Source organism: Suncus etruscus, chromosome 11, assembly GCF_024139225.1.
Source record: "Suncus etruscus isolate mSunEtr1 chromosome 11, mSunEtr1.pri.cur, whole genome shotgun sequence".
Classification (NCBI taxonomy): Eukaryota; Metazoa; Chordata; class Mammalia; order Eulipotyphla; family Soricidae; genus Suncus; species Suncus etruscus.
The window spans coordinates 18,781,672-18,853,760 of NC_064858.1; the positions used below are offsets into that span (position 1 = coordinate 18,781,672).

General features: G+C 44.3%; 1 non-coding gene across 1 annotated transcript; it reads left to right on the forward strand.

Moving 5' to 3' along the window:
• Window positions 1–35,712: 35,712 nt before the first annotated feature.
• On the forward strand, window positions 35,713–35,819 carry LOC126023438 (U6 spliceosomal RNA). The gene has a single exon (XR_007500561.1). It is a non-coding gene; the product is annotated as a U6 spliceosomal RNA (small nuclear RNA).
• Window positions 35,820–72,089: the final 36,270 nt, after the last annotated feature.

The following is a 72,089-nucleotide window of genomic DNA, read 5'->3' on the forward strand; positions in this document are numbered from 1 at the left end:
GAAATAACGTATGGCAAATAACATGACATCAAATCCTGTACAATTCAATCTTTCAGGAATCCTTACCCCACATAAAGAAGAATGTGCAGTACTTTTTTATTGTGTTTGGTAAAAGTACCCAGGAAGTAAAAAAATAAAAAATAAAAAGTAAAACCTGCAAAAGGAGCACAACTTAGCTACTAGAGAAGAAGGGACAGGAAGTTTGCTGAGATGTGGATAGAAATGGTGACAGCTACCTGAGTGAAGTGAGTCACAGGGAAAAAGAAATGCCAGGATCTGTGAAACAATAGAAAGCCTTACCCCAGCTCCCTGCCTAAAAGACCTTGTTAGGATCTGGTATCTGAAAGACCACACAAAGTGATGAACTCTGCAGTAAAGATTTTTATTAGGCACAGGTCAAGCAAGCATTGAGTCTCAAAGCTGGCCCATCAGGGCCATTCACTATGGGAGGTGAATAACCATGAACTGTGTAAGGGAGTTTCTTTTATATCCTAAAACAGTAACCCACAATTTCCTTATGCACTTTGTAATGATTGACTAGATCCACCAGGAGGGTATATTTTTCAGATATTTTTTGAGAACTGACAGACCTACAGTTTCCTCCTTTTCCTTGGTTGGTTGGCACTTCGCCTGTTTGTACAATGCCTCATTCTGGAGAGGGAGGGTTTCAGGTCATGGTTGGGAGGTAGCTTAAGAAGTTAGTCAGGGGCCCGGAGAGATAGCGGCGTTTGCCTTGCAAGCAGCCGATCCAGGACCAAAGGTGGTTGTTCGAATCCCGGTGTCCCATATGGTCCCCCGTGCCTGCCAGGAGCTATTTCTGAGCAGACAGCCAGGAGTAACCCCTGAGCATCGCCGGGTGTGGCCCAAAAACCAAAAAAATAAAAAAATAAAAAAATAAAAAAATTTGAGCATTAGAAAGTTTCCTTTAGATTTTATGTGGTTTCTAAAATGGAGGATTAGGTGAAAACTGACTTAAATAGAATCTAATCTAAGGAAATTGAATCTAAGTAGTTTTTTATTATATTGTTAATTATTTTATATATAAAATAACTCAAATGTGTAGTTTAAATGTTTTATATTAATGTGTTTGAAAATTTTGTGAAAACTTGTAAGGTTTATGAAAAATGAGGGTACCAGAGCAATAGCTCAGTGGTAAGGCATTTGCCTTGTATGCAGCCAACCCAGGATGGACCTGGGTTCAATTCCTGGCATCCCATATGGTCCCCCTGAGCCTGCTAGGAGCAATTTCTGAGTGAAGAGCTAGCAGTAACCCCTGAGCACAGCCAGGTGTGGCTTTCTCATAAACAAACAAAAAGGTTTCTGTAAAATTGGACTTTTAAAAATTATTGATAAAGTGTAGGGAGGACAATTTGGTGATGGGAATTCCCCCTGATTTTATGTAAATATGTACCTAAAATATCATTGTCAACAATATGTAAGCCACTATGATCAAAAATAAATAAAGAAAAAAAAAGAAAAAAAAATTATTGATAAATACTTAGAATTTTTTAATTGGTAATGAATAAACTACTGGAGCCAAGCATAATTTAAACAACTTGGTTTAAGGCCATACCACATAGTAAAGATGTTTTTTGTTTTATTTAGGAGATACAGCTAGAAATGCTCAGGGATTATTCCTGGTGTTTGGAGGACCATTTGGAATGCAAGCAAAAAACCCGGATCAACTGAGTGCAAGGCAAAAGCCCTACTCACTGTCCTAATTGCTCTGGTCCTAAGAGACTTTCTGTGTTTAAGTTAATTCATTGAATTAATGTGGAAGACTGTGTTACAATATAAGGTTTCTCCTTTACAATGTCTTTTGTATAAAAGTAGATTTCAGACAGTCTCATTTTTTTGCAGAGATGCTATAACATGGGAGCTAGTCCATCTCCAAGCACTAATATACAATTAGATCCTGGTAAAATCTTGAATTCATCAGATTAACTTGACTTAAACTTCAGTTGCCCAGTGATTAGACTTAGTAATACCCCAGAATATGAATCCCCATGGAGAGTGTAGACAGGAGCTGTTGCCACCGTGACTTTGACAAGGTAGGACCTAAGATCTCATAACAATAGTTATAATTAATCAAGAGCTCTATCATGGGATGGTTCTGACCCAGAGGAAGAATGAAACAATTAATAGGCCCTATGGGGCTGGGAAAGGGTGAAACAAACTCAACTGAGGCCTGTAGTTTGGGAAATATGGCAACGCCTTCAGGAAAAGTCATCCTGCTCTGACCTTTTACCAGAACCAAGAGAGGCCATTTAAGTTCATTCTAAATGTCATAGATTAAAAATGAATCATATATTTCTCCCAGCATTTATGCAAAGTGACTGACAATAATTTACAGAAGTAAACTTCCCCCATGCTGTGATTTTCAGGGGACATCTAGTAGAAAGGTGTAAGGTTGAAAAATCCGGACGACCCGACCCCCCAGTTGCCCAGCACAGAATAGTGAAAAAGGCACGTGCTCAGCAAATTGCAGGCAAGTTCCAAGTTTAATCTGATCGATCAGAGGTTCGAAACATGCTCAGAGCAGAGCAGAGGTTGCGAACCCCAAGGTCTGAAATCAAGGGGTTTTTATACAGTTTTCAGGTGGGCTGTGTTATTTTTACAGAGGAAACAGGAATGGGCTTTGATATGGGGGAATCCGGAGGTTTTGGGGGTAGGTGTGAGTAGGGTCCAGACTTCAAGTCTCCAAGTGAGCGGGATCCAGACATTAAGTCTCCAAGATGTCTTCAGGATAATTAATGCAAGGTCTGTAAAACCATGGGGAGCCAGCAAATGGATCAGCACCTGTAACTCAGTAGATAAAAGACAAGCAGGTAGTTAACACAGAGGGGAGGGTGAGGGGGGAACATTGCATTGCATGAGAAAGAGACAGACAACTCCCATCAGGAATGTGTAGGGGAAAATATGTTTTTCACTTCTTTCATTTGGTTCGAATCCCGGTGTCCCATATGGTCCCCCGTGCCTGCCAGGAGCTATTCCTGAGCAGACAGCCAGGAGTAACCCCTGAGCACCGCCGGGTGTGACCCAAAAAAAAAAAAAAAAAACCCAAAAAAAAATAAAGTAATTCTCTTGGAAAGGAATCAAATAAAACAAAAAATTATTTTATAATTAGTTTATTATGAAATAATAAATTATTTTATAATTGTTCATATTTCTGTTACTTACTCAGTGCAAAACTGCATGTTATAAATGAAATTGGAATTTTTCCCATTGCACATACACACTAGTGTGCCGCAGCATAGTGGTTGAAAAATGCTGATTTAGTGGATTGATTTCACTACTCCAGAATTGAGAATTGCTTGGGTCTGGAGTCAAAGGATGAGATCACATAACTGGAATAAAGTTTAATACTTCAATCCTTCTGCCAAAAAGACCCCCACACTGGCCAGCCAGGGCCATCTTCTGAGGGAGGTGAACCTCATCCAAGGTCATGAGTAAGATTATATAGGGAAAGGATATAGGGAGATTCCAGCTTTCTGATGATCTTTAAAATGATTGGCTATTGTCTAGGGGTGCCTTCCTACTGCTCCCTTGTACTTCCCTAATAGGCAACCTGGTATAGCCAGGTGGCTTGGGGCCATGTCAGTGAAAATAGACTTGTGAAGACCTGCATCATATGGTTCTTACAAAATTGCATCTCTCCCTGTTCAGAACCTAAAGAAGAAGCCTGCCATGTGGCCTTTACAAAATGGCATCCCTCCTTGTTCAGAACCCAGATCGCAACAAGAATGTTTCTTCTAAGGATGAAAAGACTGAATCCATGGTGTCCATTCTGCTTGAGGATTCCCACATGCCTGAAAGTGCCCAGAGTAATGCAGTGTGGACAATGAATTGCACTGCAGTATCTCTCGCAGTGTACTGAAACTGACTTTTAACCTTTTGCGTGCACACAGCATTGATGGCGGCTGTCCCTGAGAGTTGGGACTTTATTAGAGACCTCATTTCTTCAGTACCCCACTTTCAGTACAGAATAAACTAGCTGGACCCTTGATTCTTTTGTTGCTTGGCTTTCAAACAGACAGGTTGGGAAGGACCCCACCCCCCAAGGCAATGAATTCATGGAATGTAATAGAAGTTCTTGGGGTGCAACAAAACAAAGAGACAAGATTTGGAAAAAATTACTTTGTCATTGTTAAAAGTCTCACCTGTGCCACTGCAGGCCCAGAGAAGACTGGACCCCCTGTTGAGAGAAGCCCCAACATGAACAAAGGCCAGGAAGAAAAATCAAAGGCCATCAACTTCCTCCTGGCAACCAACCTAGCAACAACAATTCTCCTTTCTGGGTAGAAAGCCCCATGTAGGGTAGCTTGGAAAAACCCTACAAAAGTAAACTTAGAACAAAGGAGATGCATTCCTGTGCTCCTTGGGCCAATGTAGATGGTGCTCGAATGCATGTCACTTTCATCTCCCCTCTTGATGTACTTTCATGTTTTGATATTTAACTTTGGGTTGTATAACAGGGCTGTCTCCACCTTTGAAGAAGCCCTTTGCTCTCAGTTGAGCATGTTACACTCTTATCTTCTCCCCCCCTTTCTCGTACCTTCAAATAAAACCTGTTTTTACTTCACCACTCTTCTTCTGAAACTATTTTTGTTAGGGTCTGGAGCTGAAGGACAAGACCACACAGTTGGAGTAAAGCTAAACAAAACTTTAATCTGGGATCAGAGAGATGGCATGGAGGTAGAGCATTTGCCTTGCATGCAGAAGGGCAGTGGTTTGAATCCCGGCATCCCTTATGGTCCCCCCCCCAGCCTGCCAGTAGCGATTTCTGAGTGCATAGCCAGGGGTAACCCCTGAGCACTGCCAGGTGTGGCCCAAAACAACAACAACAACAACAAACAACTTTAATCTGTCTACCAACAGCTCTAAACCCTGCCCAATGTCATGAATAGGATTATATATGGAAGGGATATAGGGAGGTTCTAGATTTTATAATGATCTTTAAAATGATTGGCTGTTGTCTAGGAGTATTTTCCTACTGCTCCCTTGTATCCTTATCTGAAAGGAAGGTCTTGGGGCTGTGTTAATGATGTTAATGAAAATAGCATTGAGGGGCCCGGAGAGATAGCACAGCGGTGTTTGCCTTGCAAGCAGCCGATCCAGGACCAAAGGTGGTTGGTTCAAATCCCGGTGTCCCATATGGTCCCCCGTGCCTGCCAGGAGTTATTTCTGAGCAGACAGCCAGGAGTAACCCCTGAGCACTGCCGGGTGTGGCCCAAAAACCAAAAACCAAAAAAAAAAAAAAAAATAGCATTGAGGAAACTTAGCATGTGGTTTACATCCTGTGATCCTTACAAAACAGCGTCCCTCCTTGTTTAGAACCTAAGAGAAGCCTGACATGTTGCCTTTACAAAATGGTGTCTCTTTTTGTTCAGAACCCAGAACCCAACACTTTTCTGTGAGGGAAAGTGATGATTCTGAAGGGCCTGGGTAAGGCCTAGGACTGCCTTTCCTTTCTTGCAGAGAAAAGACCCACAGTCCTATATCTCCCCAGCTGTTCTTGGGTTGACCAGAAGTGGAGAGAAGGAAAGCAATAGATTCTTTCTCAAGGCTGCATGCAGCCTTTCTTCCTGTGTTGTGTATGTAAATATTTTAAGGGATTACTATGTTACTCACCCTAACCTGATTGGTGAATCAGGCATTCTGGCATCAGGGTGGCAGATGCGTGACTAACCACAGAGACCATTTAATGGTCAGCAGAGGAAATTTCCAATGAAGTATTTCACTTACAGTTATTGAGGGTCCAGGTTCAGCCTGTTCAGGCGTCATTATGTTGCAAATCAGTCCCTGAAGAGGTTGACTGATGGAGGGATGGAGGATGAGGCCTTTCTCTTCCAGCTCGGAGCACACATCTGCCACCCTGTCTAGCCGATGGTTCTGAGGTGAAACGGCAGGTAAACAGCTCGCAGACAGTCAGGCTTGTGGAAATATTAGCTTTATTCGGTGGACAAGACTGAAGTCCAAAGACTCAGCCTCAGTTCCAGCAAAAAAGTCTCAGCCTTCCACAGACCCTTGTTTTTATCCCCCAGAATCAGGTACCACCCAATGGTGGGATCAGATACCACCCAATGGTGGAAGCAGAATCAGGTACCACCCTAGGTTGGGGGCAGGGCACAATCACCGATCAGGACTGGGTCAGTAACATAATAATCTCCTAAAATATTTACATACACAACAGTATATTACCTTATTTCCCCGATCTATCTGCCTATAATACCTCTAGTCCAATTATGGGGAGTTATGATCCCAATACCCTTCATTTCCAATGCTAAAGGGTCTGCGTGCATGTGGACTATGTTCAAGCAGGATCAGTCATAGACAGATGGAAAGGGTAGCCAATCCCTCAAAGAGCCTTGAAGATATCAGGCTGAGACCCAGAGAGCTAATCTCAAAATTGGATTTCATAAGGAGTATATCAGTACTGAGCCTACACCCTTTCTGTGCCCTTGACCTTCCCAGTTGAACACCTTCTCTTCCTTGAATTCGACTTCCAGGAGATGAGACTGTGGATTTGGTAACTATCAAGAGGCAATGTGAGTTTGAGAAGCCCTAGACCTAGACTTGTTCCATCGCTCCCTTCCTCCCCCTTTCCCACCTTTCTTTGATGCTGAGAAAGTCTTTGGGTTGAATTTTCAGACACTCAGTGAGGGAAAACCCTCCTCCTTCCCTTACTTCACCTTGGAGATGTTAAAAGTAATTTCCACTCTTAAGGCCTGAGAAAATTCATTTAGAGTGCTCTTCCTTCCCAAAAACCTTCGGGAAGACTCAAGTTTACTACCTCCAGCCTTGCCCTTCCTCTATGCAAGTGCAGTCTGTGCCTTGGGGACTGTGTGTGTGTGTGTGTGTGTGTGTGTGTGTGTGTGTGTGTGTGTGTGTGTGTGTTGGGTGGGGGTGCTGTTCCTCTTACATCAAATTTTTTTTTTTGGTTTCCCAGTCACACCCGGTGACGCTCAGGGGTTATGCGCTCAGTAATTGCTCCAAGGGGGGAAATGATCCTCATTCCGTCCTAGGCTAGCATGCACAAGGCATATGCCTTACGGCCTGCACCATCACCTAGGCCCTCTTACATCAATTTTTCTGAACTCTTCCTTCCCTACAGGAACCCTTAGTGAGTGTACATAGACAGGGACTTAGTTCAAAAACAGAGTTTCAACTTCCAATCCAACTTTCTTACCTTTAGGAAACCTGAAATTTACCTAAACATCTAACAGTTTAATTGTAGGCTTTGGTGTCCATTTTCATCCATTATTAGGGGGGAACTTGTCTCCTTTCCAGTCCAGTAATTTTCTTGAATTATTTTATTGTTGATTTCTGTTTCCCTACCTCACAGACCCAGGCATTAGCTGCTGAATTTCTTTTTTTTTTTTTTTTCAGGCCACATCAGTTTGATGCTCAGGGGTTACTCCTGGCTAAGCGCTCAGAAATTGCCCCTGGCTTGGGGGACCATATGGGACACCGGGGGATCGAACAGCATTCCTTCCTTGGCTAGCGCTTGCAAGGCAGACACTTTACCTCTAGCTCCACCTCACCGGCCCCAGCTGCTGAATTTCTTAAACTGGCTTAACCTTCCCTCTCTCTTTTTGCAGATTTTCTGAATCACTTCTTGAAATTTTGTTTATTTTTGGGGGGTCATACCTCCCTGTGTTCAGGGTTTTAGGCCACCATGCTCAGAGATCACTCCTGGCAATAATTGAAGGACCAAATTATGCTGTATATGCGGGGGGATTAAACTCAGGTCAGCAGTATGCAAGGCACAGGTCCCACTTCCTCATTTTAATCTTTCGATTACTCACTACGATTTTCACTGCTTATCAGATTTTAGCTTCCTTGTTTACTTTGCTCTTTGGACATTCCTCTATCTAAAAGCAATGTCCTGCTCTTGTTTTAGGAATGTGTTATCTTCTCTTCGATCTTTCCAAAAAAAAAAAAAAAAACTACAAATGGAAAACCACACTTGGAAAAAGAGAAACTGCTCAAACTCACAACTTGCAAAACTGAGCAAAGTCTGAATTTAGATCCTGTACCAGGAAATAGAAACCTCAAACAGTCTCGCAAGCAACCTCTCCCGGCCAATCAGAGCATCAGAGAAACTGGCTTGTTCAGCCTGCAGGAAAGACCCTTCCTTCCTGCCCCACCACAGCCTGCCAGGCTCAGCCTTAAAACCACCTTAACTCCTCCCTGAGAAAACTCGAGCTCAGTATAAGCTACAAAATCGAGATCCTTCCCACAAAGAACACAAATCCACATTTGCAGAGTTTGCAAATGCATAAGAAATAAAGCTGATTTACCAGCATGCTAGGGTAGACCCTCATTAGGCAATGACCCCAGTAGGTCGCAAGTCATTTTTTATGGGAGTCTAGGGGAGGTTCCATATAGTCATAATTGACCTTTAAAACTATTGGTTCTTATAGTGCATTAGACAAATGTGTAGGCTAAACTAGTATATTTAGTAAAAAGAAAATTTTATCTTTACAGACCCAAGGCACAACTTTCAGTTTGTACTTCTTCTGAATCTGCTATCTATCTGAGACTGAAAGGAATGAACATGTAATGAAAATTGAAAATTTTAAAAGACATGATATGAAACAATCTTGCCTGGGTTGTTTTACTTCCGTTTCATTTTTAACTAGCCATATGTTGTTTTTCTTTAGCTGCCTGCCTACATATTTCTTATCTGCTGAGTTACAGATGCTGACTGCCTTCTCCCAGCCCCCCCCCCCCCTGTTTCCTGCATTTTACAGGCTGCTCCTGTGTGGCCCACCCACCTTAAAGTCTTGGAATTTGAAATCTTCTTATCTCCCACCCTCAGACGCAGTTCTCCCACGTCAGTGCTCATTCCTGTTTCTTTTCAAGATCGTAACGATAAGAATGCATCTGCCCGCCTAAATTCTGTATAAAAGGAGACTGGTTTAAGGTCTCGGGGTCTGCAAACCTCTACTTGGCTACGAGAGCATTTTCGGACCCTGACCGGCCAGATAATAAACGGAACTCGCTTGCATTATTGCTGGGTTTGAGTCTTTTTCATTACTTTGCGCCAGACAGCTGGAGAGCGGGTTATCCGGACCTTACAAGACCATTCTGCATTTTATGGGTGACCATCTGGACCTGGTATGTGTTTGCAAGGTCAGATTCCAGAGACTGCCATTTGTTATTTTAGCCTTGTTCCAGTTCACACACTCTGAGCTGAGTTTAACATATTAGCCTCCAGTATGGCTTTGCACTCAGGTTAAGCAAAGTTAACTTACAGAAGCTGAATTAGCAATTAATGAGTAATGAATTCTAAATCAAACTTTAGATCCAAACATCAGAAGCTGCTGAGACTGATTTCTCTTTTTTTCTTTTTTGTTTTTGAGCCACACTCAGCAGTGCTCAGGGGTTCCTCCTGGCTCTGCGCTCAGAAATCGAGCCTGACAGACTCGGGGGACCATATGGGATGCTGGGATTCGAACCACCGTCCTTCTGCATGCAAGGCAAACGCTCTACCTCCGTGCCATCTCTTTGGTCCTGTGAGCATCACATGGTATTTTGGGAGGTGTTCCCTTACAGAAGTCCCAGCTGAACAGAAATACTAGCAAGTTCTTTTGTTTGTTTGTTTTGTTTTTTTTTTTGGGCCATACCCGGTGACGATCAGGGGTTACTCCTGGCTATGCGCTCAGAAGTCGCTCCTGGCTTGGGGGACCATATGGGACTCGGGGGAATCGAATGGCGGTCAGTCCAAGGATAGCGCAGGCAAGGCAGGCACCTTACCTCTAATACCCCCTCGGCCCCACTAGCAAGTTTTTTTTATCGAAACATTATTTTCACTCTGAAGCACTTTCTTTGCTCCTTGGTCTTCATTAGATACCAGCAATTCTTTTTGGTTTTTGGGTCACACCCGGCAGCGTTCAGGGGTTACTCCTGGCTCTATCCTCAGAAATCGCTCCTGGCCGGCTCAGGGGACCATATGGGATGCTGGGATTCGAATTCCCGACCTTCTGTATGAAAGGCAAACGCCTTACCTTCCCGCTGTCTCTCCAGCCCCAGCAATTCTTTTTGTTGTTTTGTTTGGGGCTGCACCCAGCAGTACTTAGGGGCAGCTCCAGGCCGAGTGGTGCTCTGGATGGAATACCTCACACCTTTGAGGCACCCCTTCTACGTTAAAATCTCTCTATCCTCCATTGCTGGACAGATGATGTAAGTAGCTGTGTTACCCTGAGGCAATACATTGAATTACCATGATTACTGCTCTCCAGTTGCCTGGCGCAAAGTAATGAAAAAGACTCAAACCCAGCAATAATGCAAGCGAGTTCCGTTTATTATCTGGCTGGGTCAGGGGTCTGAAAATGTTCTCGTAGCCGACTAGAGGTTTGCAGACCCCGAGACCTTAAACCAGTCTCCTTTTATACAGAATTTAGGCAGATGCATTCTTTTTGTTTTGTTTTGTTTTTTGGTTTTGGTTTTGGTTTTTGGGCCACACCCAGCGGTGCTCAGGGTTACTCCTGGCTGTCTGCTCAGAAATAGCTCCTGGCAGGCACGGGGGACCCTATGGGACACCGGGATTCGAACCAACCACCTTTGGTCCTGGATCGGCTGCTTGCAAGACAAACGCCGCTGTGCTATCTCTCCAGGCCCGGCAGATGCATTCTTATCGTTAAAGCACGATCTTGAAAAGAAACAGGAATGAACACTGACGTGGGGAGGAGAAAGAACTGTATTGGTGCCATGCCAAAATGAGGGCAAACCTGTGTCCCCAAAGCAGCCAGAAGGCACTTTTAGTAAGGAAAGAACAGGGACAAAGAGTGAGCTACAGAGAAACAAGAATTCCATCCTCTATGGCTCTTGGGACACCTCTTCATCTGCAAATTAAACAAGGAAGAAGAGGAATACCCAGAGCTAATCTCTAGGCTTTGGAGATGGTGAGTATAAGACAGGGACCTTGTCTAGAACTTTGCTGTTTGTGATTTCTTTTGATGTGCTGTACCAATAGAGAACCACACACATTCAGTTCACTTTCCACAGTGCTCTGAACTAGAGCACCCCAGTAGAGCAGAAGGCGCATACCCCAAAATATTGAGAATAGGGAAAGATCTCCTTTTCTCAATTTTCAGGGGGCCCTGCTTGGGGGTAATGCATTGGAGGTAAAGCCTGGCATAGATGAAATATGCCCTGAGGAACAAGTTCATGGTGGTGCTGATAGGGCTGGAGAGAGAGAGAGAGAGAGAGAGAGAGAGAGAGAGAGAGAGAGAGAGAGAGAGAGAGAGAGAGAGAGAGAGAGAGAAATGGTGTCACAGCTTTGTGACTTTCTCCATATGAAAGTTGTTCAATACTGAGGATTTCCCTCCCTTCCTCCCACTTCCCAGATTGAGTCCAGTCTGGCTGGTGTTCCTGGTGCCAGATTCATGGCATACGTGCCCATGAGCACATGCCAGGACTCAGCTGTCTCTTGAATGGAGGTGCTTGTTTCTTCTTTGACCAAGAGCAGAAAGCTAAGGGGATGTGGGGGTGGTGGCAGGTAGGGGACAAAGCCAGAGAAATGTCACATGTCATTCCTGTATCCTGGAACTACTTCATTTCAGTGGATGTTCTTCGTATGAAAACATAGACCCATGGAAAGAGCCCACAGAAAATATATTTATCCCGAATTGCCAAGGCATGAAGTCATGTAGTAGCTTAGCCTAGAATCGTTATTACAAGAATAGTTATACTTACGATCAATGTATACTAGCCCCCCCCCCACTAAGAATGCTATTCTCTGTTCTGGCTTCCCAATGTAAGGCAAGAAATACATTCATGGGGCCGGGGAGATAGCGTGGAGGTAAGGCATTTGCCTTGCATGCTCAAACCCCTGCATCCCATATGGTTCCCTGAGCCTGCCAGGAGTAATTTCTGAGCATAGAGCCAGGAGTAACCCCTGAGCACTGCAGGGTGTGACCCCCCAAAAAAATACATTCATAGGGAGAACCATGCTCACAGTATGAGAGGCTCTTAGTCCCTGTCCCCACATGTCCAGCAGCACTCAAGGGTTACTCCTGACTCTGAACTCAGGAATCACTCTAGTGGGCTCAGAGGACTATATAAGATACCAAAGATCAAAGTCGGGTCAGCTGCATGCAAGGCAAATACCCTACCTGCTGTGCTATTGCTCTGGGCCAGTTGTTTTGTTTTTGTTTTTAAGCCACACCTGGCAGTGCTCAGGTGTTTGTCCTGGCTTTGTACGCAGGAATCACTCCTGGAAGTAGTCTGGGGAGTGATGTCAAGGATTGAACAAGCTAGGAGGAGTGCAAGGTAAACACACACCACATTGTATTGTCATTTCTGCCCTAGCCCTCACTTTATACTCTCTTTTCTGTCTTGTTTTTTACTCCTCAGTGGTGTCTCTGCTTCTAACCTATTCACTGGCAGATGCTAATAAAGAGTAAAATTACAGAGCTCCAGAAAGGCCACCTTAGACCCAAAAGCAGAAGTACCACACACACACACTCTCACTGTACCTCATGTACTTGTACCTCCTAGTCCTATGTCAGAGCCATCCCTTTACTTCCCTATGTATCACAGGCTGCCCCTCTGTGCCTCTGTGTCACAGAACATCCCACTGAATAATCAGTGGATCGGAGAATAAATCAAAAGATTCCTGCAATAAAACGAGAACGAAGACACAAATTATCAGAATTTGTGGGGCACAGCAAAGGCAGTACTAAGAGGAAATTTTATAGCTTTGCAACCTCTTATTAGGATGAAAGAAGGGGCCTACATAAATAACTTAATGGTGCAGCTTATAAAATTGGAAAATGATCAACAAAATGAACCAAAAATAGGCTAACAAAAGGGAAATAATAAAGCTTAAAGCAGAAATAAATACATTGGAAATTCAAAAAACAATCTGAAAGATCAATAGAAGCAAGAGTTGGTTCTTAGAAAAAATAAGCAAGATCAATAAACCTCTAGCAAAACTCAGGAAGAATGGGAGAGAGAGAAACTTAATAAACCAAATTAGAAATGAAAAGGGGATGATTACTACAGATACTACAGAAATTCAAAGGGTAATCAGAGACAACTTTGAGAAACTCTATGCCACAAAACAGAAAACGTAGAAGAAATTGAATAAATTCTTGGACTCTTTTAACCTCCCAAGGTTGAATTAAGATGATCTAGCATATCTAAACAGACCCATCACTATTAAGAAAACTAAAATAGTGGGGCCGGAGAGATAGCATGGAGGTAAGGCGTTTGCCTTTCATGCAGGAGGTCATCGGTTCAAATCCCGGCGTCCCATATGGTCCCCCGTGCCTGCCAGGAGCAATTTCTGAGCCTGGAGCCAGGAATAACCTCTGAGCACTGCCGGGTATGACCCAAAAACCACACACACACACACACACACACACACACACACACACACACACACACACAAAGAAGAAATAGTAATAAAAAAATCTGGGGCCGGTGAGGTGGCGCTAGAGGTAAGGTGTCTGCCTTGCAAGAGCTAGCCAAGGAAGGACCGCAGTTCAATCCCCCAGGGTCTCATATGGTCCCCCCCAAGCCAGGGGCAATTTCTGAGTGCTTAGCCAGGAGTAACCCCTGAGCATCAAATGGGTGTGACCCCCAAAAAAGAAAAGAAAACTAAAATAGTAATAAAAAATCTTCCTCAAAACAAAAGCGCAGGCCCAGATGGATTTACTAACAAATTCCTTCCAACCTTTCAAGAGTATTGAAAATCCTATTGCCAATCCTTTTCAGGCTCTTCCAGGATATTGAAGAAACAGAACACTCCCAAATAGTTTTTACAAAGCTAAATCACTCTCATACCAAAAGCAGACAGAGATGCCACAAGAAAAAAAAAAAAAAAAAAGAAAAAAGAAAGAAAAGAAAAAGAAAAAAAGAACTAGATACCAATATCCCTGTTGGACACAGATGAAAAATCCTCAACAAAATTCTAGCAGATAGAAATGAATGCCTCATCAAGAATGTTGTACACCATGACCAAATAGAATTCATTCCAGTGATGCAAGGATGGTTTGACATACATAATTAAATCAACATAATATACCATATCAACCAAAGGAAAAAAAACTATATGATCACATTAATAAATGCAGAGAAAGTAGTTGATATGGTCCAACACTCATTATAAAACTCAACAAGATGGGTGTGGAACTTCTCTCACTATAGTCAAGACCATTTATCACAAGCTCATCGCAAATATTATACTCAACGGAAGAAAACCTGTCATTGGTCTTATTTGTTTTGTTTTGTTTTGTGGTCACATCCAGCAGTACTCAGGGGTTACTCCTGGCTCTACGTTCAGAAATCGCTCCTGGAAGGCTTGGGGGACCATATGGAATGCTGGGATTCGAACCATTGTGCTTCTGCATGCAAGACAAATGCCCTACCTCCATGCTGTCTCTCTGGCCCTGTCACTGGTCTTGAGGGATTATTTTACCCAGAGGTTACCTCCCCAGGAAGTATATCCATCACTGATCACAAATATAGGACAGCTACAAAGGTTACTATAGAGCTCGTTATTAAAAACTACAAACAACAAAACAGTGATCTGATAAGTGTTAGAGTCCAGAGTTGAAGGACAATACCACACAATTGAAGTATAGCTAAACAAAACTTTATTCTGTCAGCCATAAACCCTATACAGATCTGTTATGGTGATCTCTCAGAAAATATGACCATGCCTAAGGTCACAAATTAGATTATATGGGGAGCGAATACAGGTTCTAGCTTATGATGATCTTTAAAATGATTGGCTATTGTCTAAGGTACCTTTGTACTGCTACCTGATGTTTTTTCCAGATAGACTACCTGGTATGGCCAGTAACTTGAAGTGGTGCTAATGAAAACAGGCTTGAGAAAGCCTAACATGTGGCTTATACCATGTGGTCTTTACAAATGACATCCCTCCTTGTTCAAAATCCAGGGCCCCACAATAAGGAGGCAAGCAAGCAAGCAATCATTTACAAAAGCCATATCTGTGTTGCTTTTAGCAGGCAGGATGATAATCTAAAATAAGCTGGGGCAATGGTCTTTATAAAAAAGAAAACCCTCCAAAATTCCATAACCATGAAGTTAGCAATAGCATTTTCTGGGACAAGATTTCACATTCACCACAACATGAGTATGACCCTTCCCCCAGCAGGCAAGACCATGACCTCTTCCAGCACTCTATTCTCTCTGCCTACCTCATGCCCAGGTACCCTTGAGACTTCACATGTTAACAGTCTCCTTGGCTCAGATGCTGACTGAAGAAGGTCCTTGTACCACGGTGCCATAGGGAACCTCCCAACCAGTTAGAGTGCCAACCATAGTACCTCATAGAACCAGCTAGATTGAGAACCCTGGGGCCTGAGAAGCAGAACCTTCTTCACATATGCAAAGCCCTGAGTTCCACTCCTGCATCCTCCTTTCCCCAAAGAAAAACAGTGCTCGAGATATTGGACAGCAGGTAGGGCACTTGCTTTGCCTGTGGTTGATCAGAGTTTGTATAAGGTCACAGAGACCATCAAGACTCATCCCTGATCACAGAGCCAGGAGCAGGCCTTGAGCACTGCCCAAACCCCAACAACAACAAGTTACCAAAAAGGTGGACCCTGATGACAGGGCTTGCAAGCAGCCTGGGCACAGGACCTGCAAAGCAGGCTGTGCCCCAGACCCACCTGATTCTGGATAGCCCTGAAGGAAGGTGCCAGGGCCCAGCCCTATGTCTCAGAGGTACAGAATAAATTTGGAGATTCTTGAAGGAATCAGGAAAGGGAGAATAGATTTGGGACTGGAAGAGTGCCTCATTGACCTACAGATTCCTGCAGACACCTGCAAGATGTTCATTAGGATAAATCTTGAAACGAAAAACACTCCATACCCTGAAGTTTAGAGCCTTGAAGGAAAGTCCCTTTTATGATTTTGTTTTATGTCTTTCAAGCAGAGCTAGGGATTCAAGGGCCACTCGCTATGGTCATACTTTGTCAACTGTGAATGAGGAAGCCTCAGTTTCCCCTGCCATGTGCTGGGAATGCCCCATATGAATAAAAAGTTAACAATTCTCCAAGACCACAAATTCTGCCATTTATCACAATGGCACCGTCTTCTACATAACTTTGCTTTAGGGTAAGACCTAAAGGGAGGGGTCTTTGGGAGGTATGAAGAAGATCACCTGAGGGGGAGAGAAAGGATTTGGGGGATTGATTGGAAGATGGGAAGAGATTGAGCAAGGAAGAAGCAGCAGGAGGAGAGATGGCTGAGAGGCTGGATGCAGGGCTGATGATACCCAGAGTAAAAGGTTATGAGAGAAGCCATACCTGTTGGCTAGTGCCTTGAATAAAGCTGATGTCTCCTGAAACCTGCCTGTGAGTTTTCTCCCAGCTGCTGTCCTAAATTTGCAGACCCGCCAGCTGAAGGGGGTTGCAGACAGGTGGCCTGGGCTAAAGGAGAAAGGCCCTCCCTTCATTCTATCACCATCCAACCCCATCCAGGGTTGTTATTCAACACTGCCCCAGGCCTTAAACTCATCAGGATTGAGGCAATGAATAATACCAAAGGCCAATTGGATAACAAATGGATATATGCACTTAAATTAGCCAGAGCACTCTGTGAACTGCATTCTCCATAACATTCCTGCAAACAATGACATTCTTGCAAACTAAGAACCCAATTTTTATTTAAAATCCTTGCCTTTTTTTTTTTTAATTTAGTCCTTTACTGAGTTCCTTCCCACCTGGAGTTGGGGAAGGGGGTTCTTTTCCTTTCTCTTTTACTTTTCTTTTCTTTTTCTTTTTTCTTTTTGTTTTTTTTTTTTTGTTTTTTTGTTTTTTGGGCCACACCCATTTGATGCTCAGGGGTTACTCCTGGCTAAGTGCTCAGAAATCGCCCCTGGCTTGGGGGTACCAATGGGACGCCGGGGGATCGAACAGCGGTCCTTCCTTGGCTAGCGCTTGCAAGGCAGACACCTTACCTCTAGCACCACCTTACCGGCCCCTCTCTTCTACTTTTCAATTAATTATTCCAGAGAAATATGGTAATGGGGATTAAATCTCATGCCATGCAGAACATCAGGTAGACATCAGATGTGGCTTGTAGTAGCAGGACTGATAGGACATGATGTCTATACTGCACAAGGGCTCAGTGCAGACTTTATCAGTCCTAGATTTCCCCAGTCATTCCCAGGGTGAGAGAGGTGGATAGAGAAAGCATTTGAATCCCTCCTCTACTAAATTCCAAAAGAAAATGATGACCACTGACTCTTCTTCCCAGGTAGACAGGTTTGGACTAATTCCACTGGGTCCTTCTCAGAATGGGGTTGACAGATTCCCCTTTCTGCCTGAAGGTACAGCAGCCTGAAGCCACACCCAAAGCCTTCTGTCAGAAACAGCCAGCCTCACAACTTAACCTTATTAAACTGCAGCAATGTAGAATAAAATAAAATAATAATGTAGCCCTTTGGATGGGCTTGGATGGAGGTGGATGGTGATGGAGGCCTTTCTCCTCCAGCCCAGGACCACGTGGCTCCAACTCCCTCCAGCAGGTTCAGGTAGAGGCGAGGAAATCATCCACAGACAGGTTCCAAGAAATATCAGCTTTATTTAGGCCCCGGCCAACATGTGTGGCCTACCATAACCATTTATGCTGTATTCCCATTCAGCCCTGCACTGTACCTTGTTCCTCATCCATTTCCTCCTGCTTTCTCCTCCATCATGCATCCAGGCAAATCCCCTTTTGCCCCTGAGGCCAAACCTTTTGTAACCTTCCCAAGGACCCTCCCAGAAATGGGAGGGTCTTTCTTGTAGGTAAGGTAACACTAAAAAGGGGTGTATGGTAATACCGCAATACCAAATTTATCCCAGATCTATAGACCCTTGACCACAGGCTACACCTCAAAATTTCCTAATAATGTCAGCCAAGTAGGATCACCCCCTATCTGATGGGAAAGTTACATAGAGAACAACCAAGATCAGTGAGCCTACACAGTAACAGAGAAGGCTCAACTAGCCAAAATAACAGCCCTGTAAATCCTTAGAAACTGACTTTAGTACAGTGCTTCTCAATTATTTTCTGTCATGCCCCCTAGGAAGAAGAAAACATTTTCATGCCCCCCCCACAAAACTGTAAATAGTATCTTTATTAAAAATTTTTTAACCTGCAAAACAAAAATATATAAAATAATTTATATGATTATGTGATCATGCAATGCATGTGCTATGCAATGCACAGCTTTTTGAAGCGGGGTTTGAAGCAGGACACAGCAATTCTCAGCTCCAGAGATGTGCAGAGACATAAAATGGGGCTTAGTTTGTTATGACAGTGTTTGCCGAGGTCAAATGCATCCCCCTTTACAGAACCTTGCAGGCCCCGCCTCTGGGGGTGCGCCCCACTATTTGAGAAGCACTGCTTTAGGGAACACAGCAGTAGGGCATTTCCCTTGCAGGAGGCCAACCCAGGATGAACCCAGGTTTGATCCCTGCTATCCCATATGGTCCCCTGAACCTGCCTGGAGCGATTTCTGAGTGCAGAGCCAGGAGTAACCTCTGAGTGCCACTGAGTGTTTCCCCAGAAAATAGCAACAACAACAAAAGAAGCTGACTTCAGTAACACCGCTGAGAGACATAACAAATTGATCCTTATTGATCTAAGTTTTTGATAATTCCATTGACCTTTGTGTTGCAACAAAAATCATAAAGTAGGGGCTGGAGAGATAGCATGGAGGTAAGGCATTTGCCTTGCATGCAGAAGGTTGGTGGTTCGAATCCTGGCATCTCATATGGTCCCCGGAGCCTGCCAGGAGCGATTTCTGAGCATAGAGCCTGGAGTAACCCCTGAGCACTGCCGGGTGTGACCCAAAAACCAAAAAAAAAAAAAATTATGAAGTAAATTTGTTTGTGCCTACAAGAGGGCAGGCTACGGTGGTGGTTAGGAAATCAGACACACTGGTGGAGGAAAGGCCACACTGGTAATGGAACTGGTGCTGTTGGATTGGGCTTTGGATGTGTGAATTTTGAAAAATGATTTATCAAGGCTAATGATGCTTTTGGCTTCTGTTTTTGCTTGCTTATAGAGTTTTTAGTTGACTCTTAGTTGACATAAGCTCCACCATTACAGGCCCTGACAATGAAGCAGTAAGCAACTCACTGTCCAGGATGGCCCCAGCTAGCTGGATCAGAGAAATAAGGAATGACTGCATATTTTTACACTACAGCGTAACTACTAGCTGGAAAACATGACTTAAAGTTAAGCATTGGAGAATAATAAGGGTACTGTTATAATTATTAACTTAAAACATATAGAGTGAAGCTATAAGCATAGAATAATAGAATAATAGTGAGATGGAGATTAATACTACTTCTTGCTTTTATTACTGACTTGCTATGGGCTATAGTATAAGTAGTATAAGTTTGCATAGTTTCCAGAGACCAGACTCCCCCGTCAGCCCTCATAACTTCGTTACCATAGGAACCAGGCCTCCATCCTGCTAGATCACGACCTTTTCAAGGGCCATCTGGAGGGTACAGGCCATATCTTTACAGACCATCAGGATATGGGCTACGGTGATTGACATTAAGGGGGGTTGGGAATGTTCAGGAATTGCGCCTTTTTCAGCTTAAACTATTGGTTGTTTTGAATTGTAACAATTGTGTGGATAAATGAAATATCTGAAGTTTGAAACCTTATTATATTTATTACTATAAAGGCCCTGGGTTCCACTAGCGAACCTGCTGTGTCAGGAGATGATGGAGCCCCGGAATGCTCCAAGGTAAATATATCCCATGTGATTTTACATCACTGCTTGGTTGTTTGTCTCTTCCTTGGAAATTGGGCGGTGGGCTACTCAGACCCTTTAAAAGTATGAACATTTAATTCCCGAAACAACTGTATTATAACAACTTGATAAATCAGTGTTATGAGAAAAAAAATTTCAAAAAAAAAAAGAAAAAAAAAGAAAAATGCATCAGATTACTGCCTCTCTTCCTCACTTCACACAAAACACCTGGGAAATCCCACCAGCATCCCCAAACAAAGAGATGTTCAGGGCCCGAAGCATCAGCACAGTGGTAGGGCATTTGCCTTGCATGCGGTTGCACAGTCGGATCTGGGTTCAATCTCCGGTGTCCTATATGGTCCCTCAAGCTAGGTGTGATTTCTGAGCACATAAGCTCAGTAACCCTTGAGTGCCATCAGGTGTGGCACAAAATTTAAAATAACAACAACAAAGACATGTTCAGTGTCATGCAGAATGATGGAGACATGTAGCTAGGCTTAAGAAAAGCCAGACAAGGCTACCTCCCAAGGAAAACAGCGAGGGCTCTCGTAAAGTCAACTCTCACCAGGCCCTAACATGCCACCATGTAGAAGAGGCCACTCCTGGATGGGGGAGATGGTCACTTGTGAAGATGGCACAGCTGGCCTCTCAAAAGTGGATCCCACACCCGCTTTCCCCAAAGCCACTAAACACTGCACAAATATAAACATCACTTGATGGTCTTGTGACCGGTAACAACCTTCACTTTTCTTTATTAGTTTTGTTTTTTTTATTTGGGAGGGGGCATCCTGGTGATGTTCAGGGGTTACTCCTGGCTATGTGCTCAAAAATAGCTTCTGACTTGCGGGACCATATGGGATGCCAGGGAGATAGAACCATGGTCTGCCCTAGACGTGCAAGGCAAACTTCCTACCACTTACGCCACTGCTCAGGTCCACTTTCCTTTGTTTAAACTTCCCACATGCAGGCAATCCTTTGAATCTGATTGGTTAAACACATGCATAAGTATCCTACCATCACCTACAATAAATCCTCCCTGAAGCTGCTCTGGGAGGGTTTAGTCTTGCTTTCTGGCAAATCCTCTGCTTTCTTGCTTATTCTAAGATGTTTTTCTAGGGCTTGGTGGTGAACTTGCCCAAGATCCGACATTACAGACAACATGCCAACATCACAACAGAGACACACATGGAAACAACCAGTCTTCAGCTTAGAGCCACAAGTTGCCAAATTAAAGACTAATTAAAAAACAGAATTTCTTTCTTTCCTTTTTTTTTTAAACATATCTTTATTTAAGAACCATGACTACAAACATGTTTGTACTTGGATATCAGTTATATAAATAAATAAAAAAGAACACCTCCCCCCCTTCACCAGTGCGACATTCCCACCACCAATGCCCTCCACCTCCCTCCTCCCCAATCCCTTGCCTGAATTCAAGACAGGCATTCTATTTCTCTCACTCACTACCATTTCATGGTAGTTGTCAGTGTAATCATTTCTCCAACTGAACTCACCATTCCTTTTTTTTTTTTTTTTTGGCCACATCCAGTGATGCTATCGGGGTTACTCCTGGCGATGTGCTTAGAAATCACTCCTGGCAGGCTGGAGAGATAGCATGGAGGTAAGGCGTTTGCCTTTCATACAGAAGGTCATCTGTTCGAATCCCGGCATCCCATATGGTCTCCTGAGCCTGCCAGGAGCGATTTCTGAGTGTGAAGCCCGGAGTAACCCCTGAGCACTGCCAGATATGACTCAAAAACCAAAAAAGAAAGAAAAAAGGAAGAAGGAAGGAAGGAAGGAAGGAAGGAAGGAAGGAAGGAAGGAAGGAAGGAAGGAAGGAAGGAAGGAAGGAAGGAAGAAAGGAAGGAAGAAAGGAAGAGAGAAAGAGAGAAGAAATAAGAAAGAAAGAAAGAAAGAAAGAAAGAAAGAAAGAAAGAAAGAAAGAAAGAAAGAAAGAAAGAAAGAAAGAAAGAAAGAAAGAAAGAAAGAAAGAAAGAAAGAAAGAAAGAAAGAAAGAAAGAAAGAAAAGAAAAGAAAGAAAAAGAAATCGCTCCTAGCTTGGGGGACCATATGGGATGCCGGGATTCGAACCACTGTCTGACCTAGATTGGCTGCATGCCCTACTGCTGTGCTATTGCTCTGGCCCCTGAACTCACCACTCTTTGTGGCAAGCTTCATATCGTGGGCTGGGCCTTCCAGCCTTCAACTCTATTGTCAATGTGTTACAGTAATAGTTTTTGCTTCTTTTAAAACCCATTGATAAGAGAGACTATTCTGTGTCTATCTCTTTCCTTCTGACTTATTTCACTGAGCATAATATATTCCATGTCCATCTATGTATAGGAAAAATTCATGACCTCATCTTTTCTGATGGCTGCATAGTATTCCATTGTGTATATGTATCATAGTTTCTTTTTTTGGGGGGAGGGTCACATCCAGCAGCACTCAGGAGTTACTCATGGCTCTATGCTCAGAAATCGCCACTGACAGGCTGGGAGAACCATACAGGATGCTGGAATTTGAACCACCGTCTATCAGGGGTCCTCAAACTTTTTAAACAGGGGGCCAGTTTACTGTCCCTCAGACCATTGGAGGGTCTGACTATAGTAAAAACAAAACTTATGGGGGCCGGGAAGGTGGCGCTAAAGGTAAGGTGTCTGCCTTGCAAGCGCTAGCGTAGGACGGACCGCGGTTCGATCCCCCGGTGTCCCATATGGTCCCCCCAAGCCAGGGGCGATTTCTGAGCGCATAGCCAGGAGTAATCCCTGAGCGTCAAACGGGTGTGGCCCAAAAACCAAAAAAAAAAAAAACCAAAAAACAACAACAACAACAAAACTTATGAATGAATTCTTTTTTTTTTTTTTTTTTTTGGTTTTGGGGTCACACCCTGTGACGCTCAGGGGTTACTCCTGGCTATGCGCTCAGAAGTTGCTCCTGGTTTCTTGGGGGACCATATGGGATGCCGGGGGATCGAACCACGGTCCATCCTAGGCTAGCGCAGGCAAGGCAGGCACCTTACCTCCAGCGCCACCGCCCGGCCCGAATGAATTCTTATGCACAATGCATATATATTATTTTGCAATGAAGAAACAAAACAGATACAAATACAATATGTGGCCCGCTGGCCATAGATTGAGGACTACTGGAAAGTAAACGCCCTACATCTGCTATCTCTCTGGCCCCAATATCATAGTTTCTTTTTCTTTCTTTCTTTTTTTTTTTTTTTTGGTTTTTGGGCCACACCCGGCGGCGCTCAGGGGTTACTCCTGGCTGTCTGCTCAGAAATAGCTCCTGGCAGGCATGGGGGACCATGTGGGACACTGGGATTCGAACCAACCACCTTAGGTCCTGGATCGGATGCTTGCAAGGCAAACACCGCTGTGCTACCTCTCTGGCCTTGTTCTTGTGTGTGTGTGTGTGTGTGTGTGTGTGTGTTTATTTTTTTTAATTTTTTTGCCAATCATAGTTTCTTTAGCAACTCATCTGTTGTCTGGCATCTGGGTTGTTTCCAGATTCTCGCTATTGCAAATAGTGCTGTAATGAATATAGGTGTGCAGAAGGCATTTTTGTATTGTGTTTTTATGTTTCTAGGGTATATCCCCAGGAGTGATATTGCTGAATCATATGGGAGCTCAATTTTCAGGGTTTTTTTTGGTTTTATTTTGTTTTGGTTTGGTTTTTGGGTCACACCCGGCAGCATTCAGGGGTTACTCCTGATTCTATGCTCAGAAATTGCTCCTGGCAGGCTCGGGGGACCATATGGGATGCAGATGCTGGGATTCAAACCACCATCCTTCTGCATACAAGGTAAAAACCCTAGCTCCATTCTATCTCTCCAGCCCCCAGATGTTTTTTTCTTGTTAAGTTCTAACAGTACCTTGTATATCTTAGATATTAGTCCCTTATCTGATGAGTATTGGTGGATAGTTTCTCCCATTTTGTGGGTGGCTTTTGTATCTTTGTCACTATTTCCTTTGAGGTGCAGAAGCGTCTCAGCTTAATATAGTACATTTGTTTATCTCTGCTTTCACTTGTTTGGACAGTGCTATTTCCTCCTTGAAGATGCCTTTAGTCTCAAAGTCATGGAGTGTTTTATCTATGTGTTCTTCTATACACCTTCTGGTTATGGGTCTGATATCAAGGTCTTTAATCCATTTCGATTTGACCTTTGTGCATGGTGTTAGATCAGTGGTCCTCAAACTATGGCCCGAGGGCCACATATTGTATTTGTTTCTTCATTGCAAAATAAGATATATGCAGTGTGCATAAGAATTCTTTCATAAGTTTTATTTTTACTATAGTCAGACCCTCCAATGGTCTGAGGGACAGTGAACTGGCCCCCTGTTTAAAAAGTTTGAGGACCCCTGTGTTAGATGAAGGTCAATTTTGCTTTTCTACATGTGGCTGACCAGTTGTCCCAGCACCATTTGTTAAAGAGGCTTTCCTTACTCCATTTTGCATTTCTTGCCCCTTTATCAAATATTAATTGACTGTATGTCTGGGAACATTTTCTGAATATTCAAGTTTATTCCACTGATCTGAGGGTCTGTCTTTATTCCAATACCATACTGTTTTAATGACTATTGCTTTGTAGTACAATTTAAAGTTAGGAAAAGTGATGCCTCCCAACTTTCTTCTCCTAAGGGTTTCTTTAGCTATTCATGGGTGTTTATTGTTCCAAATAAATTTCAGGAGTGTTTGATCTATTTTGAAGAATGTCGTGGGTATTCTTAGAATAATTGCATTAAATCTGTACAAAGCTTTGGGGAGTATTGCCATTTTAATCATGCTAATTCTTCCAATCCATGAACAGGGTATCTGTCTCCATTTCCTTGTGTCCTCTTTTATTTCTTTTTTTTTTTTTTTTTTTTTTGGTTTTTGGGCCACACCTGGTAACGCTCAGGGGTTACTCCTGGCTATGCGCTCAGAAGTTGCTCCTGGCTTGGGGGACCATATGGGACACCGGGGGATCGAACCGCGGTCCGTCCAAGGCTAGCGCAGGGAAGGCAGGCACCTTACCTTTAGCGCCACCGCCCGGCCCCCCTCTTTTATTTCTTGAAGCAGTGTTTTGTAGTTTTCTTTCTTTACTTTCTTCACTTCCTTAGTTACATTAACTCCAAGGTATTTGAGTTTGTGTGACACTAATGTGAATGGGATTATTTTTTTTTTTTTTTGTGGTTTTTGGGTCACACCCAGCAGTGCTCAGGGGTTACTCCTGGCTCCATGCTCAGAAATTGCTCCTGGCAGGCACAGGGGACCATATGGGACGCCGGGATTCGAACCGATGACCTTCTGCATGAAAGGCAAACACCTTACCTCCATGCTATCTCTCCGGCCCCGGGATTATTTTTTAATGTCAATTCTTTTTTGTTTTGTTTTGTTTTGTTTTGTTTTGTTTTCGGGCCATACCTGTTTGATGCTCAGGGGTTACTCCTGGGTAAGTGCTCAGAAACTGCCCTTGCTTGGGGGGGACCATATTGGACATTGGGGTATCGAACCGCAGTCCTTCCTTGGTTAGTGCTTGCAAGGCAGACATCTTACTTCTAGCGCCGCCTCACCTGCCCCTATGTCCATTTCTTCTCTATCATTATTTGTGTATAAGAAGGCCATTGATTTTTGCATGTTAATTTTGTAGCCTATCACTTTACTATATAAATTTATTGTTTCTAGAAGTTTTTTGGTAGAGTCCTTAGGGTTTTCTATACATAATATTATGTCATCTGCAAACAGTGAGAGCTTGACTTCTTCCTTTCCTAACTGGATGCCTTTGATATCTTTTTCTTGCCTAATTGCTATGGCAAGTACTTCTAGTACTATGTTGACTAGGAATGGAGAGAAGGGGCAACCTTGTCTGTACCAGATTTTAGAGGAAAGGCTATCTCTTTGGTCCCCTTCTTGCTATGTCTTCAATTTCTTTTTCTCTCTATTCTTTTCCCTATACTCTGGAGTCTGAAGTCTAGAGTTATTGAAAATGATTTCTGGGACTGAAGAGATAGCACAGTGGTAGGATGTTTGCTTTGTACACAAACTACCCAGGATAGACCCTGGTTGGATCCCCAGCATCCTATGTGGTCCCCTGAGCCTGCCAGGAGCAATTTCTGAGCATGGAGCCAGGAGTAAACCCCTGAAAGCTGCCTGCCGGGTGTGACCGGAAAAAAAAAAGGCCTTGACCACTGGCCTGGCTAGGCCTGTTATCTGGCCCAAGACCCTTAGTTCCATTTATGATCCTAAGAAAACTGCTCCCTGGGGCTAGCGAGGTGGTGCTAGAGGTAAGGTGTCTTCCTTGCAAGCACTAACCAAGAAAGGACCACGGTTCGATCCCCCCTGCCTCCCATATGGTCCCCCCAAGCCAGGGGCATTTTCTGAGCACTTAGCAGGAGTAAGCCAGGAGTAACCCCTGAGCATCAAATGGGTGTGGCTCAAAAAACCAAAAAAGAAAAAAAAAAAAAAAAAAAGAAAAGAAAACTGCTCCCTGGGAGCCTGCAGAAATATTTAGAATGCAGGATGGTGACATATAAAATGGAGCCACTCTTAGCAACTGAAGAGGGAAAATTGATATTCCTTCTGATTCATACACAATAGTGGCAGCCTGAGTCTTGGCCTGAGAAGGAACTCTCACAACTGTCTGTGTAGGAGAAGCATGTGGAGGCCTGTTTGAGCATGAGGGTGGATGTTACCAGCACGTGGTAGTTGCAGACATGATCCAGAACATTTCTTCCTGTGCCAGAAAAGACTGGGTGGAGTGCTGGCTCATCATCAAATGAAAGCATAGGCTTTTTTTTATTTTTGCAGTGCCTGATGGAGTTTGAGGAACCCTATGGGGGTATCACCATACCAGGTCTGCTGAGTACAAGGCAAGTGACTTCTTATCAAACAGGATCAGAGGATCCTGTTGGTTTGCCAGCACAACTGTATTGCTAAGATAGCATGGACTTCTTACATTCTCACTGAAGCTGCTGAAATGTGTTTCTCTCTCTCTCTCTCTCTCTCTCTCTCTCTCTCTCTCTCTCTCTCTCTCTTACTCTCTCTCTCTCTCTCTCTTACTCTCTCTCTCTCTCTCTCTGTCCGTCCTTCCTTCCTTCCTTCCTTCCTTCCTTCCTTCCTTCCTTCCTTCCTTCCTTCCTTCCTTCCTTCCTTCCTTCCTTCCTTCCTTCCTTCCTTCTTTCTTCTTTCTTTCTTTCTTTTTTTTTGGGGGGCCACACCTGGTAACACTCAGGGGTTACTCCTGGCTATGCGCTCAGAAGTTGCTCCTGGCTTGGGGGACCATATGGGACGCCGGGGGATCGAACTGTGGTCCGTCCAAGGCTAGCGCAGGCAAGGCAGGCACCTTACCTTACCTCTTGCGCCACCACCCGGCCCTCTTCTTTCTTTCTTTCTTTCTTTCTTTCTTTCTTTCTTTCTTTCTTTCTTTCTTTCTTTCTTTCTTTCTTTCTTTCTTTCTTTCTTTCTTTCTTTCTTTCTTTCTTTCTTTCTTTCTTTCTCTCTCTCTCTCTCTCTCTCTCTCTCTCTCTCTCTCTCTCTTTCTTTCTTTCTTTCTTTCTTTCTTTCTTTCTTTCTTTCTTTCTTTCTTTCTTTCTTTCTTTCTTTCTTTCTTTCTTCTTTCGTTTTTAGGCCATACCCATTTGACGCTCAGAGGTTACTCCTGGCTATGCGCTCAGAAGTCGCTCCTGGCTTGGGGGACCATATGGGATGCCAGGGGATCAAACCACGGTCCATCGTAGGCTAGCGCTGGCAAGGCAGACACCTTACCTCTAGCGCCACCACGTTGGCTCCTCTTTCTCTTTCTTTCTTTCTTTCTTTCTTTCTTTCTTTCTTTCTTTCTTTCTTTCTTTCTTTCTTTCTTTCTTTCTTTCTTCCTTCCTTCCTTCCTTCCTTCCTTCCTTCCTTCCTTCCTTCTTTCTTTCTTTCTTTCTTTCTTTCTTTCTTTCTTTCTTTCTTTCTTTCTTTCTTTCTTTCTTTCTTTCTTTCTTTCTTTCTTTCTTTCTATGTGTGTGTTGGGGCCACACCTGGAGACACTCAGGGGGTAACTCCTGGCTCTGTGCTCAGAAATTAGTCTTACAGGCACAAGGGATCATATGGGATGCTGGGATTTAAACTACCTACTGTCCTGTATCAGCTACTTGTAAGGCAAACCCCTACCACTGTGCTATTGCTCCAGCCCCTAGGATGTCTGTTTATTTAAGACACTGACTACTGGTCTAGCTAGACCTGTTATCTCTGGCCCAAGACTCTCTGTGCTATCACTGTCATCTCTAAACCCATACCTTGAAGGAGCCGAAGAAACTGGCAACTTTCGGGCTTGCAGAGGTTCTCTTGGATGCCACCATACCTGAGTCACTCACGAGGGCAGGCTCAGACACAGCACACTGGTGATCACAACGATAAGTTAGTCAGCAGTTTCTCAAAGCAGTAGAACACTGAGCCCTGACCAGAAACCGTGGCCACATGACCTGTGCTGCTACAGATCCTGAGGTCAGAAGTTACTACTTTTTGTTTTGTTTTGTTTTGTTTTGGGGCCACACCTAGCGGTGTTCACTGGTTACTCCTGGCTCTGCTCTCAGAAATCGCTCCTAGGGGCCAGGAGGTGGCGCTGAAGGTAAGGTGCCTGCCTTGCCTGCGCTAGCCTTGGACGGACCGCGGTTCGATCCCCCGGTGTCCCATATGGTCCCCCAAGCCAGGAGCAACTTCTGAGCACATAGCCAGGAGTAACCCCTGAGCGTTACCAGGTGTGGCCCAACCCCCCCCCCAAAAAAAAAAAAAAGAAATCGCTCCTGGCTAGCTCGGGGATGCCAGGGATCGAATCTGGGTCTGTCCTAGGTCGGTCTTGGGTTGGCAGCATGCAAGGCAAACACCCTATCGCTATGCTATCTCTCCAGTCCCAGAAATTACTAGTTTTGCCCCACCCAAGGAGAGCCTGGCCTTTGAACCAAGAGTCCATGTCACCCATGGAAGGTGTGACTGATGGAATGCAGGTTCTGAGTCACCCAGGGTGTGGCCAGTGGAGCAAGGGTTCCCTTTCACTCAGAGAGGGTATGGATGGTGGAACTCAGATTCTGCCTCACGCAGGTAGGTAGGGCTGCATAGACAGAGGTTCTGTGTCACCCAGATGGGAGTGTCTGCATGTCTCTGCCATGTGTCCCTGGCTACATTATCCTCACAGATGCCAGATGTCAGATTTCTGTCCTAATGCTCCCCCTGCTGTCTTGCTTCCTTCAAATGCATTTGCTGTACTCAGCATTTGGCCAAAGCGACTTTTTACCTCATATGGGATATCCTGAAGCAGTGATGAGGCTTCTCAGTTTTCTGTAGAGCTGCACAGAGAATAGCCTGCATGCTGTGCTGGGGTCAGGAAATCTCTTCTTCTCCAGTTGAGGGACAGGACCTACAAACCCAGTGACCACAATGCAACTGGGGGCTGGGGGAACACTTTCTTTTTTTGGAGAGAGCTACTGGTGCAGGTTTGAAGGAGTGTTCCCACAAAGCATTTGCTCTGGTCCTTTAAGCCATCTCTCTAACTCTAATACCAGAGGAGAGCCTGGACAGTGAGACAGTGAGAGCTACCAGTATATGAATAGGTGAAGGGCTGGCCTTGGAAGAGCCATGAAATGTGTGTGGGAAGGACCAACATTCCCACACAGGAGACTCTGCAGTCAGACTCTGAGTCAGAAAAGGCTTCTTCCCTGCACCGGTTGTCCCATTTCAGTGCAATCACCTTTATGTTCTGGTGTGCACTGTCAGGGGGCTTCAGCATTTGCTATGTCTATGCTCTATGTCTCCCATGGAGACACAGTCCAGGCCCTGGAAGACCCCCGCAGAGTGCTGTGGAGCAAGGGGGAAGGTAGAAGCAAGGGAACAGCTTTGAATCTGAGTCCCAGTGTCTACAAAGCACCACACACCCCAGGGCCAACAGGAACCAAGTCCAGCACTGATAGAAATCCTGCAGACCCCAAGAGGCAGACATCAGAAGCTAAAGCAGATGGGGGATACAAGACCAAATATTTACAGTACAGGTTAAAAAAAAACACAGGTCACACATTTTCTTGTCACTCCAGTTTTATACATGATTTATATTTTACACACTTTTTATGTCAGGATTGTTCATTCCCTTCTCTAGGTGCCAGCCTCCAGAATTAGGAAAACATATACTGACCTTCATAACATTCTGTGTTAGTCTGAATACACGAACAAAATCAAAAGCAAAATGTTCACTGAGGGGGCTGTGGCAATAGCACAGTGGGGAAGGCATTTGCCTTGCACATGGCCTGCCCAAGTTAGATTCTCAGCATCTCACGTGATCCCCTGAGCCTGCCAAGAGTAACCCTTGAGTGCAGCCAGCCAGGTATGGCCCAAAAACAAACAAAAAAATGTTCATTGATTTTATTTTATTTTTATTTATTTTTGGGGGGTCACACCTGGCAGCGCTCAGGGGTTACTCCTGGCTCTATGCTCAGAAATCGCTCCTGGCAGGCTCAGGGGACCATATGGGATGTCAGGATTCGAACCACCATCCTTCAGCATGCAAGACAAATGCCTTACCTCCATGCTATCTCTCCAGCTCCCATTGATTTTATTTCAATAGTTTCTTTTCTATTTGTTTCTTGGGGCGGAACCTGAGCTCTGCCCTCAAAAATCACTCCTGGCAGGCTCGAGGGACCACATGGAATGCCAGGCATCAAACCCTGGTTGACCACATGCAAGGCAAATACCCGCCACTCTGTGTTATTGCTCCCACTCTCAATTGTTTCTATTTTTAAAATTTTTTTTGAACTTTCCAGGCATGAATCATCATGATCCAAAAGTTGACCTTTTTAGTTTTTCATTCCCGTGTATATTTCAATTATTTTAATTTTCTAATCTCATTGAACTTATTAGAAGAGTTAAAATAATCATTAAAATTGTAGCAGTAGGGGCTGGAGAGATAGCATGGAGGTAAGGCGTTTGCCTTTCATGCAAGAGGTCATCGGTTCGAATCCCAGCGTCCCATATGGTCCCCCGTGCCTGCCAGGAGCAATTTCTGAGCATGGAGCCAGGAGTAACCCCTGAGCACTGCCGGGTGTGACCCAAAAACCACAAAAAAAAAAAAATTGTAGCAGTGGATGACATTCCTGCCTAGTTCTGAGTTTTAATATTTCATTACTTAAAACAAAAAAATGGAAATACAATGAAGGATACCCTTGAAAATTCCAATGTGTCAAAATTAAATATTCTCTTTACCACAGATAGGAGACAGAAAGCAAAATATAAGTTAGAAACTGCAAGATTGTTTGGCACCCATAGAGCTGATAAGGGATTAACATCCAGACATTACAAACTGCCTTTTATGAGGAAGCAAGATATTCATTCAATCTCATAAGAAAAGAGGAGAAAGGTAGCTAGCAGGCTTGAACTTTAAAGGTTAACACACCATGTAGGAAGACAGTGAAAATATGGGAGTGACTAATGGCATGCAAGGTCAGGGTGAAGAATTTTCCTGCATCTGTGGATTCTCAATTCCTGTCAACTCAAAATAGCCCTGATGACAAATATTAACTTTGGGGAGGCATGTCTTGCTGCCTAAACCAAAATCAGGAATTTCACAAAAGAACAACAAGAAAGTTCACACAATCTCACCAGTACTCTGGAAAAGCAAAAATGAAATCACAGTGAGATACTGCTGGAGTCCATGAATAACCAAGACCCAGGATTCAGGGACAGCTGCCTGTGAGAACACTCCAGCAGTATGACAAAAGCCTTGGAACAGCATTCTGAAATGATTTGAGCTCAACTTGTATGGATCCATTGCTCCTGAGATGACCATAAAGAAGTCAGCATAAGGCTACCCTTTAGTGCAGACATTCCGTATTTGTTCTTCTCCCTATGTAGCAGGCAAACATCGGTGTCTCTATTCCCACTCACGCACTGCCTTCATGATTTACTTCCATCTTACCTTATTTTGAGTTTAACTTCGACAGAACTCGATACATGAACCTGGTCACGTATGCCACGACCAGTTGCATATAAAAGCATGATGCCGCACAATAAAATTGCTATTGACCATGAGTCAGCAGTTCATCTCATCATTTCTTTTTTTTTTTTTTTTTTTTTTGGTTTTTGGTTTTTGGGTCACACCTGGCAGCACTGCACTCAGGAGTTACTCCTGGCTCTACACTCAGAAATTGCTCCTGGCAGGCTCAGGGGACCATATAGGATGCTGGGATTTGAACCACTGTCCTTCTGCATGCAAGGCAAACACCTTAGCTCCATGCTATCTCTCCGGCCCCTCATCTCATCCTTTCAGCTTCATGCATCTGGTACTCTTATTACTAGATTGTATAAGACACAATATAAATGTGTGTCTTATGTATGTATGTGTGTGAATAAAAAAGGCCAGTGCCAGCAAATGTTAGGAGAAATAAGTTGTCCATTAGATGAGGCTGGAGTCCCAGATGGTGTGTTCACATACACTATACAGAAAGAATCTATGACTTCACTTTGAAAACTCTCCAGTGCACAAGCCCAGAGCTACAGCAACAGCCCCAGCTGCCACTGAGCATCCCTCACACACTTGCCCGAGAAGGCCAACAAGTATGCAGACTATTTGCCATGCTGCCCATATGCAAACACTGGGCCAGCAACTATGTTTTCATCCAAGCCACAGGAACAAGAAGTACCGACAAGGGGAGTTAGAGTAAATTTGGGAACATAAGACACAGCTGCACAACTTAAAATCTAAATGTTATCTGGTGCCAGAGAGATACTATACTTTGCTTTGCATGAAGCTTTTTTTGTTTTTGTTTTTGGGTCACACCCGGAGGTGCTCAGGGGTTACTCCTGACTGTCTGCTCAGAAATAGCTCCTGGCAGGCACGGGGGACCCTATGGGATACCGGGGTTTGAACCAACCACCTTTGGTCCTGGATCGGCTGCTTGCAAGGCAAACGCCACTGTGCTATTTCTCTGGGCCCATACTTTGCATGAAGCTTTTTTAGTTTTGATTCCTAGAACCACACATGGTCTCCTGAACCTGCCAGAAATGATCCCTGAGCAGAGCCAGCTGTGGTCTAAACAGGAACAACAAAAACATTCAAAAATTGTTTCTAAATAGAATGTAGAGTACAAAGAAACAAGCTATTCTCAAGATACATGAATAATGATCCCATATGCTGGAGAGGCTTGAGAGACAATAAATGGCAGGGTGCTTGCTTTGAATGCAGTTAACCCAGCTTCTTGCCTTGGTACCCCATATAGTTCCCTGAGCCTTGCCAGAAGTGATTCCTGAATACAGAACCAGGAGTAAGCCCTGAGTACAGTCGAGTATGACTTTAAAATAAACAAAAAATTAAGACTAAGTCCCAGAGTATAGGGAGAAAAAGGACAGAGAAGGGACAAAATTGAGGAGAGAAGAGGGAGACAGGAAGCAAAAGGGAGAGAGGCCAAGGGGATCCAAGTATATCTGTGGTATAAAGAAGTGATACAGCTAAATATCACTTCAGTCAACAACATTGATACCGGGCCCGGAGAGATAGCACAGAGGTGTTTGCCTTGCAAGCAGCCAATCCAGGACCAAAGGTGGTTGGTTCGAATCCTGGTGTCCCATATGGTCCCCCGTGCCTGCCAGGAGCTATTTCTTTTTTTTTTTTTTTTTTTTTTTTGGTTTTTGGGCCACACCCGTTTGACGCTCAGGGTTACTCCTGGCTATGAGCTCAGAAATCGCCTCTGGCTTGGGGGGACCATATGGGACGCCGGGGGATCGAACCGCGGTCCGTCCTACGTTAGCGCTTGCAAGGCAGGCACCTTACCTCTAGCGCCACCTTCCCGGCCCCTCCAGGAGCTATTTCTGAGCAGACAGCCAGGAGTAACCCCTGAGCACCGCCGGGTGTGGCCCAAAAACCAAAAAAAAAAAAAAAAAACCAACATTGATACCAATAGTCCAAACTTCAGTAACCAAACTTAAAAATGTGCCTCTTAGGGCCGGAGAGATAGCATGGAGGTAAGGCATTTGCCTTTCATGCAGGAGGTCATCAGTTCGAATCCCAGCATCCCATATGGTCCCCCGTGCCTGCCAGGAATAACCCCTGAGCACTGCCGGGTGTGACCCAAAAAACCACCAAAAAAAAAATGTGCCTCTTTGAGACAAGTAAAATGCTTGCCCCAGAGACAGATGGGAGAGGTTGGGTGAGAGGGAAACTAGGGATATTGGTGGTAGGAAATATGCACTGGTGAAGGGTGATGTACATTCTACAACTGAAACTCAATTATGAACAATTTTTTTTAGGTTTTGGGCCACACCTGGCAGTACTCAGGGGTTACTCCTGGCTCTGTGCTCAGAAATTACTCCTGGCAGGCTCGGGGGACCATATGGGATGTTGGGGATGGAACTTGAATCTGTTCCAGATTAGCCTCATGCAAGGCAAATGCCCTATCACTGTGCTATCTCTCCAACCCCTATGAACAAGCTTGTAACCATGGTGCTTAAATAAAGCAATTATTAAAAATAAATAATAAATAAATAAACAAACAAACAAAAATTATGCCTGTTCACTGGTAGAGCTTAACAGGAAAAAAATCTAACCCAATCAAAAAACTGGGAAAAGAGATGAACAGAAACTTCCTCAAAGGAGAAATACAGATGGCTAAAAGACACATGGAAAAAATATCCACATCATTCATCAAGAAGATGCAAATCAAAACAATGTGATACCATCTCATACCACAGAAACTATTTCAAAATATTTTAAAAAGAACAAGAATAGTCAGTGTTGGCATGGATGTGGAGGAAAATGACTCTCATTCACTGCTAGTGAGAATGTAGACTGCTCCAGCCTTTTTTTGGAAAATAATATGAACATTCCTCAAAACACTAGAAATTGAGCTCCATATGACTTTGCAATGCTACACCTGGAAATATATTCTAGGGAGTGTGTAAGGGCTGGAACACAGTTCCAGGAAAAGAGCTTGACCCTTCTGAAAGGTGGATGTGTGGAAACTCCCCCGGGGCAAGGTAGACATTCCCGTAAGGGCTCATTGTAGGGAACTTCCTGGTATGACTTTCATGTGATATCTTGTACTTTTCCACTTCCTCAGAATGTCTTAGCAGATGTTATGCCCTTATAAGGAAATGTTAAATCATCCCTTACCCCGTCTCCCTTCTTATGGTATATAAGGACTGACAAAGAAAGCCATGGGGTCTTTTTCCCTCTGTTCAGTTCTGGACGGGCACTGGACCCTGACTGGTCAGAATAAACTGGAACTCTGCCTATGTGCTTTACAGAGGTGTCGTCTCTTCATTAACCCGTGCTGAGACTCTTGGGTAGAGTCCTCCGAACCTTTACAGAGTGCAATACAGAAAAGGCATCTGGCACTCCTTTGGTTCATTGCAGCATATTCACAATAGCCAGAATATGTGAACAACCCAAGGACCTGAGAACAGATAAGTGGATAAAGAAACTGTGGTATATCTGCACCATGGGTCCTCCAACTATGGCCCATGGATCACATGCAGCCAACTGAGCACATGTGTGGGATGTGCACCACGGTACCCTCCAATTCCCTCTCCCTCCCTCCCTCCCTCCCTCTCCCTCCCTCCCTCCCTCTCATAGGGTCTGAGTTGACTACCCAAGTGTTGGCTCAGAGACCACCTCAGAAAATGCCAAATGAAAAAGGGAGGGAGTTAATTTGGCTAGCTGAGAGCCAACCAGTAGTCTTTTTTTTTGTTTTTGTTTTTTGTTTTTGGGTCACAGCTGGCAGTGCTCAGGGGTTACTCCTGGCTCTACTCTCAGAAATCACTCCTGGAAGGCTCAGGGGACCATAAGGGATGCCGGGATTAGAACCACAGTCCTTCTGCATGCAAGGCAAATGCCCTACCTCCATGCTATTTCTCTGCCCCCCGGAATCTTTTTTGTTTTTTTTAGGGGGGGGTCATACCTGTTGCATTAAGCCCAAGGGGAAATTGTAGTATATGAAAAAGTTTCCATAATATTATTTCTTGGGGTGCTCGCTTCGGCAGCACATATACTAAAATTGGAACGATACAGAGAAGATTAGCATGGCCCCTGCGCAAGGATGACATGCAAATTCGTGAAGCGTTCCATATTTAAAAAAAAAAGATTATTTCTTGGGGACCTGGAGAGATAGCATAGCGGTGTTTGCCTTGCAAGCAGCCGATCCAGGACCAAAGGTGGTTGGTTTGAATTCCGGTGTCCCATATGGTCCCCCGTGCCTGCCAGGAGCTGTTTCTGAGCAGACAACCAGAAGTGACCCCTGAGCACTGCCGGGCGTGGCCCAAAAACTAAAAAAAAAAAAATTATTTCTTGGAATTGTTGTATATAAAAATATTTCCTTAGGATTGTTTCTGTTACTATTGCCCCACCTAGACCTTCCAGGTGGGGGCGCTGTGGAGTTGGCAATAAATAGCTTGATGGACAGGGGAGAGGGGTCCTTTTGCAAAAGCTGTTTGCAGGCTGCAAGAGGATTCTCTCGCTCTCTCTCTGCCCAATCTTTTACACCCTATCCTTCTTATCTGTGTGGATTATTATTTTCTGTGGATAAATATTACCAAGGTCTCCCCCCAAAAGGGGACAAGGGGATGGGAAGTAATATCTCATTCTGGGGACTGTTCTTAGATTCACAAATACCCAACAAAGGATTTAACAGCTCAGATACATTACAAATGGCACCTGGAACAGGTGGACCTGGACCCTCAATAACTGTAAGTGAAACGCTTTATTGGAAATTGCTTCTGGAGATCCTTGGATGGCTTCTATGGTCAGCCACGTTGATTGTGCCACCTTGTTATAAATTCTTTGGTTCTGCATTTGTCAAGTGGATATTTCCATACTATTTAAAATGAATAGGCTTGATTATAGGAAAATTCATTGCTTTTGGATGGTTGTGATCTATAGTTCAAACGAAAATTTATACTCAAATATTTGCCTCGCCTGTGTTATCTCCATCAGTCATAGTTTGTGGAATCTCTGTGTTTGCTAATATTGTTATGGTGAGCATAGGTTTTGGCTGGTATTTAGAAAGTAAAAAGTGTGAAAAAAGTGAGGCTAAGACCATCATGGATAATAAGGAAATCTATCCGATGAAACTTCAGGCCAAAGTGCAGGCTGATGAATCTAGCACCACCATCAAAAATATAGGCATTTTTACCAACAAAAAAATCTACTTGAAAACATAATTTAGAAACTCAGGACCCAAATCAAAATATTAACACTGATGACCAACCCCCAGTGCTAAGTCCACAAGTGAGTCCGGATTCTATACACAGAATAGAATCACATGATAGTGCCGACTCAGACGATGAATCACAGGCTAGTGCTCCACATGTCAGGCCTCAGAGCCCGGTGCAGAGTACTTCTGCTAATCCGGTCTCAGTTCCGTTACAGACAGTATATGTACCAATTTATGAACCCCTTGAAATAGAAGACATGGAACGGTTTAAGAAAGCATGTAAGGACTTTGGGCCAACTTCTTTGTACTGTCTGGAGATGCTAAGACTTTGGTGTCAAAAATCACTTTGGACCCTGCATGAATTTAAAAAACTAGCTGAAATATGCCTGCCATCTAAACAGCAAACCGAATGAGAGATGTTATATGTGGAGGGTGTGAAATCCAAATTATATAGCCCGGATGGAACAAAAAAACGAGTGGCAGGGGTCAATCTCTTGTATGAATTACTAATGGCAGAAAATCAATATGCAGATATTCAGGCACAAGCTGCTTTACCTAAGGAAATCTTAAACATAATTAAAGATATTGTAGTATCTTCATGGGAAAAAATTGATATGAACAGCACGGGTGCAGGAATCTTTTTAAGAATTACCCAAGGTCCTCATGAGCCATATATCGAATTTGTAGCTAAACTTAAAGATGTTTTGAAAACACAAATCAAAGATAAGCAGGTTAGAAAATATTTAGAAAAAAGTTTGGCTTATCATAATGCAAATTCGGCCTGCAAATTGATATTGGCCCCTTTGCAGGACAACGCTGACTTAAATAATTTTTTATATGCCTGCAGAAATGTTTATGATATGCCCCATTCATCAGCAAACCTGGATCCGGTGCAAACCTTTGCAATCACTAAGGAAACAAAGCCCTTCTACCCAAGGGACAAAGCGCTGCCAGAAAGCCAGGTCTCTGTCCAAAATGCAAGAGAGGTCTCCACTGGGCAAAAGATTGCAGATCCGGAAATCTCCCTAATAATAACACAGGGACAAGTTTTAATACTACACCCAGGAGACAATTCTTCTGTTACCATTGTGGAAAACAGGGCCATATCAAAAGAAATTGCCACCTTTTGTTAAATCAAGCTCCTCAGGGACCCACATTTCCGATGCAGGGAAACGCCTACAGGGCCAATCCCCAGGCCCGTGCAAATCAGGGGCAAAGTCCTCAAACCATACTTCTTCCCAGCCCAGCCCAAGATTTCTCACAATTAGCGAATTAATTCATGCGACAGCAGGGAGCACTGGACTTGACATAACTTACCCAGAAGACATTACAATTTACCCAGAAGCATGCCCTTATATGTTAAAAACTGGCATTGTGGGCCCGCCACCTCCAGATACAAATGGGGTTGATTCTGGGCAGAAGTTCCCTCAATGTAAAGGGTATATCAGTAACCACAGGTGTCATTGACTCAGATTCAAAGGGAGAAAGTATTGTAGTTATTACCGTACCGGCTACTTGGATATTCAAAAAGGGAGAGGCAATTGCCCATATAGCAATAGTGCCGTATGTCAATTTTGGGACTTCAGATAAGACACGAATTGGAGGTTTTGGAAGCACAGATCCAGGGAGCGCCCACAACCCACTCATCGCTCTGGTTACTAAATTTAAAGATGAAAACCCAATGATTAAATTTCACTTACAAGGGCAACCCTTTAATGGTATGATAGACATGGGGGCTTAAATTACCGTAATTTCTGATAAAGAATGGCCAGAAAATTGGCCTCTACAAGAAATTCCATACTTGCTAGAAGGAGTGGGAGGCTTAAGTTCCTGTCTATTAAGTAAAAGGACTGTGGTAGTTCATGGTCCAGAAAATCAAAAGGCTATAATTAGACCTCATGTGGGCCCATTCTCACCTTCCCTGTGGGGCCGTGACCTACACAAACAGTGAAAGGCAGAATTCCACATCCATTAGCTCCAGAAGAGTCTGGAACCCCTTCTGAAATAAAAACTCAGAATTTTTGGTAGGGGCCACTGCCAGAAAAAGCCCAGCACTGATAAAAATAAAATGGAAATCTGATGAACCAATTTGGATAGGTCAGTGGCCCCTTAAAATTGATAGATTAAAGGTGCTAACAGAATTAGTGGAAGAACAGCTAAAATTAGGACATATAGAGCCTTCATTTTCTCAATAGAATTCGCCTTTATTTACCATACAAAAGAAATCTGGTAAATGGAGACTGTTGATGGACCTGAGAGCTGTAAACATATCTGTGGTACCTATGGGAAAATTGCAAACAGGTATACCATCACCTGTAGTTATCCCAAAGGAATGGCCACTAATTATAAATGATTTGAAAGACTGCTTCTATCATATTCCTATTCACCCAGATGATAAACACTGTTTGCATTCTCAGTTCCTTCTATCAACAATACTCATCCCTGCCAGCGGTTCCAATGGACTGTCCTCCCCCAGGGCATGCTGAATTCCCCAACAATGTGTCAATTTTTTGTAGATAAGAGTTTGAGCCCTGCTTATGAAAGATTTCCCCAAGCCATAATCTTTCATTATACTGATGATATTCTTATCACAATGAACAATGAAACAGATCTACAGGAAGTATATTCTTATGTTATTGACTGTTTGCAAACAGCAGGACTGAAAATAGATTTAGAAAAGATACAGACTATGCCACCATATCAATACTTGGGTTTTATTTTGGACCGAACGTCTATACGTCCACAAAAAATCTCCATCAAAAAAGAAAACCTCAAAACACTTAATGATTTTCAGAGACTTTTAGGTGGTGTGAATTGGCTCCGGCCTGCGCTAGGAATCCGAAATGCAGAACTGTCTAATTTGTTTAAAACTGTCCCTGAGTTTCGGGCTTGGGAGGGTCTCTCTCCCTTCCCGGAGCAGGATTTTTAGCCGGCACGGACGGGCAGCTGGCAGGCCCCCCATGGGCCAGCGGCCTTTTGGTCCGGCCTAGGGTCAGGGGGGCCCGGACCTGGGTCACCCGACCCCTCTCTCCCCCATTCCTCCGGATCTCCAGGTGGGTTTCTCGGAGGAGCTGACGGGGCACCCTGGGTTTTCCCCACTCCCAGGCCGGGCCGGGACACTGGCCTAGGGTTGAGCTTAGGGGGTAGATTTTGATCTGGTGGGTGGCAGATAGCTGCTCAGCTATACTCAGTCTGTCACTGGTAATTTCATACCAGTCTACATTTTGCAAACCGCGCGGGGGGAACATTTGTTCCTTCCAACCATCAGTACCCCAGATTTACCCTTCTTAACTTCAGTAACACATAGTTCTAATCTCTGACCTAAGACATACAGTATATCTAACAAATCCCAGAACTATTTAGAAGGACACAAATTGAACACATATATCTTTTGAATATTTTATGGGTATTTTCTTTAACTGATGTAACTCTCTATATATTCTTCTACCATGATGTTTCTATTCACTTTTCATCTTGTCTATTCTTTGTAAGCTGTTCAGTAAGGATTGTTGGTGGAACTGTCCCTCAGTTTGATGCCTATGATTGAACTATGTCATGGAAATTTCAGGTCTTGTTCCTATTGCCTCCAGATGCACCAATAACGCCCCATGGCATTGATCCTTGTTTGCATAGACACATTAAAATGGGAAAACACCATACATACAGATAAGTTCTTATCTAATAAATCTCAGTACAATGTACCTTACACCCTGAACATTGATATAATGACCTGGCACAGGCCTCAGAAGAATGGGCATCTCCATTCACGCCGGAACCAGGCAAGCTATCTACGAAACATCCAAGGTCTTTTACAGCAACAGCTGGAAGCAGTCCTCTACCAGGAAAGACACTACCAAGGGTCTGACATTGACCCCCTAAAAAGAGACTTCCATTTACACTGAGAAGACTTGACAACATCAATGACCTGCTCTACAGGACATGGTTCTCTCTAGTGCCCCTTAGGTGTGAGGTGAAACGAGAGGATGCTATGCACCATCCTGACTGCAATATGGGATATGCAGACTCCAGGATCTTTAATACAGAAGCATGATACCAACAACAGAGACTATGTGAGGAATGGAGGTGTATTGCCACTACAGACGATGACTTGAAGTGGACAAACTAGTTTGCCTGGAGCCTAGAGTCAGTCCTGTGCCAGGAAACTTCAGGGTTAGGGTCTCCTTGTATTTAGACCATAATTTGTCTTTCCATGTCCCTTATGTTTTGATGGGCCTATGCAAACAAATATCACTTTAATACCATTTTTTACTATGTTCCCTTGACTCCAATTCTTTTTTTTTTTTTTTTTGGTTTTTGGTTTTTGGGCCACACCCGTTTGACGCTCAGGGATTACTCCTGGCTATGCACTCAGAAATCGCCCCTGGCTTGGGGGGACCATATGGGACACCAGGGGATCGAACCGTGGTCCGTCCTACGCTAGCGCTTGCAAGGCAGACACCTTACCTTTAGCGCCACCTTCCCAGCTCCTTGACTCCAATTCTTAAGAAAAACAAGCCACTAAAACTTTTGAGGTTAACTTAAACTAGTTAGTATGTACATGGAACTAGAGAAATGTACTTTGCCCTCAATGTTTAAGGAGCTACATAAGTATAATGTCTTTAGATTATATTGTGTGCTGCTAAGAAATAGTATGTACTACAACTGGGGATTTGAGGGACAAGAAATTGTATTGTACATGGGTTCAGTTTTGTTTTTCTTAATGCTCTTTGGCTGAAAGTTCAAGGCTGGGATATCATCGATGGGACTACCGAGAATTCTGTTTATGGGTGATTGGGCTTCCACTGTAACTTTACCCTGTCCTCTTCTTTACATCTTTGTTGTCATAATTAAAATAAAAAAAAAGAAATGTATTTTAAAAAATTCACTTTTCATCTTGTCTATTCTTTGTAAGCTGTTCAGTAAGGATTGTTAGTGGAACTGTCCCTCAGTTTGATGCCTATGATTGAACTATGTCATGGAAATTGCAGGTCTTGTTCCTATTGCCTCCAGATGCACCAATAACGCCCCATGGCATTGATCCTTGTTTGCATAGACACATTAAAATGGGAAAACACCATACATACAGATAAGTTCTTATCTAATAAATCTCAGTACAATGTACCTTACACCCTGAACATTGACATAAAGACCTGGCACAGGCCTCAGAAGAATGGGCATTCTCCATTTACCCCTTGATCTACAGAAGACATTTACAAAACATCCAAGGTTGTATATAACATCACCCGGAGGCATTCCTGTACCAGGGACGACCCTACAGCTGCTCTGACATCGATCTACTCAAAAGAGACACCCCTTAACACTGAGAAGACAACAAGAACAATGACCTGCTTACTGGACAGGGCTTGCTATATTGCCCCTTTATGGTGAGGTTTTGTCTATAACATCACCTGGAAGCAATCCTCTACCACGGAAGACCCTACCACTGCTCAGACATCGTCCTGCTCAAAAGAGACTTCCCTTAACACTGAGAAGACTTAACAACAACAACCTGCTTACAGGACAGGGCTTCCTGCATTGCCCTTTCATGGTGAGGTGAAACGAGAAGGCACTCCACATCATGACTTCAATGTAGGACATGCAGATTCCAGAATCTTTAATACAGAAACATGAGACCAACAACAGAGACTGTGTGATAAGTGTGTTGGCGCTATGGACAATGTCTTGGAGCGAACGATAACTTTCCTGAGGCCTAGAGCTGGTCTTATGCCAGGAAACTTCAGGGGTAGGATCTCTTTGTATTTAGGCTAAGGTTATTCCTTTCCATGCCTCTCATATTTTGGTGGGCCTATGCAAACAACAATTGCCACTCTAACACCGTTTTTACTGTGCTCCTTTGACTCTAATCCTTAAAACGCACCCACTTAAAATTTGAGGTTAACTTAAGCTAATATGCTTGTACATGGAAATGTAAAAAATACTATGCCTCTAATGTTTAAGGAGTTACGTAAATTTGATGGCTTTAGATTGCCTTGTGTGCTGTTAAGAAATATTATAATGTGCTACAATCTGGGGACTTGAGGGACAAAGTAATTGCACATGGATTCTGCTTTATTTATCTTAACTTTCTTTGGTGAAAGTTCAAAGTTAAGATATCAGGAAGGGGACTTCTTCTGATAATTATGTTATGGGTGATTGTCCTTCCACTGTAACTTTACCTTATCCTCTTTTTTTGCATCTTTTGTTCTCATAATTCAAAATAAAAAAATTATTAAGAAAAAAAAAAACAAAAAAAAAAACTTTGGAGGGTGATCCTGCCTTAGACAGCCCGAGAAATTTAGTTACAGTGGCCAAAAATGAATTGGACATCATCTTCAACAGGTTGCAACAATCATTTCTCTCAAGATTCATCTCGGGAAATAAGGTTTCTTTGTTAATCTTCCCTACAAAAAAAAACCCCTACGGGGGCATTGATGCAATAGGCAGGTCCTTTGGAATGGGTGTATTTACATAACAAACAGCCTCGGTCTGTGATACCTTATTTGGAATTAATTGCAGAACTCATTATCAAAGCAAGACTCAGATCTATATCTTTATTAGGATTTGACCCTGATATATTAGTATTGCCTATACCAAAAAAGGAAATTGAGTCAATATTGCCTCTTAATAAATTTTTTACAAAGGGCCCTTTCAGATATCACAGGAGAAATTTCCTCTCATTATCCACCAGGAAAGACATGGAACTTTTTGAAAAAGACTCAGTTTGTTATTTCTTCAATCGTTCGGGACTCTCTTATCCCCAATGCAAAGGTTTTTTTACATTGATGGGTCTAGCGGGGGAAGGGGAGGAATAACTGGAGAAAACATGAAAATAACTATAGATACCAAGTATAAGTCTGCACAGAAAGTTGAATTAGCAACGTTAATTTACCTATTAGAAAATGTATCTGAAGCCATGAATGTCATTTCTGATTCTTTGTATGTGGTAAATTTATGTCCGGTGATAGCCACGGCCTCTCTCAATGCTCATAGCCCAATTATACAGAATTCTAAAAACATTACAACAGCTTATTCAAAAACGAACTGAACCCATCTTCATCATGCATATTAGAGCCCACTCAGGTCTTCCAGGGCCAATGGCTCAAGGAAATAAAACTGCGGATTTGTTGGCAATGCCTATATTCAAGTCACCTGCAGAAGAACATACAGCACTACACACGAATGCCCGCCACTTACATGTAAATTACCAGATTCCCTGGAGGCAAGCTAGAGAAATTATAGAAAGGTGCGACATATGTGCCCCATTAGCAAAAAAGACTCACATAGCAGAAGCAAACCCAAGAGGTTTACAGTCTAATGAACTGTGGCAAATGGATGTAACTCAAACAGATTTATTTCCAAAGAAACCTTATCTTCATGTGGTTGTGGACACTTATTCTCGATTTATTTGGGCAATTTCTATGTCTTCCCAAAAGTCTAAGGCGGTTTGCAGTTTTCTTTTACAATGCTTTTCAGTTATGGGTGTTCCGTATTCCATTAAAACTGATAATGGGCCCACCTATATCAGCAAAACTTTTGAATTCTGGGCCCGGAGAGATAGCACAGTGGCATTTGCCTTGCAAGCAGCCTATCCAGGACCAAAGGTGGTTGGTTCGAATCCTGGTGTCCCATATGGTCCCCCGTGCCTGCCAGGAACTATTTTTGAGCAGACAGCCAGGAGTAACCCCTGAGCAATGCTGGGTATGGCCCAAAAACAAACAAACAAACAAACAAACAAACAACTTTTGAATTTTTTTGTAAAAAATGGCAGATAAAACATCTGAAAGGAATCCCCCACAATTGCCAAGGATAGGCCATTGTGGAAAGGGCCCACAGGACGCTAAAAACTCAATTACAAAAGAATAGAAAAAGAGGTTTAGCACCTACTGAGCTGTTATCTTTGACTCTTCTCACACTAAATTATCTAAACTTACCTCAAGGGGAAAGTTACACTGCAGGGGAAAGACATTGAAATACTGTTAAGTTGGGGGCCGGAGAGATAGCATGGAGGTAAGGTGTTTGCATTTCATGCAGAAGGTCATTGGTTTGAATCCCGGCATCCCGTATGGTCCCCCGAGTCTGCCAGGAGCGATTTCTGAGCCTGGAGCCAGGAGTAACCCCTGAGCGCTGCTGGGTGTGACCCAAAAACCAAAAAAGAAAGAAAGAAAGAAAGGAAGGAAGGAAGGAAGGAAGGAAGGAAGGAAGGAAGGAAGGAAGGCTGGAAGGACGGCAGCAAGGAAGGAAGTAAGGAAGGAAGGAAGGACGAAAGAAAGAAAGAAAGAAAGAAAGAAAGAAAGAAAGAAAGAAAGAAAGAAAGAAAGAAAGAAAGAAAGAAAGAAAGAGGGGCCGGGCGGTGGCGCTCGAGGTAAGGTGCCTGCCTTACCTGCGCTAGCCTAGGAGACGGACCGCGGTTCGATCCCCCGGCGTCCCATATGGTCCCCCAAGCCAGGAGCGACTATTCTGAGCGCATAGCCAGGAGTAACCCCTGAGCGTCACCGGGTGTGGCCCAAAAACCAAAAAAAAAAAAAAAAAAAAAAAAGAAAGAAAGAAATACTGTTTGGTTTATTAATTTACCTTTTCCTGTTTTTTTTTTTTTTTTTTTTTTTACTTCAAAATAAGATATGTGGGACTGGAGTGAGAGCACAGCAGCAGGGAGTTTGCCTTTGCATGCAGCTGACCCAGGAACAACCTGGGTTTGATCCCCTGTGTCCCATATGGTCCTCTGAGTCAGGAGCCATTTCTGAGCATATAACCCCTCAGCATCACTGGATCACTGGGTGTGCCCCCCCAAAAAAAACCCCACAAAACCAAAACCAAAAAAATAAATAAATAAGATATGTGCAGTGTGCATAGAGATTTGTTCAGTTTTTTTTAACTATAGTCTGACCCTCCAATGGTCTGAGGGACAGTAAAGTAGCCCCCCGTTTAAAAATTTTGAGGACCCCTTGTTAAGTCCAGGAGAACAATGCGCCATTCAAAGACACCAAGACCACAGTCTCATGCAAAAGCAGGGGGTTTCTTTTCTTTTCTTTTCTTTTAATTTTAATTTCAATTTTATTTCATACAGAAATTCTACTGCATTTTTTCTTACCATAGCATATAGTAATTTGCATACAGTATCTTTTTTTTTTTTTTTTTGGTTTTTTAGGCCACACCTGTTAGATGCTCAGGGGTTACTCCTGGCTACGTGCTCAGAAATTGCCCCTGGCTTGGGGGGACCATATGGGACGCCGGGGGATCAAACCGTGGTCCTTTCCTTGGCTAGCGCTTACAAGGCAGACACCTTACCTCTAGCGCCACCTCGCCGGGCCCCAGTATCTTTTTTTTATATTTTATTTAAACACCTTGATTACATACATGATTGTGTTTGGGTTTCAGTCATGTAAAGAACACCACCCATCACCAGTGCAACATTCCCATCACCAATGTCCCAAATCTCCCTCCTCCCCACCCGACCCCTGCCTGTACTCTAGACAGGCTTTCCATTTCCCTCATACATTCTCATTATTAGGACAGTTCAAAATGTAGTTATTTCTCTAACTAAACTCATCACTCTTTGTGGTGAGCTTCCTGAGGGGTTTATTTTCTTACAAGCATATGCAGGGGCTGCGCTAGAATCCAGCATAAGCCAGAAACTGCCAGCCACCGAGCAATGAGCTTTAGAAGCTGTATATAGCATCTCAAACAATAGAAAGTTACAGTAGATTGATTTGCTCTAGGAATGTACATGACAATCTGGCATTTGCTCAATCACATTTTTTGCAAGGTTTAGGCGCAAACTTACAGGGTTAACATGACCAGGTTTAAACCAATGTCAGAAACAGAAAAGCAGTAAAACGGTAACTGGGTCGACAAATTCCCAGAATTGTGAAGGGGGTAGGTGATCAAGTCAGTTGTAGGATACAAAAAAAAATAGTTATATGGTAATATTACAAGGACAAAGGACAATGGAGAAAAGGGTCAAGGGGAATGGTTCATGTTTTATATGAAAACATTTCCAAAGATTATAATGTTACTGATTCTATCCTAATCAATAATTGTGCCCTAACCCTAGGGGTGTGACTTGGCATTTTGCTCCCACCCTAGGGTTGTACTTTGATCTGGTGTAATTATTATGTTACTGATCCTACCCTAACCAATAACTGTGCCCCACTCTAGGGTGTGACCTGCCTTCTACTCCCACCCTCAGGGTGGTACCTGATTCTGATGTATAAAAGCAAGGGTCTGTGGAAGGCTGGGGGCTTTTTTATGGGACTGATTCTGGGGGTTTTGCTTCAGCCTTATCCACTGAATAAAGCTGATATCTTCTGAAGCCCGACTGCCTGTGAGTTTTCTACCTGCCACTTTCACCTCAGAACCACACCAAGAAAAAGTCACTGGGTAAGGTTGGATCTTAGGCGAGTAGAGCACTAACAAAGAAGCCTCCACCAGCCACTTCAGGAGAGGCATCATTAGGAGAGGCATCATCATCAGAGATTCAGCATCAGATTCAGCATTAGCAATTGAGCATTATCAAAGAAGCAGCAGCAATGGAATTACCAAAGGGAGTTAGTTAGTTGGTCAGCCTGGAAGCCAGTTAGGAAGCCTGGAAAAAGCAGCTGAAAAGGAGAGAGAGGCTGAGAGAGCCCAGTAAGGAGTAGAGAAGTAGCTGCTAGAAAAAGGTTTAGTAGAGAGGCCATGTGAGGAGGTGTGCATGGCAGAAGGAACTGTGAAATAAAACTGGGCTGACTCCTGGAACTTCATCTGACTGCTTTTTGAATCTCTCCGCCTTCACTCTGCAACCTTCAGATCCGGGTTGAGCCCAGAAAGGCCTCTCCATCTCCCCCTACCAACTCTAGGACTCTAATTTATATTAAGACTACAGTTCCTGGTAGGAAGCTTGCCACAGATAGCAGGGGAGTACAGTTAGGTCAGGAAAGAGACCACTATGACAATGATAGTGGAAATGATCACTCTGGACAAGAACTGGGTGCTGAAAGGAAGTAAAGTAATATGCTCAATACTCTAGTAATAATATTGCAAAACACAGTGTCTAAAAGAAAAAATGGAAGAGAGAGAAGAAAAATGTCATAGAGGCAGGCAGGGCTGAGGGTAGGGAGAAACTGGGGACATGGTGGTGGGAAGAGTGCACTGGTAAAGGGATGGGCATTGACATGACTGAGAGTCAATCATGAACAACTTTATAACTGTATCTATAGTGATTTAATTAAAAAGTTTATCTAAAACATGTGTCTATTATGGTGGCAGGCTTAGGAAAGGGACAATATGAGGGCCAAAAGCCCCAGCCGGACATGCCAGCCCTGACCCCACCCAGAGAATGGGGTTTCTGGACAAAGTACAAAATGTTTCAGGAAATGGCTAAAAACAATTAAGCAATAAAAGGTTAGAATTATGACCAAAAGTGGGCTTAAAATAGATACCAGGTGGCCTTAGCCAACAGCTTGCTGCAAGTTGCTCAAAATGTAAAACAAGTGTTAAGACTATAACCCTACATAAATTGCTTGAACTTTTTTTTTTTCTGTTTTGGGCCACATCCGGTGATGTTCAGAAATAGCTCCTGGCTTGGGGGACCATATGGGATGCCAGGGATCCAACCAAGGTCCATCTTGGATCAGTTATGTGCAAGGCCAACGCCCTACAGATTGCGCAACACTCCTTCAGCTGCTTGAACATTAAATTTGGGGTCCTGGTCAGAAATCCACTGTGTTGGATGAAGTCTAGTTCCCAGCTAGCTAGAACTAAACCTCCCTTTTGCTATTACGTTATCAGGACTGATTTCTGAGTTCCTTGCCTCAGGGGGAAGCCTGATTCTGGACTCTAACTTAGAACCTTGGAATCCTGGAGAAGGGAAACTCAGCACTCTGATGGAGGGGCAAGTGATGCTAGTGTTGGGATCAGTATTGGGGTATCAAATGTCTAAAACTCAGCTATGAAAAACTGTTTAAGTCATGTTCCTCTAATAAAATAAAAATCTAAAAATGTTGTTTTCACAATTCACGAGAAAAGGCAGGTCCTGCTGGTTAAAATTTTTTTTTTTTTTGATTTTTGGTTTTTGGCCCACACCTGGCAGTGCTCAGGAGTTACTTCTGGATACCTGCTCAGAAATAGCTCCTGGTAGGCACAGGGGACCATATAGGATGCCAGGATCCGAACCAACCACCTTAGGTCCTGGATCAGCTGCTTGCAAGGCAAACGCTGCTGTGCTATCTCTCCGGCACCTAAAAATTTATTTCTAACATGATGGAAGTTGACATTGATGATGGTATTGGTGATAAAATATGCCTTAAAGTCAGCTATCAATAACTTGTAAGCAATTTTTATTTTGTCAAACCCTGCAGCACTCAGGAGTTACTCCTGGCTCTGTGCTCAGAAATTGCTCCTGGCAGGCTCAGGGATGCTGGGAATCTGGGTTGGCTGTGTGCAAGGGAAACACCCTACTACTGTGCTATCTCTCCAGCCCCTGTAAACCAGTTTTGTTTTTTTGTTTTTTGTTTGTTTGTTTGGTTTTGGTTTTTGAGCCACACCCAGTGGTGCACAGGGATTACTCCTGGCTGTCTGCTCAGAAATAGCTCCTGGCAGGCACGGGGGACTATATGGGACACCGGGATTTGAACCAACCACCTTTGGTCCTGGATCGGCTGCTTGCAAGGCAAATGCCGCTGTGCTATCTCTTCGGGCTCTGTAAACCAGTTTTTCAAATTAAATATAACAAAAAAATTTTTGGTGTTTTGGTCTCACCCATAGCACTCAGGGGTTATACCTCACTCTGCACTCAGAAATTACTCCTGGGGCTGGGAAGGTGGCGCTAGAGGTAAGGTGTCTGCCTTACAAGCACTAGCCAAGGAACGGACCGCGGTTCGATCCCCCGGCGTCCCATATGGTCCCCCCAAGCCAGGGGCGATTTCTGAGCACATAGCCAGGAGTAACCCCTGAGCGTCAAACGGGTGTGGCCCAAAAACCAAAAAAAAGAAAAAAAGAAAAAAAGAAATTACTCCTGGCCGACTCAGGGGACCATATGGGGTGCAAGGCAAACACTCTACCCATTGTGCTATCTCTCTGGCCCCTGAGAGAAGACTATTTCCTAAATTGCTAGAGAAGCTGAAGTGATTATTTAAATTCTTCTTGAATATGCAGAATGTAAGAAAGAAATATATATTCCCAACCACTGACCACTACAGCATTTAATCTTCTGCAAGATTATCTCTGTGGTTCTTAGTGGCAGCCATATGTGAGCACAAATATAAACTCATATTTTTCTGGCATACAAAATCTTTTTTCAAATGCAAGCTTGTATGCTGCTAAAATATATTTGAGTTCACTTTAAACAACTTCCGACATGCAGTAGAATCTAGATTTATTAGCATTCTTTCAGTTGTTAAAATAAACACACACACACACACACACACACACACAAATCCAAACAAGCTATTTTCTGTGCAAAAGAGAGATGTCAGTTACTACATTGAAAATTCTATGAGTGGGTCTAGTCACAGATTCTTAATAATCCAATAGCATGTGCCTCAGTGTGCAATCACTCAACATACACCCTTACTTCTTCTCTTCCACTTTTTTTTTCTTTTTTGGCTTTTTTTTTGGGGGGGGGGTCACACCTGGCAGCATTCAAGGGTTACTCCTGGCTCTACGCTCAGAGCAGGCACAGGGGACCATATGGGATGCCGGTATTCGAACCATCGTCCTTCTGCATGCAAGGGAAATGCCTTACCTCCATGCTATCTCGCTGCCCCCCTCTTCCACTGTTTTTTTTTTTTTTTTTTTTTGGTTTTTGGGCCACTGGCTGTCTGCTCAGAAATAGCTCCTGGCAGGCACGGGGGACCATATGGGACACCGGGATTCGAACCAACCACCTTTGGTCGATTGGATCAGCTGCTTGCAAGGTGAAAGCCGCTGTGCTATCTCTCCGGGCCCCTCTCTCCACTTTTTTAAAGTTGCATTTTCTGTAAATTGGTGACACTCTGACTAAAAATAGGCTTTTATATGTTGACACATCTCCTGTCTTCATTATTCCAACATTATAACTTCCACAAGCCACCGTATTTATTTCAATGCTACCTTCAGAAGATATGGTTAGTATTTGACTTTATTTAGTTGGGGGTTTGAGGCTATGTCTGGTGGTGCTTGAGATTACTCTTGGCTCTACGCTCAAAGATCATTCCTGGTAGTGCTCAGGAGACCAAGAGGGCTGGTGATCAAATCAGAGTTGATAGTGTGCAAGGCAAATGCATTAACCCCTGCTTTATCTTTCCAATTCAACTCTTCATAATTTGTGGGGAAATTGGTGGCAGGAAGTGTACATTGATGAAGGGATGGGTCTTGGTACATTGTATGGCTGAAACACAATCATCCACAACTTTGTAACTGTTTTCACAGTAAGATAATAAAAAATTAAATAACAAAAAAAAAAACCAATAATCAAAGCTTCTATGTAAATGTTGATGAGAAATTGTTTGGTTGTTTATGAATTATGCCTAGCAAAGTGATAACAAGAAAAGAATCGGGCCCGGAGAGATAGCACAGCGGCGTTTGCCTTGCAAGCAGCCGATCCAGGACCAAAGGTGGTTGGTTCGAATCCCGGTGTCCCATATGGTCCCCCGTGCCTGCCAGGAGCTATTTCTGAGCAGACAGCCAGGAGTAACCCCTGAGCACCGCTGGGTGTGACCCAAAAACTAAAAAAAAAAAAAAAAAAAAAAAAAAAAAAAAAAAAAAAAAAGAAAAGAAAAGAATCAGACTAGATTACATTTGTAAGGAGTTGTGGCAAAGCCATTTATTTTTATTTTTTGGTTTTTGGGCCACACCCGGTGACGCTCAGTGGTTACTCCTGGCTATGCGCTCAGAAATCACTGCTGACTTGGGGGAACATACGGGATGCAGGGGATCAAACCTGCTAACCTAGGTCTGTCCTAGGTTAGCGCATCCAAGGCAGACGGCCTACTGCTTGCGTCACCACTCTGGCACCATTTCTTTTTCTCTCAGAGTTGCTTTGTAGACACACTAATTTGTGACTATTAACAAAGAAAGAAAATACAGGGAAGCATTAAGCTCTGTTTTGAGAACAAATGTGTCTTGGTGTTTGAATCTTTGCTTTGAGCATCTGGAAAGTTCCAGTGTGAAGGAGGTTAGTCAGCTAGACTTTGATTTATCCTCCCACCCCACCCACCCACCTACCCCCTCTTGGTTGGTTTGAGAGGTAACTGTGAGGTCAACTCACTCTGCCTTACACAGTGGAGGGGGAGGGGAGGAGAGGGTTTTTAAGACATGGTTGCATGGGTGACTGAGAGGTCAGCTAGGTGTGTATAAAAATCCTTCATTTTAAGATATAGAAACTATGGGGCCGGAGAAATAGCATGTAGGTAGGACATTTGCCTTGCATGCAGAAGGACGGTGGTTAGAATCTCGGCATCCCTGAGCCTGCCAGGAGCGATTGTCTGATTGTAGAGCAGAAGGAACCCCTGCCAGGTGTGACACAAAAACAAAGAACCAAAAACAAACAAATAAAAAAAGGATAGAGAAACTTATGCTATTTTTTTTTTCTTTTGGCCGGCCTGAGGGGGTTACTCCAGCATTGAGCTCAGAAATAGCCCCTGGCATGCTGGGGGAGACGGGAGGGCCATATGAATGTCAGGACACCTCATCTGGATCCATCCCGGGTCAGCTGTGTACAAGGAAAACACCCTGCCACTGTGCTATCGCTCCAGCCCCTATGCTAAATCTTAATTCAGGTGGCCTTACAGTTCAAGTGAATTTCATGTTAAACAATTTTTTTTCAGGGAAGGAGGGATAGCACAGCGGTATGGCATTTGCCTTGCATGCAGCCAATCCAGGACAGACAGTGGTTTGAATCCTGGGATCCCATATGGTCCCCCATGCTTGCCAGGAGTGATTTCTGAGTGCAGAGCCAGGGATAACCCCTGAGTACCTCTGGGTGTGACTCCAAAACAAAAAAAAAAGGGGCCGGGCGGTGGCGCTAGAGGCAAGGTGCCTGCCTTGCCTGCGCTAGCCTAGGACGGACCGTGGTTCGATCCCCCGGTGTCCCATATGGTCCCCCGAGCCAGGAGCGACTTCTGAGCACATAGCCAGGAGTAACCCCTGAGCGTCACCGGGTGTGGCCCAAAAACCAAAAAAAAAAAAAAAAATGTTTTTCATTTGTTAAAACATTTTAGTGATATATCAGATCTAAGGCAGAATGTGAGTGTAAGAGAGGTGCTAGGGGCTGAACCCAGGGTCTCACACAGTCAAAGATGGTGCTCCCTCCAACTTCGAGCCACATCTCATGCCCCCAAGATAAGTGTTTAGCTTTTCAATAATATAAACGAAATAACTTTTGGTTTTTGGTTTTGGTTTTTGGGTCACACCTGGCAGCACTCAGGGGTTACTCCTGGCTCTACGCTCAGAAATTGCTCCTGGCAGGCTCAGGGGACCATATGGGATGCCGGGATTTGAACCAACGATCTTCTGCACGCAAGGCAAACACCTTACTTCCATGCTATCTCTCCGGCCCCAACTTTTCTCCAAGCACAGGATGGAGATGTTCAAGGCAGTGAGCAGCTGATGAGTCTTGGAGACTCAGATGCGTAAAGGCTCTGGCAGAACCTCGGTGGTTGTGGGGTAGAGACCCCTTTCTTTTCCGTGGATTTGGGACTCTCTAGTCCTGCCTCACATCCTGGTCTTTCCTAACTGATGACTGCCCCTATGGAGCATGGAGAGGTGATCTGACCTGGAAAATCAGGCAGGAGCATGGGGAAGATTTCAAGGAGAGACATCTGGTGAGCAAAGAGGACAATGGCAGACAGTGACTCCTGCAGTGGAGAAAGAGAAGAGGGGCCTTTCCTGGGCTCAAGTACAAAGACTTTGTCTAATTTCTTTTGACTAAGAAAGCACAAATGGTGCTAATGAAAATGAAACACCTATTCCATTTATTATCCATGCCCCATAAGTACTCTGCTTCAACTTCTGCAGTCTCGAACCAAGTCTGATGAGCCTGAACTTTAGAAAGAAAGTTCTGATGCCAAAAGAAGAAAACCATCTTGCCTGATCTCCTGTTTTGACAGTGAGGGCTGTGGTGGAAAGGAGGATATCTACAATGCCAATACAGCTATGTGCAAAGTCTAGGCAGTGGGGAAGCTTGGCCTGAGAGACTAGTGGTCATGGGAACCTGATCTTACTCCTGTTCAATTCTGCTAGAAAATGAAAACTGGTCTTTGGGGCCCGAGCAGTAGTGCATGCGGTAGGGCATTTGCCTTGCACGCCCTAATCTAGGATCGATCCCCTGGCGTTCCATATAGTCCCCTAAACCAGGAGCAATTTCTGAGTGCACAGCCAGGAGTAACCCCTGAGCGTCACTGGGTGTGGCCTCAAAAGCAAATAAATAAATATACTCCTCTCTTAAAAAAAAAAAGAAGGGCCCGGAGAGATAGCACAGCGGCGTTTGCCTTGCAAGCAGCCGATTCAGGACCAAAGGTGGTTGGTTCGAATCCCGGTGTCCCATGTGGTCCCCCGTGCCTGCCAGGAGCCATTTCTGAGCAGACAGCCAGGAGTAACCCCTGAGCACCGCCGGGTGTGGCCCAAAAACCAAAAACCAAAAAAAAAAAAAGAAAGAAAACTTGTCTTTGTTTTTTTGTTTTTGTTTTTGTTTTGTTTTTTGGTTTTGGTTTTGGTTTTGGTTTTTGGGTCACACCTGGCAGTGCTCAGGGGTTATGCTTGGCTCTAAGATCAGAAATCGGTCCTGTCAGGCTCGGGGGACTATATTGGATGCTGGGATTCAAATCACCATCCCTCTGCATGCAAGGCAAATGCTTTACCTCCCAGCTGTCTCTCTGGTCCTTTTTTTTTTTGTGGGGGAGGGCGGATCACACCCGGCAGCGCTCAGGGGTTATTCCTGGTTCCTTGCTCAGAAATTACACCTGGCAGGCTCGGGGGACCATATGGAATGCAGGGATTCAAACCGATGACCTGCATGAACGGCAAACGCCTTACCTCCATGCTATCTCTCTAGTCCCTTGGTTTTTGTTTTTGTTTTTGTTTTTGAAAACTGGTCTTTAAAAAAAAATCTACTAGGAAAATCAGATAGGAAGGTTAAGAAATCTAAAATAACCGGTCACAACAGATGAACAATTCCATGTTCGCCAGCTATTTATACTGCCTCCAATACATAATCCTCAATTTTCCAATGAAAATTTAATTTCTGAAAATGGTTTTAGGTATGAGCAAGGCTGTGAGGATGATGTTGTTAGAAGAGGATCCCGGATGTATTGTTAGGGTCTGGAGTTGAAGGACGAGACCACACAATTGGAATAAAACGGAATAAAACTTTATTCCATCTGCCACAAGACCCAGACTGACTGGTCAGGGCCATCTCCCCAGAGGAGATGAACATGTCCAAGGTCACAAATCAGATTATATAGGGAGGGGATATAGGGAGGTTCTAGCTTCTGATGATCTTTAAAATAATTGTCTGTTGTCTAGGTACCTTCTTACTGCTCTCTCGTGTCCTTTTCAGTTAGGCTACCTGGTATGACTAGGTAGCTTTGTTAGACCCCAGACTCTGAAACTTTAACTCATCTTAATCAGCAACAAGCCTGTAGCATCTTGAAAGCTTACTCACCCCTTCTTAAATACTGCTCCCCCTCACATTCCCAGGCAAAATTCCAGAAAATGAGATAGCAGCTTGTACCATAGAGTAGTCAAGGCTTCCTTGTTATTGTTAAAAGGGAATGAGAGAGCCTAGGGCTCGAGGAGGGCCAAAGAGAGTCCTGAGTCTGAGAAAAACCAGTGCCTCAATAAAGACTATGAAACTTCAGAGATGTAAACAACAAAAGCAGAGTCTAATTGTAATTACCAGAGCTCTGGGTCCACTGCAAACCTCCTGCTCCTATTGCAGCAGGAATTCAGTCTGCAGTGGCCCTAAAATCATTAACCCAGATTCTTTTTTTTTTTTTTTTTTTTTTTTTTTTTGGTTTTTGGTTTTTGGGCCACACCCGGCGTTGCTCAGGGGTTACTCCTGGCTATCTGCTCAGAAATAGCTCCTAGCAGGCACGGGGGGACCATATGGGACACCGGGATTCGAACCAACCACCTTTGGACCTGGATCGGCTGCTTGCAAGGCAAACATATCTCTCCAGGCCCAACTCCCAGATTCTTATAGAAATTCGTATGATAATGAGGTTACATGCAACTACTTTCAAAATATTCCACAGGTCTACTTAAATTTTAGTTCACACCATTCAATAGAATGCAATCCCCAAGACCCCCTTCCTGGGGCCACTTATCTCAGCTCACATTCTCCTCCAAAATTTCACTGACACCAGTGAATTGTTTTATTGCCTAACTGCTGAGGTCCTCAGCATCAGAGAGGTCTGGGAATTATAGTAAATTGCTTTATTACTTAACTGCAGGGGTGGGGGATCCTCAGGGCCAGAGGGTCCTAGGAATAGCAGGACAGTGAATTTAGAAATCAGAAGCTAACAGCTTGGCTAAATCTAATAAAACTACAAATGTACTATTACTTGATAAAACTATAGACCTGCTTAAAAGAACTCCAACAGTTATAAAGTTTTTTTGGCCCAGACCAGGTAAGGGGAGTGGAGAAGGCAGGAGTTAGGACTGTGAGCCGTGAAAACCAATCATGTACACTGTGGAAGTTAAAATGTTTGTATTAACCAATGAAATGCTTAGTCTGCTGAAGCCTCTTGACCCTATATAAACAGCCCCTTAGTTTCACGCAGGGCCATTGTCTTTCATGAGACTGGGCCCAGCTAGCTGAATAAACTGCCTTTTGCTTTTTACTTTATCAGAGGCAGTCTTTGATTCTCAGTGCTGCTTGGGTTATCTCATCGGACCCTAATAGCTTGGGGCAGTGTTGATGGAAACAGACTTGAGAAAGAAAAGCTGAACATTTGGTGCCTTACAAAATGGCGGCCCTCTTTGTTCAAAACTCTGTGTCCCCTCCTCGAGTTTGAATCTTGACACTGCTGCCCGGGGGTTTCTGAAAGACAGGGAGAGATAGATGAAAAGTCACTAGCCAGAGGTGGGGGTGGGGGGAGCGTTGGCCCAGGTTTAATAGAGAGAAAGCGGGATCGATACAAATCAGACAGCATCTCACCGATGCTTTATTTCTGGCCCCCTTTGACCGGCAGATGCTGCGCTGGTCACTATCCTGGGCCCCCCTCCCAATGGTTGAAAATTTCCTTTTTATACCAGGCATGACAGGGGAGCATGTCCAAGGGATGTGTCCGGGATCAACTGTCATTACAGTGGGTTATCCAAAGGGTGAATTGAAGTCCAAAGGTCTACATCAACACTATAATAGTAGTGCAGAGGGCTTTTCTGCCTGCTTTTTATTTATCTATTTTTTGGATCCTAGGGTATATTTCCAGGAACGGTATTGCTGGGTCATATGGGAGCTCAATTTCTTTATTCCTTCTTTCTTTCTTTCTTCTTTCTTTCTTTCTTTCTTTCTTTCTTTCTTTCTTTCTTTCTTTCTTTCTTTCTTTCTTTCTTTCTTTCTTTCTTTCTTTCTTTCTTTCTTTTTTCTTTCTTTCTTTCTTTCTTTCTTCTTTCTTTCTTTCTTTCTTTCTTTCTTTCTTTCTTTCTTTCTTTCTTCTCTCTCTCTTTTTTTTGTTGTTTTTTTTTTTTTTTTTTTTTTGTTTGTTTGTTTTTTGGTTTTTTTTGGGTCACACCCGGCAGCACTCAGGGGTTACTCCTGGCTTCATGCTCAGAAATCGCTCCTGGCCGGCTCGGGGGACCATATGGGACGCTAGGATTCGAACCGATGACCTTCTGCATGAAAGGCAAATGCCTTACCCTCCATGCTATCTCTCCGGCCCCTCTCTCTTTCTTTCTTTCTTCTTTCTTTCTTTTTCTTCTTTCTTTCATTCTTTCTTTCTTCTTTCTTTCTTTCTTTCTTCTTTTTCTTTCTTTCTTTCTTTCTTTTTTCTTCTTTCTTTCTTTCTTCTTTCTTCTTTCTTTCTTTTCTTTCTTTCTTTCTCTTTCTTTTTCTTTCTTTCTTTCTTTCTTTCTTTCTTTCTTTCTTTCTTTTTCTTTCTTTCTTTCTTTCTTTCTTTCTTTTCTTCTTTCTTTCTTTCTTTCTTTCTTTCTTCTTTCTTTTCTTTCTTTCTTTCTTTTGAAAGAAGTGAAAAACATATTTTCCCCTACACATTCCTGATGGGAGTTGTCTGTCTCTTCTCATGCAATGCAATGTTCCCCCCTCAACCTCCCCTCTGTGTTAACTACCTGCTTGTCTTTTATCTACTGAGTTACAGGTGCTGATCCATTTGCTGGCTCCCCATGGTTTTACAGACCCTGCATTAATTGTGCTGAAGACATCTTGGAGACTTAATGTCTGGATCCCGCTCACTTGGAGACTTGAAGTCTGGACCCTACACACACCTACCCCCAAAACCTCCGGATTCCCCATATCAAAGCCCATTCCTGTTTCCTCTGTAAAAATAACACAGCCCACCTGAAAACTGTATAAAAACCCCTTGATTTCAGACTTTGGGGTTCGCAACCTCTGCTCTGCTCTGAGCACGTTTCGAACCTCTGATCGATCAGATTAAACTTGGAACTTGCCTGCAATTTGCTGAGCACGTGCCTTTTTCACTATTCTGTGCTGGGCAACTGGGGGGTCGGGTCTCCGGATTTTTCATTTTTGGCGAGCCAGCCAGGAGACTCTTACACACCCCACCCGAGCCGGACGAGTGAACAAGGTCTGCTTGGTGAGTTCCCTGGGATCCCTTCTCCCTCCTCCTCCCCTTAGCTCACTCTCTAGTTCCCCGTGTGCTTTGCTCTGGGTTTATCTGTGGGAAGCGCTATTGCAAACAGACCTGGTAATCGACTAAGGGGCTTAGTCGTGGAAGTGTGTGACTTTGGAATCCCAGACTGAGGTTCCCACTCGATGCGTATACCGAGTGGCAAAGGAGTTGACGAACTCCAACGCAAAGTCACATCCCTGGCCGCGCGCGCACCAGGGTGCCTAGGAGGCGATTTAAAGCAACGGGGAAGACGTTCCCTGGTTGCAGGAAGGAGGTCTGTCTGTGTAAAGGTTTGTCTGCGTCGTAGTTTGCTTTCTGTCGCTATTATTGAATTTGAAACTGTTGTTGGAATATTGGCTTGCGATTTGAGTTGAATATCTGGCAATTCTGATATCGTCATTGTGTTTCTCTATTGTGAGTCCCTTGGGGCTCGTCCTTTGATTGTTGAGCCGAAAAACTTTCTGTTTAAGATCTCTCACTAACTGTATCTAAACTAACGCTACTGAGTCCGACCGCAAAAGTCCCCCGGAGCCAGGTACCCCGTCTTCTCCATAAAAGACGTGGTCCGATAGATAAATCCTGGTGAAGAATAAAGGGTCTCAGTCAAGTCTCTCCAGATAGACTTGCCCTCCAGCAAGACAAACTGAGCTCCGGTTAGGGACACATTGGTTTAAGCAATACACTTCTCCCTCAAGTGGTCGGACATTCTCTTTTTCTATGTCTTCTGTGACTAGTTCTTTCTGTCCTCTTACTTGTAACTGACTAATCCAGCCTCATATCTGGTACACTCATCACTCATCCCAGTTTGTTGTTTTCTCTCTACGGAACACCCTACCCTTGTTTTCGTGTTCCAAATCGGACTCTGTATTGTGTTTTTTTTATTCCTTGTTGGTTGTTACACTGTTAGGTGTGGAAAGAGGGCTTGATATATTGCTGTGTGAAAGAGAGGCTTGGTAACAGCTGTTTGTGCATAAGGCTGGTGAGACCAGGCAGCAATGGGACAGGTACAATCCACACCACTTGCTCTTACACTAGAGCACTGGAAAGAAGTTAATAAAAGGGCAAAAAAAAACAGTCTTGGGTTATAAAGAAGAGAAAATGGCAGGCATTTTGCTCTTCTGAATGGCCCTCCTTTGGTGTAGGGTGGCCTAAGGAAGGCTCTTTTCATTTGCCATCGGTACGGAAAGTAAAAAGCGTTATCTACCGCGCCAAACCCGAGGGACACCCAGAACAGGAGTCCTATATTCTTGTTTGGGAAGATTTGTGTGAAAGCCCCCCGGAATGGATGCGCCCCTTTCTGTTTCCAACAGCTCCCGACAGCCTGGTCGCCTTGCCGCCTGACCCTGAGCGCTCTTCCTTACCCCCACCTACTAACCATAGCATTCTTCCCGTAAGAACCCAAGAAGGAGGCGCCCCGGAGGAGATAACGAAGCCAGCCCCTCCCGGCTCACCTCTATGCCCACCACAGTTCCCCAACATTTATCCAGATACAACTGATCTTCTTCTTTTCGAGCCCCCCCCTTACAGGCCCACAGAACGGAGATTCGCCCAGCCTGCATCCACACAACGGGAGGCACCTGTCTCCCTGCGTCTCCCTCAACTTGCGAAAGTTCAGAGAAGCAGGGAGCAGGTCAGGGGGCGTGGCCGCTTCCCGGGTCTGCAGAGCGGGGAGCGTCTGCCCAACCTGCGTCTCCCTCAACTTGTGAAAGTTCGGAGAAGGGAAGGGCAAACGGGGGGGCGTGGTGGGTCACCCCAGCGCCTGCCTCGATCTGCGGGAATGCAGGAAGTGCAGACCAGGGGACGCGGCGGCTCACCGCAGCGCCTGCATTTGGGAGAGGGGAACCATCCACACTGTCAGCTCCCACTGCCCCTCCCCAGCCACCACCACCACTATTAACCAAGGGCATGACCGGGCCCTTGCCTGCCTTCTGTTTTAAACAACAGACGGACAGGAATCATACTATCCACCCTCCCCCCCTGACTCAGAGGGAGGGGATGGACGCACAGGACCAGCTGCAGGGACCCGGAGCCAGCTAAGAGGACAAAGCTCTGCCCCTCTTGCAGCATCTATAATGCCACTAAGACCAGTGGTCCCCAACGTTCCTTTGCCCGATGGGCATGGTGGAAATATGCCTACCTTACAGTACTGGCCTTTTCCCTCCTCTGATTTGTACAATTGGAAGCTAAATCATCCCTTCTTTTTCAGAGGACCCTACTAAATTAATCAACCTTTTTGACTCCCTAATGAACACTCATCAACCAACCTGGGATGATTGCCAACAACTGATAAAAACCCTCTTTACTACTGAGGAACAAAATAGAATCCTGGCCGCAGCACGGAAAAATGTGATTGGGAATGGTGGTTTAATCACCGACAGGCCTGATGAAATAGATGACATCTTTCCTTTGCGCAGACCTGACTGGGACCCCAACGCTCCTGGAGGTAGGGAACATCTGTCCACTTATCGCCAGACACTCATGAGAGGTCTCCGGGAAGCTGCTAGGAAACCCACAAATTTAGCCAAGGTAAAAGAAAAGATATAAGGGCCAGAGGAGCCACCAGCTGTCTTCCTAGAAAGACTAATGGAGGCATATAGGCGATATACCCCATTTGACCCTGCTTCTGAGGTCCATCAGGCATCAGTAATCATGGCTTTTGTAGGACAGTCAGCAACAGATATTAGAAGGAAGTTACAGCGGCTAGAAAACATACAAGGCAAAAATTTGCAGGATGTGTTAAAAGAGGCAGAAAATATATGAGAAAAGAGAAACAAAAGAAGAGAGAGAAGAAAGGTTAGAAAAGGAACGTAAGAGTGGGAAGAAGAGAGAGAAAAGCGTAAGAAGGAAGAGGAAGAAAGAAAGATTAGAGAGAGAGCGGAAGGAAGATCGGAGAGATTACAGGAGAACTAAGCAAATAGCAAGAGCCCTGGCCGTAGCAGTCAGTGCAGAAAGGGCAGACAGGGACCTGGGCCCACGTAAGAACCGGGATGGGGCTCAGGCCCGCGTCACGATTTAGGATCACGACGGAAGCCGCGCAAGCTCGAGAAGGACCAGTGTGTTCGATGTGGACAGATAGGGCACTGGGCACGGAGTGCTCCCAACCCCCGAAACCTCGCTCAACAAAGACCCTAGCAATAGACTCCAAATGAGGGGGTCGGGGCTCCAATCCCCTCCCGGAGCTCAGGGCTAAGTTTAAAGTGGAGGGGACTCCCGTGGATTTTGAGTTAGATTCAGGAGCAGTATATTCAGTCCTGAAGAAACCACTAGGGCCATTGGCAAACAAAATAACTTTAGTACAGGGAGCAAATGGAAGCAAGTACAGACCCTGGACTACTAGTCGTACAATGGATCTGGGGAGAGGAGAAATAAAGCACTCCTTCCTGGTCATTCAGACTGTCCTTCACCTTTAATGGGTCGAGACCTATTAACTAAATTAAGGGCACAAATTACTTTTGAGGAACAGGCCCTGAGGTAATTTTTAGGAATCCAAAAGTCCAACCTATTGGAACATCCATTTTAACCATGAGAGCTGAAGACGAGTATAGAATATTTGAGGAAGAAATCCATACCTCCAAAACAGATCTGGACTGGTGGTTAGAAATAGCACCAGCAGCATGGGCCGAGACTGCTGGACTAGGGCTGGCAAAACTACAGCACCAGTAGTGGTGGAATTAAAGGCAACCGCAACCCCTGTAAGAATCAGGCAATACCCCATGAGTCAAGAAGCAAAGCAGGGAATAACTCCCCACATCAGAAAGCTCTATAAGCAAGGAATTCTGGTAAAATGCCAGTCCCAATGGAATACTCCACTCCTCCCTGTCAAGAAACCTAGCTCCGGGACTATAGACCAGTACAGGACTTGAGGGCAGTTAATGCCCGGGTGGAACATTCACCCTACGGTGCCCAACCCCTACAATCTGCTTAGTACCCTCAGTCCAGACAGAATTTGGTACACTGTGTTGGATTTGAAAGACGCCTTCTTCTGCTTACCCTTGCACCCAGCTAGCCAGCCGTTGTTTGCTTTCGAGTGGACAGACACGGAGGCCGGCATCTCAGGCCAGCTGACATGGACACGACTCCCGCAAGGATTTAAAAACTCCCCCACCATTTTTGATGAAGCTTTGCATCAGGACCTAAGTGCTTTTCGCGAACAACACCCACAGGTAACTCTGTTAGAGTATGTCGATGACCTGCTGATCGCTGCCGAAACCGAGGGCAGTTGCAGGCAAGCCACTCTAGATTTGCTACAAGAGCTAGCCCAGCTGGATACCGGGCCTCTGCCAAGAAGGCCCAATTATGCAGACAGGAGGTAACGTTCCTAGGATATACCCTACGTGATGGCAAACGATGGCTGACGGAGGCTCGGAAAAAAGTAGTTGCCCAAATCCCGCCACCAACAACACGGCGACAGCTGCGTGAGTTCCTGGGAACAGCAGGGTTTTGCCGTTTATGGATTCCGGGTTTTGCCAACCTGGCAGCACCTCTATACCATCTCACAAAGGGAGATGCAGCATTTGAATGGACTCCTGATTGCCAACAAGCCTTCGATGCAATCAAGACGGCCCTGCTGTCCGCCCCAGCGCTGGCTCTACCTGATGTGAGTAAGCCATTCACTTTATTTCTGGAAGAAAGAGGCGGGGTGGCCAGAGGCGTCTTAACCCAAACACTCGGGCCGTGGAAAAGACCGGTTGCCTACTTATCAAAGAAATTGGACACAGTAGCCAGTGGCTGGCCCAAGTGCCTTAGGGCAATTGCAGCCGCGGCCCTTTTGGTAAAAGATGCTGACAAGATCTCCCTTGGGCAAAAGCTAACTATAGTAGCCCCACATGCACTGGAAAGCATCATCCGCCAGCCTCCGGACCGGTGGCTCTCAAACGCAAGAATTACACACTATCAAAGTATTCTGCTAGACAAAGACAGAATTCATATCGGAGTACCCGCCACCTTAAACCCGGCCACTCTGCTGCCTGAAGAAGAAGCAGAGCCGGTACTGCACAAATGCCAAGACATACTGGCTGAGGAAAGCAGTACCAGAAAAGACCTCCAGGACCAGCCGTTAAAGCAGTCAGATGTGATATGGTTTACAGACGGGAGCAGTTTTGTAAAAGGAGGAGAAAGAAGAGCCGGAGCAGCAGTAGTAAGCAATCATAAAGTGGTTTGGGCCCAACGGCTGCCAGATGGAACTTCTGCTCAGCGGGCAGAACTAATTGCATTAACAAAAGCTTTAAAATTAGCAAAGGGGAAGAAAGCCACCATCTACACAGATAGTCGGTATGCTTTTGGAACCGCCCACGTCCATGGCATAATTTATCAAAGACGAGGGCTGCTGACTTCAGCGGGAAAGGACATTAAAAATAAAAAGGAAATACTGAAATTATTATCTGCCCTTCAACTCCCCAAAGAACTGGCCATCGTTCACTGCCCCGGACATCAAAAAGGAAATGGAGCAGTAGCAGCAGGGAACCGAAAAGCAGATGCAGAGGCAAAGGCTGCAGCTGAGGGACTACTGCCCTGCCCCGTCGCAGGACCAAGGCCACTTCAGGAGGAGGCATTAGTATGGGTCAGAGAAGACATCCCTATACCTCCACTCAAGCCGGAGTGGAAAACTACAAAAATTGCTGAACTAGATCCGGAAGAAATAGAAGAGCCTGACCCAGAGGCAAGAAGGTTGTTGCCACTCAAGGAAGTACCTAGACAAGAGAAAACTTCAAGAATTCAAGAGTACCTAAAAACACTCCATCGCCTCACCCACCTAGGGCCCAGGAAAATGTTAGAAATTGCAAGAGACTGGCTGGGGGACACGCGCCCCGAGGAAATAAAAAGACTTGCAGAACAAGTTGTTAAGTTGTGCCAGCCATGTCAGCTGGTAAATGCCTACCCTGAAAGAATCCAAATGGGAAAACGATTAAGAGGAACACGACCTGGACAGCACTGGGAGATTGACTTCACCGAGATCAAGCCCACCAAATATGGACTGAAATACCTATTAGTTTTTGTGGACACTTTTTCCGGCTGGGTAGAAGCCTACCCCTGTAAAAATGAAACTGCGCAAATGGTATCTAAGAAAATTCTAGATGATATTTTCCCCAGGTTCGGACTTCCCAGGTAATCGGGTCCGATAACGGACCTGCTTTCGTGGCCCAGGTAAGTCAGGGATTGGCCAGGGCTCTGGGAATCAATTGGAAGCTACATTGTGCCTATCATCCCCACAGCTCAGGACAGGTAGAGCGTATGAATAGAACTATTAAGGAGACTTTAACTAAATTATCTCTAGAGACTGGCGTAAGTGACTGGATTTCCCTCCTCCCTTCAGCCCTTTTCCGGGCTCGAAACACCCCTCTCCCCTCCCAGTGTAGTTTAACCCCTTTTGAAATCCTATATGGGGCTCCTCCCCCAGTAAAAGTTATAACTGATACTTATGAACCTTCTCTTGCTTCCTCTTCCCCCTTGGCTGCCCGACTGGCTGCTGTCACCACGCTGCAAAAGTGCATCTGGAAAAATCTTCAGCAGGCATACGAGCCCGGGGACCTGACAGTACCACACAACTACAAGCCAGGAGACTCAGTCCTCGTGCGGCGACATCGTGCTCTAACACTAGAACCCAGGTGGAAGGGACCGTATGTTGTCCTCCTCACGACCCCTACTGCAGTTAAGGTAGACGGTATTGCGGCGTGGATACACGCCTCACATTTAAAGCCAGCACCAATAGAATTTAATCAGAATGAGTGGGCAGTGGAGCGAGCCGAAAACCCGCTCAAAATCCGGCTTAAACGCCAGCAAACTGCTCCTCCTGCCTCAACTCCTGTGGTTACTTCTAATGCCCCCAGTCTTAGGGGGGTTTAATCGGCCAGTGGAACACCAAAAGCTGCTAAGGACTCTCTACGGTAACCCCTGTGACTGCCCCGGAGGTCATCAGTTCAAACCTGAGTACCGAGCTACACAGGCAGTCGACTGTGGCACTAAAACGGCCTATCTCCAGCTCAAGCCAACAGCTTCCACAGGTGAAATCAAGGCTCAGTGGGTATGTAAGCAAAAACCCCAACCCCTTCCCCCGGACACGAAAGGAACCTGCCCCCCAGGATGTGTAGAGCTAACTCAGGTACACTCACGGTGCTATAAAACCTATCAGCAGTGCGTTAAAAATGGCCAACTCTACCTGGTGGCGAAACTAACTGATACCTACAAGGGGAGCACTGGAGGTGAATGGGGTCCTGAAACTTTTAAAACTCCATACGGGGCAGCACATTGTCTAGCAAATATTGGAAATGTGGTCTGCTGGCCTCTAAAGGCCCCTTTACATATATCAGATGGGGGAGGGCCCACAGATCAAGAAAAAGAAAAGGAAGCCATAGAATGGGCCGAAAAGGAAGTTTATAACCTAATGCCAAACTGGCCCAAGCACCCCTCCCTTCAAGCTAGGGTGCTAAATGAGGATCTGGATTCAAATATACACGAGATTCTAAAGTACACTCACAAGCTCTTAAATCAAACCAACCCAAGCTTAGCGGCTGACTGCTGGCTATGCATGAAAATGAGTAACGATTGGCCATTAGCAATACCTGTGCCTAAACCAAATATAAGTAGCTTTTCAAACTGCACCTATACCAAGCCCTTTAAGGTAATCCCTCAGGAATTTGACTCCTCCACTTGCTATGTTAGAAATTACTCACTAACCATAGATTTAGGGCAAGTACCAACAACAAGGTGCTCTAACATCTCCGAAGTCTCGTTGGACTTGGGATGCCTCCCCCAGGACAGGTCTGGGTCTGTGGAGGAAATTTGGCTTATCCAGTGTTACCCAGAAATAGCACAGGCATTTGTGCACCTGCCTTCCTGCTACCCAACATTGATGTTCTCCCAGGAACTGAACCAGTCCCTCTTCCCAGCATAGACCTCCTGGGAGGACACCGAACTCGAACTCGTAGGGCTGTAGTATTACTACCCCTGCTGGCTGCGTTAGGTGTGGTCGGAGGATTAGGAATGGGAGCTGCAGGGTTAGGAGTTTCATTGGACCGGTATAATAAGTTATCTGATCGACTGGCCTCAGACATCCGGCAGGTTTACAAGTCTATCCAGGACCTACAAGACCAGCATGACTCACTCGCCCGGGTGGTCCTGCAAAATCGGAGGGGACTAGACTTAATCCTAGCCGAGAAAGGAGGATTGTGTGTAGCTTTACAAGAAGAATGTTGCTTTTATGTTAATAAATCCGGAATAGTACGAGACAGAATAAAGAAACACCAGGAAGAATTAGCAAAGCGAAGGGAGGAACTCTATGATCAACCGTTATGGTCTGTAGGGGAGGATTCCTCCCCTACCTCCTGCCTCTACTTGGTCCACTGCTAAGTGTACTCTTAATAGTTGCAGTAGGACCCTGTATCGTAAACAGAGTTGTAACTTTTATCCGCACTCAAGTGGGGGAAGTTAAGCTAATGGTGCTAAGACAGCAATATCAGGAAGTACCCACAAAACTCTGAGTAACCACTTGCTGCACCTTGAACTTAACCCCTGAAACCAACTCCGCCCCACCTCAGCAGGAAGTAGTTACAGAAGAGACGTCTGCCCAAAATCCCTTCAATGTTCTTGGCTAGCAGTGGTTACTTCGGTTACTTCTGTGTTAATTCTAAGAATAGAATTATTAACAAGAAGGAGTGGGAAATGAAAGAAGTGAAAAACATATTTTCCCCTACACATTCCTGATGGGAGTTGTCTGTCTCTTTCTCATGCAATGCAATGTTCCCCCCTCAACCTCCCCTCTGTGTTAACTACCTGCTTGTCTTTTATCTACTGAGTTACAGGTGCTGATCCATTTGCTGGCTCCCCATGGTTTTACAGACCCTGCATTAATTGTGCTGAAGACATCTTGGAGACTTAATGTCTGGATCCCGCTCACTTGGAGACTTGAAGTCTGGACCCTACTCACACCTACCCCCAAAACCTCCGGATTCCCCCATATCAAAGCCCATTCCTGTTTCCTCTGTAAAAATAACACAGCCCACCTGAAAACTGTATAAAAACCCCTTGATTTCAGACTTTGGGGTTCGCAACCTCTGCTCTGCTCTGAGCACGTTTCGAACCTCGATCAGATTAAACTTGGAACTTGCCTGCAATTTGCTGAGCACGTGCCTTTTTCACTATTCTGTGCTGGGCAACTGGGGGGTCGGGTCGTCCGGATTTTTCACTTTCTTTCTTTCTTTCTTTCTTTCTTTCTTTCTTTCTTTCTTTCTTTCTTTCTTTTCTTTCTTTCTTTCTTTCTTTCTTTCTTTCTTTCTCTCTCTCTCTCTCTCTCTCTTTCTTTCTTTCTTTCTTTCTTTCTCTTCTCTCTCTCTCTCTCTCTCTTTCTTTCTTTCTTTCTTTCTTCTTTCTTTCTTTCTTTCTTTCTTTCTTTCTTTCTTCTTTCTTTTTCTTGGAATGTCTATATGTCATAAGACTTTTTAAATAAATATTTTTCCAAGGACAATTATAATAATGAGAAATAACTCTTCCCCATCTAACATTGTATAAAATCAGGTATGTTAAATGTTTTGTGTGACAGAAATATCTTTGTCATAGGGGTGAGGGGGCATATCCTTGACCTTGTTCCCAAGATTTCTTTTGTGTTTAGAAAGGTTTGAAAAAAATCAAGCTCAGCATTTTTGACATTTTATTATAATAAAAAAAGTGGGCCCATGAAAATCAACTTGACTATGAAGAGTGAATAAACTATTAAAACAACAATAAAATTTATTAGAGCATGCATGAATATTATACCATACTGTAGCAGTGAAAAGGGAAATCAACAACTAGTTACACCAGTCCTCACTGCTGTAGCTCATAGAACTTGAAGGTCAGGTTTTGTAACTAGAATTCTGTAATTTTCTATGCTTATACCTGCTTTTTGTATCTAACCCTTTTTGTCCTAAAGAGGAAGTTTATACCAACCTTAAGTTCATGCCCTTATAAGGAGCTCTTATTACCTTAGTGGATGTCATGCCCTTATAAGGAATTCGTATTACCTTAAAATGTCTCAGTGAATGTTATGACCTTATAAGGAAGTCATCCCTACCCTCTCCCCCCTCCCCTTCTTATGGTATATAAGGATGAACAAAGAAAGCCACGTGGTCCTTTGCCTATGTTCAGTTCTGAATGAGCATTGGACCCTGGCTGGCCAGAATAAAGAACCCACTTGAGCTTTTGCCTGAGTGACTGTCTCTTCATTTCTCTGCATTGGAGCAGCATCTGGACTACCGAGCCTGACAGCAGAAACCTCATGCCCCATCCCAGAAGATAGGGAAGAAGCAGGTCTGGAAGCAAATGCTGACACCGGAAATAATCCACACATAGATAAGGAGATAAAACAGGTTTAGGGGGCCGGCGCAGTGTTGCTAGAGGTAAGGTGTCTGCCTTGCCAGTGCTAGCCTAGGACAGACCACGGTTCGATCCCCTGGCGTCCCATATAGTCCCCCAAGCCAGGAGCGACACCTGAGCTCAAAGCCAAGAGTAACCCCTGAGTGTCACCAGGTGTGGCCCAAAAACCAAAAACAAACAAACAAAAAAACAGGTTTAGGAACTTCCACTGCAAGCCTTCTACTCCTAGCACTAAGACCAACAAGCAGAAAGTTAAGTCATAGAAAAGAGAAACCACAGCAGTTTTTACCCCAAGACCTGGCGGCTTTAGTGGGATCCCAAAGACCACACCCGGGGAGGTATCAGGTAGGGTAAGGAACCAATCCAAAAGATGCTTCAATCCAAAGGTGCTTCCATTCAATGAGTGACAAGCTTATCTTGAATAGGAGGGAAACCAACTAGAATGTCACACTAATGGGGCCGGAGAGATAGCACAGAGGTAGGGCTTTTGCCTTGCATGCAGCCAATCCAGGACAGATGGTTTGAATCCCTGCATAAGGTCCTCTGTGCCTTCCAGGAGTGATTTTGAAAGGAATGAAAAACATATTTTCCCCTACACATTCCTGATGGGAGTTGTCTGTCTCTTTCTCATGCAATGCAATGTTCCCCCCCTCACCCTCCCCTCTGTGTTAACTATCTGCTTGTCTCTTATCTACTGAGCTACAGGTGCTGATCCATTTGCTGGCTCCCCATGGTTTTACAGACCCTGCATTAATCGTCCTGAAGACATCTTGGAGACTTAATGTCTGAGTCCCGCTCACTTGGAGACTTGAAGTCTGATCCCTACTCACACCTACCCCCAAAACCTCCGGATTCCCCCATATCAAAGCCCATTCCTGTTTCCGCTGTAAAAATAACTCAGCCCACCTGAAAACTGTATAAAAACCCCCTGATTTCAGACCTCGGGGTTCGCAACCTCTGCTCTGCTCTGAGCACGTTTCGAACCTCTGATCGATCAGATTAAAATTGGAACTTGCCTGCAATTTGCTGAGCACGTGCCTTTTTCACTATTCTGTGCTGGGCAACTGGGGGGGTCGGGTTGTCCGGACTTTTCAATTTCTTTTCTTTTCATTTTTTTAGGAGTGATTTCTGAGCACAGAGCCTGGAGTAAACCCTAAGCACCACTGGGTGTGACCCAAAAACCAAAAAATAAAATATAAAAATATAAAAAATATATAAAAATATAAAAAAAAATAAAATAGAAAAGAATGTCACACTAAATCAATTTATAGCAATACCCAGAAAGATACTCTATATGCCCCTTTATTCCTTTACATACAATTTTATATTTATACATGCTTCTCTCTGAAGTCAAAAAATTACAATTTGATATGACATGGCCTACTGTAATGGTGTGTGTTTTGTGTGTGTGTGTGTGTGTGTGTGTGTGTGATTTTGCTCCCTGCTTTTGCCATTCAGCTAACCCAGAAATTTTAAAATAGGAAAGTATAAGAACTGTCCCTAACCATAGGAATTATTTCAGCCATATATTACAGACTGTTACAAATCTATTAATAGACATAGAGAAATGTCATAATCAGCAACTTCTAAAGCTATTGCAAAATGATTTCTTTTTGTGCCTTTGTAAAAGTGCTGTTATGTGCCCACTTCCTCAAAGGACCCCAATATAAGAAACTAACCGTCAAGGCTGCATTTTGGGTCTGGGACTCTTTGTAGTCATCAGCTAATAAACTCAAATTTTCTCTGGAACTCCAAGTCTCTCTGTGCAGCCCCATACACTAATACCAAGAGGCAAAAAAATAATAAGTCTGTACCCAAGCTATAATGATAGTATCAGTAGGATGTAAAATTAAGCACATTCTGGGCCCGGAGAGATAGCACAGCAGCGTTTGCCTTGCAAGCAGCCGATCCAGGACCAAAGGTGGTGGGTTCAAATCCTGGTGTCCCATATGGTCCCCCGTGCCTGCCAGGAACTATTTCTGAGCAGACAGCCAGGCGTAACCCCTGAGCACCGCCGGGTGTGGCCCAAAAACCAAAAAAAATAAAAATAAAAAAAAAAATTAAGCACATTCTGTGTGTTTTTAACAACCTGGTGAAAAAGTTTGGAGGAGGGAAGTTGTAGTGAAAGACTACAAATATAAAATGTATATATTTTATAGTTAATTTCTCTGTTCGGGGACCATATGGGATGCTGGGATTCAAACCATCTTCCTTCTGCATGCAAGACAAATGCCCTACTCCATGCTATCTCTCTGGCCACCGAGTTTCCCTCTTTCCTTGTGAAAGTTTCTGCTTTTGCTAAACTGCTTTTGTATAACCCCCTTGTTAGATTGTTAGCTTGTGGGAATATGGCCTTCAGATAATAGTTGAAGACTGGGCCAGAGAGATAGCACAGCAGAGGACATTTGCCTTGCACGCAGCCAATACAAGATGAACAGTGGTTCGAATCCTGGCATCCCATGTGGCCCCCCTGAGCCTGCCAGGAGCGATTTCTGAGAGCAGAGCCAGGAGTAGCCCCTGAGCGTTGCTGGGTGTGACCCAAAAAAGAAAACCAAATAAAAAAGAGTTGAAGACAAAGGAACACAGCACCCACATTCCTGCACTTGGGATCGGCCTTAACAGATCTGCCTTATAACATCTGAATTATGTATCTTGTGGCATTTGAATGGTTTGTCCCTTTTATCTACTTCTGGGGCTGTACATTTAGCTCTGACACATGGGCACACTTGACCATGGCATATATCCTCTCTACCCTAGACTTGGTGTCTTTTGGGAAGACCTTTTCCACCTGTTCCCAGGTGAAAGTCTTGAACCATTAGCTAGCTAAGCAAATAAAACCCCACTTTGTGACTTGCATTGCTGGGTGGTCTCTTTGTCTTATCACTGGGCTGACATGAACCTAATGCATCCACCTTCATGAAATATGCCAAGCTGGCAGAAGAAAATCACTATAACTCACACCCCTAGTGCAACCTATACCTGTGATCGCCTCATCCACCTAAAGAATTGCTTGCATTGCTAAGTTAGTAAACTTGTTAATTCCTCAATTCTGTGAATAACGGGAAGTTGAGGACAGCAGTT